At 35.8% G+C, this 72,089-nt stretch overlaps 1 protein-coding gene and 1 long non-coding RNA gene across 8 annotated transcripts; both read left to right on the top strand.

The window, feature by feature from the left end:
- Positions 1 to 20,531: 20,531 nt before the first annotated feature.
- LOC149566356 (uncharacterized) lies at positions 20,532 to 47,281 on the top strand. 7 transcript variants are annotated; one of them, XR_016362171.1, is made up of 3 exons: positions 20,532 to 20,843; positions 21,058 to 21,148; positions 46,865 to 47,281. It is a non-coding gene; the product is annotated as an uncharacterized LOC149566356 (long non-coding RNA). The 7 variants fall into 7 exon arrangements; XR_016362176.1 differs by having other exon boundaries at positions 20,536 to 20,886; XR_016362174.1 differs by having other exon boundaries at positions 20,537 to 20,928.
- On the top strand, positions 38,658 to 41,837 carry LOC149566357 (uncharacterized). The gene is made up of 2 exons (XM_089817389.1): positions 38,658 to 41,349; positions 41,495 to 41,837. Exons 1-2 carry the CDS (start codon positions 40,613 to 40,615, stop codon positions 41,832 to 41,834), a joined length of 1,077 nt encoding a protein of 358 aa, XP_089673515.1. The 5' UTR covers positions 38,658 to 40,612; the 3' UTR covers positions 41,835 to 41,837.
- Positions 47,282 to 72,089: the final 24,808 nt, after the last annotated feature.

The raw sequence follows: 72,089 nt of genomic DNA, 5'->3' as shown, positions 1-72,089 counted from the left end.
AAGGTTAGGCATCATCATGTGACTAACCTAGTTCAAGAGTAACAACATGTTGTAGTAGTGTTTGAATGGTAGTTGACACAATGAAAGTTGTGTATTGGGGTGTGAATGAGGTGACCACATCAAGATTATGATAATTTGTTAGTTGGATATTGACCAAAACCATGCATTAGTGTAAACCTTTATTTTTAGACTTTAAACCCTTAATTCTACGGTTTTGTGATTATGTGGCTTAGTAATCACTTGGAGACCTAAATGTTTGGAACCCTAGAGAACTCTCAAATGAGTATCAGGATGTCGATTTTTTTTAAAGTGTACTTTGGAGAAAAATAAATTTATTTTCCAAATACTAGGTATGGAGGCCTAATTGAATTAGGTTTGTTTAGGCTTGTTTGACAGTTTCATCTTGTAGGCATTGTAAATTAGACTTGTAACCTTAATTTTGGTTTATTATATGTCATTTGTTTAAAGCCTTTGGTATTCTCAAGAGATGTCTTAGCGGTTTCAGTGTCAAAAGATACTAGGGGGTGCTAGTGTGAATTGGTAGGAAGGTGAAGAGTCATCCTTGAGTTGGGTGAAGCCTTGTGTGGGTAGGAGTAGGTGGGTTTAAGGCGTTTGGTGGGATTGAGGACACCATTACCCTACTACTAACTATCTAACCCATTTAAGGACTTGGCCATTAGTCTTGCTTCAACTTACCTTGACCAATTGTGATCTTACCTTGCCTTGACTAGTTCAACTTGCATAAAGAGTACTCAAAGATATTTGCATTTGGGAAAGGAATTCTTGTTTCTTCTTTACATTTCAAGATTCCATGTCAACATACAATTACATATAAGCATATTCATAAATATCACAACCTTAATATGGACTTATAGAGGTATACATGTTTCCAAGGTAGTAAAACTACTAAGCGACAAAAATGCTTAATACCAGAATGACAGTACATACACAATCTAAAGACTAGCCTATTCTTATTAACAATTGCATATGTAAGGTATTTGGACCCAACTTCAACAAAACCACAAATGGTTTTCTACTCTTTTGGCTCTGCAAAACCAGGGTGGGTGTACCCAGGGATGGTTCAAGACTGGAACAACTGTATGAGGATTATTCTTAGTTTCATTCTGATTCTCATTTCAAAATCCTCAAACATATACATAATTTTCACTAACTTGGTAAACACATCCCATAAAATAGATATGGCCAAGAATTCTTCTATAGATCTGCAGATGTTTTTAACAACAATGGCTAACTGAAGCTAAAACATTCCTTGCAGACAAGTGCTGGCCAACTTTGAAGATCTACAGGAAATAAAAGTAAAATTTGATTTGATGATGCATTTGAATAACCATTTATAATATATTTCTCCTTCAGCTGAAATAACTTGATCAGTGCCTAATCCATTGGGGTTCAGAGTCTATAGCAAATTCTTAGATCCAATTTGTTGCCTTACAACAAATTCTATCAGCAATTCTTATCAGAACTTATCATTCAAAATCATTTTCAATACTTAAGGAATCTTATCACATTCATCAAAGCCTTTATTTAATCCATTGAATTAACAACAATGATAAATGGATATACAACCTAACTAGATTGCATTCAATTGCACAAGCTTTTACTCATACAACATCAAGGTAGCTAAGTCTTTAAAAGGAGACAAATTTCGGAAAGAACTGATATGGGGACAGTTCATAATTTGTATTCATTTCCTTTGAAAATGGTATATCCTTTACAATAGACTCAGAATGGCCTTCAGAAAGAAACACAGCTCCTTCTATGTTCATGTATTCTCAGAGAATTGACAGAAAAATACATTACAAACTTGCTTTCAAAATTTGGACCAAAAACCAGACTAAGCATAATACTTAGAAGAAATAGAATTCAGACCCTTCTTTAGCCTTGGGATCTCACTTAAATAGTGTGAGATGCAACAAGCTTCAGGCTAAAGACAAATGACAGGTGTCCTTTTAAAAGGCACTCACATACACTTCTGTCAAAAAGACAAGAACAAAATAACAGAAAGGCTTATTACATCAAACAATTCTTTGGTGGGTCCCTTTCTATTATGCTTCTCAGTTGTTGAGACAAGAAAATATGACCTGATCTTACAATCATTCTTCATCCTCAAAGTACATAGCCATGAGGTCTGAAAGTGATGTATCATCTTCAGTTACCTGCAAACTCACTTTAACCTGGGGATCTTCCATGTCTTCATTACTAACTACAAGAATAACTGTTACTTTTGCATCTTCCTCCTCATCGTCTCCTGACATCTGTTCCAAAAACTGATTTTTCCATTTATTAAAAGCATCATCATCTAGCCAATCAAAACTTAGAGCTTCTCTTTGTATCTTTATTAAAGAATTTGCACTTTCTTCTAAATCATCAAATTCTTTTCTCATAGCAGTATAAAATAACTGTATTTTTACTAGCTCTTCATTTGTCTTTGCCCAGAACCAATGGCCAGTCTCATTCACGATGTTTATTATTCTTTCATTAAATAACTCGTCCAACTCCCTTTTCCACTTTTCTTTTTCCTTTATTATATCAACAGATTCTAAAGCACAAGGAAATAAAGTGAATTTTTTAGCCACATATTGGGAAAAACAGAGTGTTAATCTTCTCTGTAAAGAATCTCTTTCATCATCAAAATTCTCTAGCTTATTTAATAAATCAAAAATCTTCTCAACTTGATGATAAGGCATTTGGACTGCAGATATACATATGATTGTAATATCATTATTTCTCTCCCTCCATTTCTATTGTAGAAGAGTCAGTTTATCCTTATCTCTATTCAACTCATCCATGAGGGTTACAATTCTTGTCAACTGATCATAAAAAGTTGACAATTGTATTTTATCCCTCAAATATACCACACCCTGCTTCAATTTTTCTTCCTGTTGATTTCTAAATTCTATTTGCAACTCATGTAATTTTGTTTTTTCTGCTTCAAAGTCCTCTGCAGTATAGAATTGGGGCCTTTCAGGGGTGTCAGGTATTTCAATGATAGGGGTTGATCCAACAAATGACTGTGAAGGGTATGCAATTCTAAGTGTACTAGATTCTCCCACCTTTCTTTTCCCAAGTATCTTCTCCAATTGAGATACCTTGTTTTCCAGCTCAATTCTTCTTTTTACTTCTTGATTGTAGGCATCCACCACTATTTCATACTTACTCTGTAGATTAGTCATTTCCTTTTCTTCTTTTTCTGCAGTGGCCAAGGCAAATTTAGAATAATCCACATTCATGTGGGCTGCTTGTACATGTGAAGTATCTACGACCCTCCTCACAATGATGCTCCCTGTTAGTCCTGAATCATCAGGCTGTAATGGAGCAATCCTGGATCCTCTTCTTAATGACCACATAACAAGGGCAGCTTGATCATTACTGAATGTTTTTCCCAAGAATTCCTCTTTATCTGGATCCTGTAATCCTAAATTATTTGACATAGAATTAAAAATTAAGGCATCAGTAATATCCCAATTGGGCAATAATAAAATATTTGCATCTTTCACCATCTGTCTACCCTCTTCAGGGGTTATATTCTGGAACTCTTGTATCATTTGTTCCTTTATTTGATTCTGAATGGAGGCTTCATCCATTTCTGGATGCTCTGTTTTCATATTCCTACATCTTTGTTCAAAAATGTGCATATTTGCCCTCCATGCAAACTGATGGAAAGCCCTAGATTTTACAAAACTGTTATCAGACAAAAAAATTGCTAACTGGCTTGTTCCAAAATAGGGTCTAATTCCCTCCCTCTGAAATCTGCTACAGTTAATTCAAAACTCGGCACAGGAGGCTCTTGGGGGTTCCCTTCATCAATTTCTGCTTGAGTAACAAAAACTCCTCCTTGTGACCCCATTTGTTCAATTTGCTCATTGGTGAGCTGCTCTTCCTCAATTCTCATTGGAGTTTGGGAAGGTGAGTAACCTTCATCATGGGATTCCTCTTCCCTTATTATTTTTCTTCTCTTGGGAGAAGGTTCAGGGGGTCTTTCTTCAAGGACAGTACTAGTAGATTCAATTATCTGCTTTTCTTTGTTTACAATGGGCATCTGATCTCGAATAACAGTATATCCTGTCCTCTTTCGCACAACCAATGGACCTACCCCTATGTTTGGGGTGAAACCCAATTTCCTCATAACTTCTCTGGCTTTATCTGGAAAAGAATCAATAAAATGTTGTTTCTTCTCATTCATTACCTCCATTATTTCTGAGAATGTACTCATGAGCTTATTTATTCTATCTGCATTAGTTGCAACATTACTAAGAGGACTGTAATCTTTGTCAAAACAATTAATAAACTCCAAAACTTTTGAATAGACTCTCCATTTCTCTTTTTTTATTTCTTGCTCCTAGAGAGAATATTCATTCCTTATTATATCTTTAGGGAAATAGAATTCATGCTAACTTGGATGAAGCTCGATCCTATGTCTAAGAGCAAAATTAAAGAAACCTTTCGTGTCACAAAAACGAGCATGAGATACTGCCATCTTATACTGATCCAAAAATTTGTAGAGGAAGATCCACCCTTCTTTAGTTATTACAAACTGGTGGGCTACAGTGCAAGTAGGAAAAATTGATCATGTTCCCCTTTTGTGCAAAAAGGTCTCCTCCACTCCTCCCAACTACCATAAAAATTCAACTACTCCTACCTTTAAAGGTACCTGATAGGGTAGTACATGGGATGTCCCTTTGAATCCATAAACCCTAATGACAGTTGAGATGGATATGGGATGATATCTCCCCAAATTATGTGAAACTTTTAGACTATGAGGTCTGTCCATAGGCCTAATAAGGTGCATTAGTGCCTTAGGAATTCTGGGATTGTCACTCAATATGAGGCATCTTAACTTAGAAGCAAAGTGCCTATCAAATCTGACAAAACTAGCATTTTTTGCTTCCCCAGTCATGTCTGCACTCCATAACTGAACTGGTTTTCCCTATTTAAAACCATTTCTTTACCGAAATATGTAACCCCTTTAAATAGAAACATATGCATCAATAGGGAGTACTGACCCCAAACCTTTTCCACCTTGCCCTTTGCAATCCCCACCAATCCATTGTGAATCTCATTAGCCAGGTAAGATGCAAAATCAAAAATTATTTCTACACCGAAAGAGGAGATTTGGGTGATCATATACATGAAGCTCACAAGAATAAAATCTTCTTCACCCTCTCCGAAGACTCTGCACAGGGTCCTGTATATCTCTACTGCCCTGGCATTAAAGCATGATTTCTTAAAAGGTTCTTTAGAAGATGATGTTATTGCTGGTAGGTTTCCAATTCTGCCTATGTGGGCCTTCAGTGCACCTTGTCTAACTACATCCCTTTTGGACATATATTCTTTTTCTAACTCTATCAAATCAATGGGCACATGATATCTAGTGAGAGGTCCCAGACTGAAAACTTCCCTAATTTCTTCTGGACTAATGGTAATTAAAACCTCACCATCCATTCTTCTCACTACCTTAGTGGCCTGATCATAACTTTTCGCTACAGCTTCAAGAAGGTCATAATCCATAAACACACTAGGAACAACTAGCTTTCCTAAATCAAAGTTCCATATATTGGCATGAGGGGCATATAATTTTCTCTCAGCAAACCATTTTTTGAACAAACTCAAACTAGTTTGAGAAGTTTGAGCATCCTGGACCCAATTACCCTTATCATACAATCCATTAGCTATCCTTAGCCTAGGGTTCAGAGAGGTTAACCTTTTAACTTGCACTGTCTCTACAGTAGACTCAGGAAGCAACTCAAGCAAATCATCATGCACATTTCTATCCAAATAGTTTATTTGACCTGAAAATCCCTTCTTCGGAGGCATCTTGGACTATTTTTCACAGAACTGAAAAGCCTATGAAGATTATGGTAGTACTACTTACTTGAATTCCGTCTCTGTTTTCCTCTGTATTTCTGCAATCTTTTCGTGAACAGACAATTTTGCAAATTCTACCAGACTTCGACACACTTTCCTTCAGTAATTGCTTCTGCACAAGAGTGGCTCGAAATCTTTGCTCGCGTAAGATGAACTAATGAAATCTCTCTGTATTATACTCTATTTTTTCTCATGGATGATGCTTTCATGTCTAATTAATACATAGAGTGGCACCACATTCTATGTTTAAAATTGCGTCGTCGATCTTCAAGAATCCTACGATCATGTGATATAGAGACAACAACTAGGCGTTGCACTTGACATGTTAATCAATTCACCCAATGAGAACTTACCACGTACATAACTCTTTCCTTGATGGCGCTTATATCCGGACCCACTGGTAACTGAGGACACGTGTCAGCATGTCGCTACTTCGTTATGCATAAAGAACGGGCACCTTGCCATAGCAAAGCAGCAACTACCGTCGATCAGATCTGAAATCAGTCAAATGATATGTTACTGGGCCTGCTCAGAAAAAAGGTGGTGGGCCCTATTCGCTATGTCACTATGAATATCTCCCTCGCAACACTTCATAGCGAGATGATGACGACTGTTGATCACAGGTTTAATCAAGGGTGAGGAAAATGCACGTGGTCATTGATTCATATTCGCTATGTCGCATAGCTTAAAGAGCATGCAACTTTTCAAAGCGAGGTAGCGAGGACTGTTGATTCTGTCCCAATCTGACACTCAGGATCTCTTTGTACATTTGATCAGAAGGGCATTGATGAAATATGAAATTCTGCATAGTTGGCGCCTTTCAAGATTTTACTGTAGTCTTAATTATCATCCCACGTCACCAAAGGTCCCACCGACTTTTCAATTTCACAGGGCCTCGCTACTTCGCTAACGGCGAGATGTCCAAGTTTTTCGATAGCGAGGTAGCAAGCTCCGACACTTTAATGAATTTCGGCACCGTGAAATGCAAGGGGGCATCAGATAATTATTTCTGTTATTTAAACTGCTTCTGACAATGACATTTATTACTTGTCATGCCACCTGGTGTAGTCACGGTACCGGCAAAATGCAATGTCACTGGCTCTGCAATTTCACGTGGCCTCGCTACTTCGCTAACGGCGAAGTGTCAAAATTTTTCGACAGTGAGATAGCGAAGTGTCAAAAAAATCATTATTTCGGCTCCGACTTCAGACTGCTTCTGCTCGGTCTCCTTTCCTATTTTGACGGTAATCTCAATGTGTACCTACATAATAAATCAGTCAGAAAACAAAGCTCCGACCGCCGTATCTTCATTTCGCGGTCCTCTTTTGTAAATTATTCAGCACTCGCTACCTCACCATACATAAAAAGTGTCCATGTTTGCATAGCGAGGTAATGACATCGGTAGATCTACTTAGATCAGACGGCTAGGGAAATATGAGAGGAAAGGTATCTCGGGGGCACAAAAGATGAAAGGCGACAGAATATTCGTCTTATTTGAAAATTCAAAATTTCGCGCCCGACAATTTACGAATAAAGTACTAAGTTTTCTGGATTTGATTGTGTTTGTTTATTTCATCAACGTTTCGGATCACACTAATTTACGAATATAAAGAACGTAGGGTTTTCATAAAGTTTTTTTTTTTTTTTTAAAGGCTAGCCAATGGATGGATTATCTAGAAACCTTATGTTTCACTTTAGAAATAAAAATCTGACTTTTCTACAATTGAACAAAAGACTTCTGTTACACAAAAAGTCAGACCAACAGGTAGATCTGGTAATTATCTTACAGTTATACATTTTTCCTTTCATGAAATTTCTTATATATGTTAACTTTGAATCCTCAAATAGGTTTGACCAAGGAAATTCCCTTTAATCCCAACATTTTCCTCATTTGTGTGTGTGCATGAATAGGTGATGAACGCATTGGGAGGAAATCTAGAAAGTATAGGATTTGACTAACAATCTACAACTGAGTTCAATCAAAAGTAAAGGGAATATGATGCATTTTCACCCTCTTTCTGGTAACAAGATGACCGGGTGATCTATTCCATGCAAATCAACCTCAATGAAATCACTAGTCAATGGTGTTATCAATGGTTATTTCTAGCACGTGTAGTTTTCTATTAGTGCATACATATTCTAAATCTTGTCATTTCTTCTAAGTAATGTTATATCTCACATTAGTCAATTATTTCCCCCCAAATGAAGTCATACAATGCAAGGTAAGAAATTATAGATGGGGGACCAAATTTGGGGTTTAAGATGGCACTTTTTTATTTATGAAAATAGTAAATTCTAAACTTTGACAAGTAATTGAATTTAATTAGGCTCAAAATTTGAAGATGCGACAAGAATAAGAGTTGTATCCCTTTGAATCTAGTTCCTAAACTACTACATTGTTTTGATCAAATGGTGGGGTTTAAGGCCCTCAAAAAGAGGGAGCACAAAAAGTATTCCTATTTATTTTGTGAAAAAACATACTCCTAATTTTTGGTGAAAAAATATTGTGTATTTTGTGCTACTACTAAATATTAACATTAATTAAAAAAAAATGATCACTGTAGTAAGAAGTCACTCGATACCATATAGTTTATCCCAATTTTTTCTGCTAATTTTTTTATGTATTTTTTTACAAGCACTGTAAGTGAACACATACTAAAAACATGAAATTTTTTTGTCCTCCACCCTACAAATATTAAAAACTAATCAAGAATCAGAATTTGTTTTTAAAAAATATGTAGAATGGAGTCTAGTTTCTAAAAAACTAACTTGTTATGAAATTCAACGAATGAGGCAAAATCTAAGCCCAAAGTATAACATGTTGGTTTTTGACAAAAAATGGACATACATTCAAAATAATTAAGATATTAAAAGCTTCAAATAACCAAAATTCAAAGAAAATATATGGTTAGATAGCTAACAGGGAGATCTACAGTATCATGTCATTTGATTTTATCATTGTTCAACTATGAGTAAATGCGACGGAGGACACACACAAAAAAGTTTTTTTTTTTTTTTGTTTTGGTATCTTTGTTCGAAAACATGTCTCGGACCTATTTGAATCCTCTAATCCTTTGGTTGGATCTCCAAGGGAAATGAGATTATTAGGCTTTGTGGATTCCAATGCTATGAAAAGTGTGTAATCCATGTAGTGTCCATGCACTATGGTATGTGTGTGCTATTTAAATAAAAATGTTTCCCCAAGTTTCATTGGGTGCAATATATTTTTCATGGCATGTACACACTATAGCGAATACATCATATATTGAGAATATGAAATTGATTGAGGGAGGGTTGCCTTGCCAGGTCAATTTCAGCACTAGGACCATACATAAAATCTGACATCTTTTTTACAATTAAGTTACATTTTATGTATATACTTTCACGATGTTTGAGAGTTTTTTCAAATTCATAGAAGTTAATTTCAAAATCCTAGATTTTGAGGGTTTTTAGGAAATTTTAGGAATCAATATATTATCTTTAGTATGATTCTCAATGAACTATTTATTATAACCTTAATCCTATTAAGTTTTCATGATTGTTTGGGGATCATTTATGATTGTTTTATTTATTCTATGGCTAGGGTTGTAATAAAAATTTATTTTTTACCTTGTTAGGATGGAGAAAGAGGAGTGATAAGGGGAGAGAGAGATGGAGGGAAGAAGGGAATGAGAGAGAGAAATAGAGATGAGGGTGATAAGGTGAAGGGGGGAGGGAGAGAGAGCGTAAATTCTAATAGGAACAACTTTAGGGTTATACATGGTTCAAATGCATCGTAAATGGTCATAATGGGTCCTAAGTGCTCATAAGACCTCTTAGGACATGTTAGCATCTATTAGGAGACCTTAGAACACATTACCTGTTATAGAACACCCTAATGAGTTATAATGTATCCTAATATTTAGTAAGGCATTTTAATGGGTACTAAGCAATCCTATGAACTCTTAGGACCCAATATGATGTAGCTAAAACCCCTTCAATGATAATAACTCAAAAAATAATAACACGAATTTTTAGAATGCTAGATTCTTCATTCAATTCTTCCAACTCTACTCTGCCTCCGCAATGAAAGAAAACAACTACTTATTACAATTTTGAAAATTACTATATTTGGCAAAATTTCAAGAAAAATAGATCTTTCCGCTTTTGGTAACTTCCAAAACCCATCCTAAAAATCTCAAAATTTCCCAAGAAAAGCCCCCAACTAAGACAAGATGAATTGTGAACTAATCAACAAAATCAAAACTATGATTTCAAAATTATTACAAAAATAACTTTCTAAAAAATTGGAAAAAAGCACAAAAAGCTAATTTCAGAGGTCAAGACGATATTTCAGGCTCCCTGAAAAATATCAAAATGGCCACCTATCGAGCTAAGCTCAACGACAATCCAAATAACTCCTCCTCATGCAACTATCTATAAAATTTTAGCCCAAGTCAAAAGTCATGACTCTCGGAAGTTGATGCATCACAATTTTACCCATGAGGACCCTTTTAGACCCATTAAGACATATTAAGACACATCATAACCCCTCAAAAAACATTAATCATCATATGACACACTTTATTGTTCTAATGTATCATAATGGGTCATAATTTTTCGTAAGGGGTTTTAATGGTTCGTAAGTGATCCTAGGAATCCTTAGGACCTATTATGATCTCCTAGAACCCATTAAAACCCATTATGACACATTAGGATCCATTAGGACACCTTAGAACATATTAATCATTGTAGAGCATACTTTAGGGTTCTAAAGTGTCATATTGGGTCCTAATGTGCCTTAGGGGGGTTTAATGGGTCCTAAGTGGTCCCAAGAACTCTTTTGATCCATTATGATCCCTTACGACACATTGGGACATGTTAGGACTCATTAGAACCCTAAAGTGTGTTGTATGACTATTAATGTGTTCTAAGGGGTCGTAATGGGTCTTAAGGGATCCCAAGACCACTCCGGACCCATTAAAAACCCTTAGAACACATTAAGAGATGGATGGCACACTAATGGGTTCTAATGTGTCCAAATGGGCTCTAATGCATCCTAAAGGGTCATAATGTGTTGTAATGGTCCTAATGTGTCCAAATGGACTCTAACAATATGTCTAGGACTGATTTAAACCCCTTAGGACATATTAGGACACATTATGAATCCTTGGAACACATTATGATACATTAAAAACCATTATGACACATTATAATAGATTAGTGTGCCCTACGACCCTTAATGTGTCCTGAGGCGTATTAATGGGTTCTAAGGTATCCTAATGGGTTATAATACATTCACAGGTGTTGTGATGATCCCTAAGGGGTCCTAGGACCACTTAGGATCCATTGTGATCCCTTAGAACACACTAGGATCCATTGAGACACATTAGAATCAATTAGTGTGTCTTAAGCCCCTTAATATACTCCAAGTCTATCAATGGGTTATATTGTGTTTTAATGAATCCAAATGGGTCCTAATGGGTTGTAGGATCACTTGGAAACTATTAAAAACTATTAGGACACATTAGGGCCCATTAAGACACATTAGAACCCTAAAGTGTGTCCTGTGATGATTAATGGGTTCTAGAGGTTCCCAATATGTCCCAAGGCATCCTAATAGGTCCTAATATTTTCCAAATGGTTTCAATGGATCCTAAGGTGTCATAGTACCTCCTAGGACCCATTATTACCCCTTATGATACATTAGGAATAATTAGTGCATATTCTACTGTGTCTCATGCCCCTTAATGTGTTCTAAAGGGTGTTAATGGGTTATGATGTTTCCTAATGTGTCCTAACACATTCTAAAGGGCCTTAATGGTTCCTAAATGGTCCTAGGTCCCATTATGATACATTAGAATTCCTTGAGACACATTATTGTGCTCTACACCCTTAATGTGTTCTAAGGAGTATTAGTAGGTTTTAATGTGTCCTAACAGGTTCTAATATGGTCTAATGGTTTCTAATGTGTCTTAAGGGGTCATAATGAGTCCTAAAAAGTCGTGGGACCACTTAGGACCCCTTAGGACACATTAGGACCCTAAAGTGTATCCTATAATGATTAATGTGTTCTAAGTGGAACTAATTGGTCCTCGTTTGATGATTAGAGATATTACTTCTATGTCGACATTATTTTTTTGTCATTGATGTCAACATATTCTTTTTCTGTTGCACACAGTGTATTGTTTTGGTATTATCATTACTTCAAGTATTGCATTGAATATATATGGTTGTTATTCTTGTTAGAGTTTCTAAGATATCTTTGGTTGATACCTATCAACTTACAAAGGTTTGAATGGTTATTTGGATGAGTTTTGGTAATGTTTTTTAATTATTGGTGCTATAATGTTCTTAAGTGTAGATGTTTTGTATTTTGTTCGATATGAATTACTTTTGATTATTCAAAAATTGTGATGCTATAATTATTATTGTGTCTTACCTTTCTATCTAAGATGATTGTTATTCATGATTCATGATTCTAAGTACACCAAGTTATGTTTTGTCTTGTCTGAGTTTGATAGTTTAAGTACTCTTGAGTTCGGTGAGCTAAAGATGAGTTTGAATTTTGTGTTGAAGATGATGCGAAGGTTTTTGTACGGTATTCATGTTTCTTGTTGGTGTTCTTTGATTGTGTGATGAATATGGTGGTGGTTTTCATTGAATGGGAAGATCAAAATTGTTACTGTGTGGATGTTTCTTCATTTAGGTCTTGACCAATCTAATAAAGTAATTTGCTCCGATGCTTGGTATTAGTTTGGAAATAGTGTAGCATGTTTGAGATTGATGACTTTGATCCTATCTATATCCTAATTGACTTATTGAGGATCATGTTAGCCGCTAACTTTAATTGTCATATCTTTTGTTGTGGTAGGTCAGTTATTTGATTTAGTGGTTATAATTGATATAAACGAGATATCAATTTGTAATTAAATAGACGAGAGAGAGTGTGAAAGATGTGCAAGGATATGTATGCAAGGTTGATACGAGTAGAGAGCTACTGTGCTTTATTATAAATATATAGGCACTAGAGATGACATTCACCAATTTGTTTGTAATGGACTTCATGTCCATTTTGATGTAACCATTGCGATAAGATCGATGAACTTGACTAAGGGATAGATTTGAAATAATATGTGGTCAATGTGCTTTGGGTAATGTCCCTTGCTAATTCAACTACAAGCCTCTAGGTATATGCAAACCTTTTATTCTCAAATTTTCATGCTCTTAACATGGAAGTACTTTTAGCAAAGTACATTATCTTATGGGTTAGATTGCCACCAGGGTTTCCCTAGTGGGTTTCCTTAAGAACAAATCTTGTGCTCCTATGTGTGTTGAGGATCTTGTATTCATTACTTATCATTCAAATATGATTGAAAGTTTTTATGCATTTAATTTGTTACAATTGATTCATCCCTCCCCATACCTTCTTTGGGCCTAACAATTGGTATCAACTATAGATATAAGTTCTTTTGGAATAGCTTAACATCTTGAAGGAGATCTGGTATGGAAAGTCCAAGGAAAGAGAGTCAAAGTTTTTATGGTATAGATTATTTGATATGGAGGAATCAAATGTCTACTTACCTGATGTGCATGGGAGATGAGTATTGGCATATTACACTTGAAAAAGGATATTCTGACGTATTGATTTTTTTAAAACCACTACAGTTGACAAGAATAAATTAAAGGAGAAAATGTTGACTAGGGAGGTAATTATTGATTCCTTGTTTGATAATGAATATATACATATCTATGGATGTAGAATAGCTTATGAGACATGAATGATTTTGAAAAACACTTATGACTTGGTGATAAATATGTTAGCTAAGCTAAGTTACATGGACTAAAAGAAAAGTATGAAGCTACAAGGATGGAAAAAATGAGACAATTACATCATTTATGCAGTAGATAAATAATCTAGTTTGTTTAATCATATGTGCTAGAGGATCCTTGACTGAAGATGAAGTTATTGACAAGATTCTAAGATCTTTACCAAAGTGTTACAATATGAAAGTTTTTGCTATTAAGAACTAAGAACAATCAAGAAGATCTCTAAAGAAGCATTAGTTGAAAGACTCTATGCATATGAGATAACTAGCCTTGATAAGGAAATTCTTAAGGTTGAGACTGCATTTAAAACTACAATTAATAAGGATAGAAGATTGATTATATACTGGAACCCTTCTACTAAAATAATGATAGAAGAATAGTTGAGTATAATAGTTGTGCAAGTTCATCAATTTCTTCTCAATTTTGAAGATATGGTAGATATTGAGAAGAGATTGGAGAAGAATAAAGATAGATAGATGATCTAAAAGCCTTGATTGCTAGAAGACTAACTAAAGGACTTGGTAAGTATGAAATAAAAATACCTTTGAAATGATTTAATTGTTGTGAGATTGGTCATGTTGCATCTAGATGTCCTGGAAAAGTTAGAGATCTGTAATTTAAAGGACAATATAAGAAATACAGACATGAGGGACATAAGAGTTATGTGTTGCTAATAAAGGTTTGACTAATAATGAATATATTGCTAGCAAAGAATACATTGTTTTAATCTCCATCAAAGAAGAAATTACTAATAAAGAGAGAGATTTAGTTTCACATGTTAAGAAAATAAAGGAATGGGTTATAGATAGTCGATATTTACATCATATGTTTGGTGATAAGGATAAACTTGTTAAATTTAAAGATTGTAATAGAGGTTTTGTTAGGTTCAATAATGACACCCTTTGTTGGATAAAAGGAAAATGAACTATTTATCTTAATGGTAAGAATAATATTGAAGATGTTTTATATGTTGAAGGTTTCAAACATGATATGTTGAGTGTTGGACAATTATTAGCTAAAGGTTGCAAATTGGAATTTACGAGTGACATGTGCAAAATTCTTGGAGGCAATGTTGAATTGATTGTATTTACTAAGTAGACTAAAGGTGACATATTTCAATTGAGAACATTTGAGAGTACATTCTTGATTTTTTAAATTGATTATAGTTAGTTGTGACAAACGATTTTGTCATGTAAATTTTTATAATATGATAAAAGTTGGTATGAATAATGCTATGAGAGATTTGCCTAGACTATAAGGCCTAACAATATGTGTAAAGAATGCCAACTAAGAAAGGTGACTAGATTTATCTTTGGAAATATGATTTTTACTTCAAATGGTTTGCTAGATTTGTTGTATACAAATTTGTGTGGTTCTACAAAAATGATAAGCTACTAAGGATACAAACTCTTTATGATATTCATTGATAACTATAATATAATGTTGTGGGTGACATCTTCAAAAGAGAAATGAAAAGCTTTAAAAAAATAAGATCTTAAGAAGATGGTTGATACTAAATTCAAAATAAAATTATTGTGCTTGAGATTAGATAGAGGAGGTGAATTCACATTTGGGGAATTCTACGCTTTTTATGAACATCATAGACTTAAGATGCATAATTTTGCTACACGAACCCCATAGTAGAATGGTGTTGTTGTGAAAAGAAACAAATCTATTTTAGGAACAAATAGAACCATGATGATTGAAGGAAAGGTACCACAAGTCCACTGGAGAGAGGTTGTATGTACTACAATGTATATGTTAAACAAAGTTTAGATAAAGAAGGGAGCCAATATAATTGGTTTTTCTTTAAATTATGGTATTTTCTTGCTCCTACTGTGGAATTTTGATTCAAGGTGTGATGAAGGAATTTTTATTAGTTACTTTACTAAGATAAAATATTACAAATGTCACAAATATTAGAGTTGATGAAACTGCGAAAAGTTTTGGAAGTGATTACAAGTATGAAATACATGAAGATGAGAATCAAAATAAGGAAATATAGAGCCATATTAAATTATTGAATTGTTTGGTTGAATAGATAGAGGACAACATTGATAGGGCCAATATTAAGGAGAATGCTACAAGACCTACTCTGATAACTTTAAGGTATGTAAGGGTTAATATCATTAGGATAATGCTATTATTGTGATATTAATAGAAGTGTTAAGAGTACAGGGAAGATTCCTAGGAATGAAACATGGCTAATATGTGAGAATAAGCCTAAAGATGTTAATAAATCCTATAAAGATAAGAGTTGGAATAAAACAATGGAAGAAGAATTGGATCATATTTAGAAGAACAATACTTGGGTTCTTATTCCTAGACCCTTGAACATGAATGCCATCACAACTAAATGGGTATTCTAAAATATGTTGAGTGAGCAAAGTAAGGTGGTTCAAGATAAAGTAAGACTGGTATACAAAGTTTATTCACAAATGGAAGGTATTGATTTGAATGAAAATTTTTGCTTCTGTTGCAAGCATTGAGGCAATTAGACTATTACTTGCATATGCTAGTTATAGAATTTGCAAAATTTATCAGATGGATGTTAAGTCAACTTTTCTTAATGGTAAGTTAGAGGACCATGCCTATATTGAACAACCTAGTGGATTTACTCTAACTAATGAAGGAGATATGGTTTTTAAATTGCAGAAAGCTTTGTATGGATTGAAGTAAGATTTGCAATCCTAGTATGATAGATTAGATAGATATTTTTTGAAGATTAGTTTCACAGAAGGGACTATATATAATAACTTATAGTTGAAATTAACTTATGGCAATATTCTAGTTGTTGAAGTTTTTGTTGATGATACTATTTTTGGAGGTGATGATGAATTAAGTAAAGGATTTGCAAATGAAATGCAAAAAGAGTTAGAAATGTCTATGATCAATGAAATGAAATTCTTCTTGGATTCCAAATTATACAATTAGAAAAGGAATCTTTGTTACATAGTCTCAATATGTTAGAGAGTTATTTAAGAAGTTTGGAATGAAAAAATCCATACTTATTGGTACTCCTATGGTGGAAGATTATGAATTGACTAAAGATGATGAATCCCATTGTACAAATCAAACTAGTTACTTATACATGATTAGAGGATTTCTATACTTGATACAATCTAGATCTAATATTGTAAATATTACTGGTATTGTTCCTAAATATCAAATTGAACCAAGGGAATCACATGTTGCTACTATAAAGATAATATTTAGATATTTAAGAGGAACATTTTCTTATATTTTATGGTTTGAAAGAGAGAAGGACTTTGCACTTTGTGCTTATCTCAATGCAGATTGGGTAAGATATGTAGATGAGAAAAAAAAAGTACTAGTGGCCATGTATTCTTCTTAGGTAAAAGACCAATCTATTGGAATGGTAAGAAGTAGGTTTGTATCTCACAATCTATAGATGAAGAAGAGTAAGTTGTTGTTGCTAGGAGTTGTCCAAGTTATTTGGATGGAGTAGATGTTTAAAGATTTGAAGGTATGCATTAATAAACCTATAGTTATATACTATGACTATTCAAGTGTTATTAATATTTCAAAGCATTCAGTACAATATTCAAGGACAAAACATATTTTAATCAAGTGTCATTTCTTGAGAGATAAAGTGAATGATAAAGAAGTTAGATTAGATTATGTGCCTACTAAAGTGAAAATTGCAAATATTTTCACAAAGCCTTTAGTACAGTTCATACATTTGAGTATTTCCAAGGTAAACTTGGGGTCATAACCCATCTTGGTCAGAATTAAGATGGTTGAAATGACATTAGTCTGGTGCATTAACATATTAATGATTTTTGGATTGGTGTGTTGGGGACTTATCCTCGGGGGGAGCAAGTCTTGATTGGTTCACAAATGCATTTATTGAGTCAACTTTTTGAGGTCATATTAGAATTGTCAGTTTTTCTTTTTAACATCCTTGGCCCCTTCACCATTGATGTCAAATGGGGAGATATATTGTGTGAAAAATGTGATTTTACAAGGAGAGATAATATTGAATTTGCTTTTAGAGTGATTAGATGGATATATCATTATTGTGTGTATTGATCAGTTTATCACTTCATATGTTTCCATTAATGCCAAAGGGGGAGATTGTTGTTATGGTGACATTTTTTTTCATTGATATCAACATATTCTTTTTTTTATTGAAGATAATGCATTCCTTTGGCATTATTATTGGTTTGGGCATTACATTGAAGATCTAAAGTGTTATTCTTGTTAGAGTTTCTTAGATGACAATAGTTGATGCCTGTCAACTTATAAAGGTTTAGATGGTTGTTTAGATGAGGTTTGGTAAAGTTTTTGGTTTATGGTTCTACAGTGTTCCTAAGTATAGAGGTTGTGTATTTGGTTTGGTATGAACACGGTTTGATAATACAAAGGTTACGGATGATGGAATTATTGTTATGTCTTATCTTTGTGTCTGTAGTTATTATTCATGATTATGAGTACAACAAGCTATTTTTTAATTTGTTTAAGTTTAATAGTTGAAGCATTCTTGAGTTTAGTGCTAAAGATGAGTTTAATTTTCATGTTGAAGATGCTGCAAATGTTTCTACTAGTATTCATGCTTTTTGTTACTATTCTTGGATTATGTGATGACTATGTTGGTGGTACACATTGATTGAGGAGATATGAATTGCTAGTGTACATGTGTTTCTTCAATCGGGTCTTGAGCGATCTTATGAAGTAACATGCTTTGATGCTTGGTATTGCTTTGGAAATAATGTAGCGAGTTCATGATTGAATATTTGGGGACTATATAAGTCCTAATTAACTTATTCAGAATAACATCGATGTATGAGTTCAATTGTTTTATCTTTTATTATGTTAGGTCATCTATTCCACCTAGCAATTGTAATTGGTATAAACGAGAGATATTTAAATGTTTGATGAAATGCTTTAAAGAAATTGTTGTCTATTGGAAAGGCCTTCCATAACACACACAAAAGCTTTTTTCCCTTTGTTATAGAAATAGGCACCCACCCAAATCATAAAGACTAGAAGAATTTTGATAGATGTAATAGTTGCAAAAGCAAAATATGACAACATAGATAAGATGCATGTTCTCTTTTTGCATGCAGGTCATATGTCCTTATAACTACATTTTTTCTCAAAATATATTTTGTAACACACTACAATAGATCCCAAGAGGTGTGAGTTCTCTCCTATGGTCTCCTATGGAGAACTAACAAGGCCTTTATAAACCACCAACAATTCTAATCAATGCTAGATAATTCAATATTAACATTTAGAGGAAAAAAATGCAAGTCTATTAAGTGCACATAGATAGTAAAAAAGTATTCGAAAAAGCAATATATGATTGGTTTTTTTCAATCAATTTCATCAAAAGTTAATATGAGAAGTATTTGCGCACTAATTGTTTGGGCCTATTGCTTTACAATCTACTACCATTATATACTTCTACGAGTTCTCTTGCTTTCTAATGTATGTAGAACCTCTCAAAAAATTGAAAGTATACAACAACTCTAACTTGACTAACATAAATCTATTAACACTTAACATGAAATTGTTGAAGTAATCAACTCTCCTTTGTAAACATTTAATAATAGTCTAGTAAAAGGAAAATTAAATTATGCTATTGAGCGGGAAAGAAATATTTAATCAATGTTTAAAGAGAGAGACCTCCCCAATATTTCTATGCCGTAAAGGAACTAAAAATCACTTAAATCCAACAAGAGCTCTTTGCAAGTTGGAGTCCCTGCCTTTTGGGGTCATAATGGGGTTGTAGATATAGAAATTGTTTGGGAAATAATGGGGTTGTAGGTGTAGAAATTGTTTGGAAAATTATTTTTTAGTTTCAATTTTGTGTATGTCAAGAGGATATGCAAATAATGATAATATTTGCTTGCTTAACAATAAATTCAACGGACAAGACAAACTGTCAGATACACATATCGAACTACCAGAGACCCTCTTTATGGCCGAAATTCCACGCAAAAAATTACATATGGGTTGTGCTCTATTCACAAATGTGAAGAAGACGACACATGAAAACACTAAGCTCTGTATTGTAGCACAAGTTTCTTCTTTAGTCCGGGTGCCTTTCTTTCTATAATATATATACACAAACGTTTATGGGTATATTTTATTTCATGCTTCTCATGTTTCTTTAATGCACTTCTTCTACTACTATTGATTGTTTTTTTAGAGTTTTAGAGCGAACGCAATGGCCGAAAATGGGGATCAAGGAGGTCGCGGGTTCGAATCCCACTTCAGCTTTGGCGAGGTTCTTCTTGGCAAACCCAAACTGCCGATTCACAAACATAGGAGACATTGAATGAGCTCCATGAACAAGATATGACTTGGAAGCTTCCAAAATGGAGGCAAACCACACCTGTCCTGATCTGCACTCCTATTTACTGTTCATGGACAGCAATTTTTATTATAAATTCTCAAATAAAAAAATCAGAAAAATCCAAGGAAAATATGTTCAGCCAATAAAAAATTGAGTTTTTCATTTGATCAAATATATTTTCTTTAATATTTGCACTAAATTTTTAGAGCATGTGAATGCTCGGCCACAAATTTTAATTGAGGGGGGTAAAAAAAACCATTAGTTCCTTAAAAGGCAGAGAATAATAATACTATTTTAGAATTTGTAAAGCTACAAAATTAGCTACAGCTGGAAATGTGTGTTGTCCTTCCACTTGCGCCCAAGTGAGCCACCTACATAAAACGGATGCTAATGAACTACTCTTTCATTTGGTACGAATACATAAGAAAGAAATTAAATACCGTTTCTTCCGTCTATACAGCCACGAAAATGCACTTCCATACGAAGGAGAGGACTAGTTAATTTTTTAAGAAGTTCGAAAAAGCAATGTAAAGGAAGTGCATTTTCGTGGCTGTTTAGCCACGGGCCCGTCGGAAACCCTCTACAAGTACATCAGACATTTGATGCATAGAGCGACACGTACATAGGCGGCAATAAATAACAGCGACCATAACTAATGCGTAACAGCAAACGGCTTGCAGGTTTATCGAGTGTTTTACCCACAGTTTTCGGTGTCTCGCATGCCAAGTAAAGTGGTATTTTATTTATTTCCACTGATTTTTGAAGCGACCTTCCTTCCGTACGAGACTGGTTACTACGAGAAGAGCAAAAAGCAAGCAGACCAGTATAAACGAGATTTCTATGTTATTTTACAGTAGCGATTTTAGGTTAAATCACTTTCAGACTATTTTCAGAAAAGCCAATTGGAGGTTTTTGTACTTTTGAAGTGCAATGCATGTTACAGACTTTATTTCCGATTGATAGTTTTGTAAATAGGGTTTCAGGTTTTATTTTCAATATTCATTTTTATTTTGAATTTAGGTTTTACTCACTTTCAGCACAGAAAGGGCTGCAAATCAACCTTCTTTTGGTACTGTTAGCGTTGAGATGCTGGGTGAAAGAGCGGGAACTCTGAAAGGGTTTTGACAGGTAAGGATTTGAATAAATCCTTGCTTAGGCTATGAAGCTTGACCGTGTCTAAACAAATTCATGTACTTTTTCAGATTTCTACTCATTGTTATTTACATTCTCTGCATTTTTATGACCACCAATTTTTTTTTCCCTTATCTGGGCTTATCCTTGGGCTATACAATTTTTTTATTGTTTCATGGGCGGTCAAAACCTTATTATATAAGTGTTATTTTGTTATATGAAGTAGATATTTGCGGATTGTTTTTTTTTCATATTCGACTAAACTTTTTGAAAATGACCAGAGATTAGATTTCTTTATTATTAAACAATAAAATAATCATACAGAAAAATCTTGCTTTTGAGAGATTACTAATGCAACAATTACAATTCACTTTTTCTCGAATATTTTTTCTTTAAATGTTCGGTATTTTTTTTTGAAACAATTATGTAAACTTTAATATAAGAATACAAATGTATTTATTTTGGACATGATACTCGTATTTTTTTTTGGTGAAACGATAAAATGTATGTGACAGGTGAAATGATTTAATAACAGTTGTTTACCCCTAAAATCCAACTTGGTCTTCCGAAATGGGAAATACCAGGTGATAGATAACATAACACTTAAGCCAATTGTTGAAATAAATTATAATATCGGAATTTTATTTTAGGGGAAGAGCACCAGGACGTAATGTATTGTACTAACCGCACATTCACATATACTTGACTGCCTAATTATTAATTTTAAAGGAATCCCAAAAGTGATAACACATGTACCAATGATAAATTGTTTTTAGCTTTTTTGATTGGTAATTAGTCCATTTTTGCATGGGTCCTTGTTGAATTGATAAAACATTATTGATAAAAAAATCTTTTGTTATCAGTGGGTCCTTGGTACGCAGTTTAATTTGAATATATTCTTATTGAATCCACCAGGGGAAGTGAAATAGTAGCCACATGGGCTAACTCCACTTTTATAGATCTTAAATTGTAAGTCAAAATTTGATGATGTTTTCACACAAGTATGTATTTGAGTTAATTGCTTAAAGCTGATGTTTCAATTTTTGGCTATTCATAGATCTCTTTATGGAGATTGTTTGTGTGATACCCGCTATGTTTTTGTACCAATAGGCTAATAGCCATTCACTGAAATATGCTAGAACTTGTTGCCAAATGTTTTGACAGTCTCAATGAATTGTCCTAATAGTGGTGCGCAAATAGTAAATCACCAACTAAAACAGCTACAAAAAGATTTACAGATTGTTGAACACTCAAAGTGTTGCGTAATGTGATACTTGCTATGTTTTTGTACCATCAGGCTAGTAGCCATTCACTGAAATATGCTAGAACTTGTGGCCAAATGTTTCAACAGGCTTAATGAATTGTCCCAATTGTGGTGCGCAAATGATAAATCACCAACTAAAAAAGCCAAAAAAAGATTTACTATTAGTACATGTGATGGCTATTATTAAATTGTTATCTTTTTGGGGCTTCTTTAAATATGAATTGGGGGGTCGATTTGACTAAAAGGTTACGATTATTGGTACCTTAATGGTTATTGGGTTCTCTCCCTCAAAGGTCACATAATTTGAGACTTTGATTTCTTAAGAGGTGAGGTCAACATTATTCCCTAGTGAACTTGGTTGAATTGATTTCCTTCTGTCCTTAATATGTTTCCAAAGAGGTTTTAGCTTAAGGTTCATGCTCCCATATTGATGGCTAAAACAACTTTATGGATGAAAGCTCCTCAAAAAAATTGTTAACGATTAGAATAATCTTTTTGTTAGTGATTATAATATATCTTTGATAAACAAGTTATTGTTAATGAATAGAATCTCTCTCCTAAATAGAAGCACCTATGTTTTAGTTTGTTATTTGTTATATTTTCAATGGGGCTAGCAACTTACCTTATCAAAAGGATTTTTTTTCACTTCAAGCTCTAAAATCCCCTTGAATCTCCTTGAGTCTATTGAAATGAGTAGTAAAGGCACAATACTATCAATGAGAGCTTACTAAAGAATTTTAGTCGATGCTCTTAAAATTTTCTAGGATTGATTTAAAGTGAGCGGTCCCATGAATTTTGTAATCTAGTTTAAGCTCTTAAATTTATGGAAGTTCTCATGAATTTGATTATTAATTATATTACATATTCAATTTAATAGAGTAAATAAATGTAAAATCATAAACAAATATTGATGGGAAGTTTAAAACTTCATATGATTGACAAGTGAAAAAAACCAAGCGACAGGCAACTTTTAGTCCCTTCGCAATTGGACTTGCTCAAAATTTGAAATTTTTGAAACACAAAGTGGGGCTTTGCTATTATTGTAGAAAATATACTGTAGCATTTGTTTCGTTGTTTCATGGGGATGTCCACTCCAAAGTAGATCTTGAAGTCCCCTTGTTGGACCACAACCTAGTCAAATTTGCTCTTGTAAAGATTTTTAAAATTTCAACTCTATCTCTGGCTCCCTCTCTGTTCCTATTCTCCTTCATTCTATCTCTCTCTCTCTCTCTCTCTCTCTATATATATATATATATATATCTCCATTTTTTCCCATTGCAAAAATAACACGAGCCAATTAGTAATGGAGCTTGATTATCAGCCTGATTTAAAGATTTTGTTTCACTTGTCACCTTTTCAACATACCCATTGTCCACCAAGTCGTGATTGCTAGTTGGTATGCACACAATTATTACTTACCTTCAATACCCTTTATATTTTGGAAAGCTTTGATCTACACCAATGTAGCAGAGGAGTATATCGTTATCCTCACCAATTGTACTTAACCAATTGAACTATAACCCGTGGACAAAATAAAAGAATTTTGAGCATTAAATATGGCTCGACAACTTGAAAATGTGTTGTTCTCTCTTGGTCTCTTAGATCACATGCTATTGCAGACTTGATTAAAACTCCCTCATTTATTCATTTAGTAAGCTTGCAGAGCCTATGCACAACACAAGCTTTACATATGTTGTTTTCTTATAGGAACATGTAGGGGAGAGGACCTAGTAGTTGATTGAGCAACCTAATATTGTTCTTTTCAGAATCCTGCGCGGAACTTTTAAACCACTCCCAATTTTTTACAGCAGCTTACTTGGAAAGTCCTTTGCTTTAAACAAGATTATAGGGTCACATTATCAAATGTTATGCCCCATCAGCATGCTTTTTGCTAAGGTGTCTAAAATAGCCCCCAAAAGGTACGTTTAATAGTCGTGCATAATGGAGACTGATACTTGTGCAGCCTATGTGGTATTACATGATTGCATTTTAGAAATAAGAGATACTTTTTCATTGAATCATCGGTAGTCATCATCAACAATAACAACTTTAAAGTCACAACTATTGGTGCAGTGTTGTAAAAAATATTGGACATTAAATCAATGTATGGGTATGAAATTAACAACTGCTATTGGAACCAATGGAGTGTGCTTAGGTATTGTGTCCTTTCCCCTATACATATAGATATATGTAATGGTGAAAAATGCTTCCTAGTTAGTTTTGTGCCTAGATTGGAGCAATGTCTCTGTACATATATCTAGTTACAAATGACTTGTTTTATTTATATTAGGCATGGCAATAACTGTTTACTATAGTTTTCTAAAGAATATGGTAAATGTCTTATCATATGTATATTATAAATTTTTCTATATTTGCGTAAGTTTCTTGATATTTTAATTGTTGCCCCTTTAAGAGGCCTTCCAAAAATCTGTCCAACAACACCACCCCACAAAACCTTGTTGTTCCCAACCTAGAAATTTGTTTGAACACATTCTTTAATTTGTGTGGGGTCAAGTTTCCTTACTTGAATCTAGATTGGAGATTTGAACTCAACCTTTGATAACCTTTGGATTTTGTTATAACTGCTTAGAAAATCAAGGACTAGGCAGTGATGCTCTTACAAACAACATGCTTCAAAAATGCAAATGAATTCTACACTCATCACATGGTGATTGACAAGTGCTTGGATCGCAGATTCTTTCCTTTATCCCAAAATGTAAAATGTGAATAATTGTTATTGAATGTTGTTGTATTGATTCTCGTCTTTGATGTTCATCTTTTGCATGTGTGTGGACATGCAAATTGATGTATTTTATACATGAAAATAATTCTAAAGATCAAAGTTTTGTTGTAGCCATCTTGGTACCAAATTGTAAACGAAGTCAATTGGGTGAAATGCTTGTTTTGAATTTTGTAAGACCAAGATTGTGGTTGCAAGAAAGCATTCACAGTTGCAAACTTAACTTGGGTAAGAAAGCACTTAGAATTGCAAACATAAATTGGGTTAGAGAATTGAGTTGGATTAGTGTCTTGTAGGATTAAATTTGAATGAGGATGAGGATAATGATCAAAATCAGATAAACAAACCAATTGAATGTGCACATAATAGGGACAAGCTATAGTCACGGATTTAGCTAGAAGCAAGCTCAACACTAAATAAAAATAAATACTTTTTAGACATATAAATGTACCAAGCCATTGTCTCAAACTCTACTTGGGAAAATCCTCCAAAATGCAATGCGTTAATGATGCATTTTTTTACTGTCACAAACACAAACATGTGTATGTGTGCCTGTCTATAAATAATCTGTAAAGGAGAATAATTTTTACATAGCTCTATTTAAGCTTAATCTAATAAGATGCATACAAATGAGTGTAAACTTAAGTATACAATAATGTAAATTGGTAGGTGAGTTGTGTATGTGTAAATGCATTGTAAGGAATAAAAGCTCTTTTACAAAAATACAAGCTAATTAAATAACTTTAGACAATAAACATACTATAAACCTAGATTACATTAGGAGGGTTGGTGTCAACATTTGATCACAAGTAATTCTTACTGCTAGTGTGCAATTGTATTGAGGTATTTCATCCAATTGGGCCCAAAACTAAATGAAATGTAGTGGGATCCAATTTTAGCATTGCTATACATATGTATGTATGCGTGTATGTATATATATGTATGCATGTATGTATGTATATGTATATGTATGTCTATGTATATATGTATGTATGTATGCATGTATGTATGTATATGTATATGTATGTCTATATATTTATATGTATGTATGTATATGCATGCATGCATACATAGATAAATGTATATATATATATTGTTTGATAGGTAGTAGGCCAAAGCCTAGATTATTTATTATTTATTGAGGTTAATTATTATTATGTCTCAAGTACGAGTAGATTCGAACCCAAGACCTCCTTCCCACATGAGAAAATGACAATTTATTGTTGTGTTGTAGGCTCTTGCCTTATATATATATATATATATATATCAATTTGGGTCTGCAACAATTATTTCTTCTCTTTGTGCATTGTCTCATCCTAATGATGGATCACGGAGCGTGATCTGAGTTGCAAACTCATACAATTGAATCCAAAAACAATATGAAGCAGCATTATGAAATGGTAGAGGATGCAAATATTATCTTATCTATGTTCATGTATGTGAGTGCATGTATGCATATGTGTATGTCTATATATTTACATGTATGTATGTATATGCATATATGTAATGTATATATGTATAGATAGATATCTTACATATATCAGTCAATGTCTACATCAACTGTTCCTTGTCCTTGTATTCTCTTTCATTGAAACTTTGATGCAAAAAACTCTCTGACAATTGAATCTGTAATTAGAAACAATCCACATCGTGGATTTTGGAGATGTAATGGCATCAAATAGGAGAGATGAGTTCAGAGCTATTTTACTTGAAGAGTTATTTTGTTTCACTTGACATTTTATCATGTTCATAGACATACTACAATAACATCATTGGTATATATATATATATATATTTATTTATTTATTTATGTATATGTATATTAGCTAAGGTACCATATTCTCTCTAGCAACCCTCAAAGTCTGGTTCGATTCTGTACAAAGTCTGGTCCTTGTCAAATTCTCCCAAAATCCTCTTGTCGAACTACAAATTTGCTGCAAATTTCTGTTAGAGGAACCCAGGCTGAATTTGCAGCGAATTTTGAAGAATATGCTGTCTAGCAGCTGAATTTTGTCTCAAAATGTTTTAACTTTTTATAGACTTTTTCAAAGTGATTTTTTTGCCTAATTTGGTCTATTCAATCCTCCCAACCCTAAAGTGACCATTAAAAAGACCAAAAAAGATGGTCTATATGCCATTTATGCATTTATCAATGAAAATGAACACTTTCTTATAGAGGAAATCCAAATGGACATTAGGTGACATCCAAATTGATGATTATAGAGGAATTTCTTTAAAAAAGATATGATATCTTTGAATCTAGGGCTTAACATTCAAATCTCGCCTTTTGATCTAGCCTGGTTAGAAATCTTCTAACCAATACAAACTAAAAGTTTAGATAATTGAACTTATCCTTTGACAATTCCTTTCATTTTTCATTCTCAAACTGCCCCCTTGTAGGGAAATATGTTCCATCTTAACATTCGAATCTCGCCTTTTGATCTAGCCTGGTTAGAAATGTTCTAACCAATACAAAATAAAAATTTAGATAACTAAACTTATCCTTTGACAATTCCTTTCATTCTCAAACTGTATGTTCCATGCATGTGACTAAGCAAGTGTATTATGCTATATGTATGGCTAAATAATGCAATTGATATCCTATTGAACTGAAACATAGATATGGTGGTGTATTTTGCTATGTTGCTTTACTATTAGCATAGTTTTGTATGGACTTATTTGTTGTTGCATATGTAGACACACAAACATATTTTTAAAAAAATATGTTTTTGTACGGAGGAACCCAAAACGAATCTGAACCCAACCCCAATTTTTTTTGGATGAATTTCAAACTTGAATTTCGAACACACATCCATACCGTAATCCGAATCGACAACTTAGTATATCAGCATAAATATCTTACATATACCAGTGTGGGTTCACAACAACCTTTTCTTCTAATTGGCACTCTCATCTTGATGATGGATCATGGAGTGTGATCTGAAATGTTGATGCTAAAAATTTACACAATTGAATCTAGAAGCAACAAAAAATATTATGAAATGGTAGGGGGTGCAAATTTTATCATAGCTATGCATTTCATTCTGATGATGAATCATAACGTGTGATATGAAATATTGATGCTAAAATCTCTCAGACAATTGAATTTGGAATTATAAACAATCAACATCTTGGATTTTGGAGATGTAATGCCATCAAATAGGGGAGATGCGTTTAGCACTATTTTATTTACTTAAAGAGTTATTCTGTTTTACTTGACATTTTATCATGTCAAGAGACATACTACAATAGCAGCATTGGTATTTATATGTATGCATGTATGTCTATATATATGTATATGCTTATATACATATTTATATTTATATGTATATATACATTTATATTTATATGTAGATATGCATGCATGTGTGTGTATGTATATGTATATGTATGTTTGTATGTATGTATATGTATATGTATGGATCTATGTGCACGTGTGTAGATACAAAAAAATAAAGAAATATACTCGAAAAGTACGAAGTAGAATCTTCCTAGCAATATTACAATTTGGCTTCTTGTGGAAAATACCTCTTCCTTATCAGCTATATATATATATTATATGTATGTATGTATATCTATATATGTTAATGCATATGTATATGTATGTATGCATGCATGCATGCATGTGTATATGTACATATGCATCACCTAGATGCAACGAGTGTGAAGTATTCCATTCATTCCAATGATGTGTTCTTGTGAACGACCACATGAAACATGTGTCAATGAGTTTGACTTAAAAAACTACACTATTGAATTCTAATAGTAAAGTGTCCCGATTTGACTTGTGGTGGAAAGTACCTCCTACTTAATAATTGACGATACAAAAAAGTAAAGAAATATACTTGAAAACTGCATAGTTGAGTCTTCATAGCACTATCACAATTTGGCTTGTTGTGGAAAATACCTCTTCCTTATCAATAATGTATGTACATGTATGTATCATAGTTCCAAGAATCACAACGATTCACGCAATTCAGCGATTTGATTCAAGCCAAACGATTTTTTGTGAGTCGGTGAATCGAATCAGCAATAAAGGGTTTATGAAATAAGTTACTAAATTTCATGGGTTTTTTAAATTTGCCGATTCGTGGCCAATTCGATTTTGATTCATGGCCTTCTTGTTACTTTGGTATGTATATATACATGTATGTATGTATGTATGTGTATATATATATGTACATATGCATCAACTAGATGCAACAAGTATGAAGTATTCCATTAATTCCAATGAGATTTTCCTGTGAACTGCTACACATGAAACATGGGTCAATGAGTTTGACTCAAAAACTACACAGTTGAATCCTAATAGCGAAGCCTGATTTGACTTCTTGTTTAAAATACCTACTACTTAATAATTGATGATACAAAAAAAATAAAGAAATATACTCGAAAAATACACACTTGAATCTTCATAGCAATATCATGATTTGGCTTGTTGTGGAAAATACCTCTTCCTTATCAGCTTATGTATGTAAGTGTGTATGTATATCTAAATATATGAATGCATATGCATGCATGCATGCATGTATGTGTATATGTATATATGTATGTATATGTATGCATGTGTGTATATATGTATGCATATGTATGTGTATATATATGTATATATGTTTACATATGCCTCACCTGGATGCAGTGAGTACGAAGTATTCCATTCATTTGATTGAAGTGTTCTTGTGAACTGCTACACATGAAACATGGGTCAATGGGTTTTGACTTAACAAACACATAGTTGAGTCTTACTAGCAAAGTCCTGATTTGACTTGTGGAAAATACCTATTCCTTAAGGGCTCGTTTGGCCGCAGGCATAGGAATGGAGAATGGTCATGTAATATTGGAAATAGGAATGGCTATTCCAATAACAGCTATTTTTTGGAATGGGTATAAGCTCATTTTAGAGGCAAAACGGGAATATGTATTCCTATTCCCTATTCCAAGTGACGAACCAAACAAAAAATAAAAATCGTATTCCAATTTTTCTATTCCTATTCCATCAACCAAACAGGCCCTAATAATTGATGAGAGTGGCTCTATAAAAAATAGGCTATGAGGCACAACTCTTGCTGAAGGTTTTGCAGATGGGGTAGATACAGAAAAATAAAGAAATATACTCAAAAACTACAATAAATGGTCTTTAATAAATAAATGGTCCATGTGTGTGTAGATACAAAAAAATTAAAAAATAAACTCAAAAACTAAAATTAAAAAATAAACTTAAAAACTACACAGTTGAATCTTCATAGCAATATCACAATTGAACTTGCTGTGGAAAATGCCTCTTCCTTAGCAACTATGTATATGTATGTATGTATGCATGCATATGTCTGTATATATGCATGTATGTATGCACATCTCTATATATGAACGCATATGTATATGTATGTATGCATGCATGTATGTGTATATATGTATACTACAAGTTGTGCAATTTGTCATGTATTGCATCTGCATTTGCTTTGTCATTGTTTATAAGAGTGTTTCAAGGTTGGGAACCACTTCAACATCCTTTGCATGGTTTAGAGGTAATGTCATTGTGGCAGAGGCTTCTGCAAGGGAATGTGCCTCGTGATTAAGGCATTTACACAGAAGCAGAACTTGCTTCTTCAACTCCTTACACTCAACTCTATACTGAAGTTATTCTTCCAGCAGTGAATAGCTGCTACAAATTCCTAGGAGCCAAGAGACCCTGAACCTATGCTATGTTTTCTGGAGACATGGGAGAAGTTACTACCGGCTATAGTACTTCATAACATTTTGGATCATATAGTGATGCCCAAATTAATAGCAGCAGTAGATACATGGGATCCTCGCAGAGAGACTGTGCCAATCATGGTTACATCATTGGCTTCCATTGTTGGGCCAGCGCATGGAGCCTTTATATCCACTCTTTCGTTCTAAGTTGGGGAATGCGCTTCATGCCTGGCATGCAAGTGATGCATCTGCATATGCAATTGTATCACCTTGGAAAACTGTATTTGATCCTGCTAGCTGGGAACAGCTGATTGTTCGTTTTATTGTAGCTAATCTGATGACAGTTCTGCAAGAATTGTAATCAACCCAGCTAATCAGCAACTAGACCAAAATAACTGGGTTATGGCTTGGGCATGTGTTATTCCCATTTATCATATGGTTGCAATTCTGTAGGTAGAATTTTTTCCTAAGTGGCAGCAGGTTTTGTATCATTGGCTTTGTTCAAGTCCTGATTTTAATGAAGTAACACAGTGGTTTTTAGGGTGGAAAGGACTATTTCACCCTGAGCTTCTTGCTAATGAGAGGATAAGAAGTCAGCCATATGTAGCCCTTGTAATGATGAACCAAGCTATAGAGGGTACGACTGTGGAACAACTTGGGGCTAGAGAGAATGTAAGCTATCTTAGGGTGACAGAGCAGCGCCAATTTGAGGCACTTCAGCAGCAACAAGGAGCAGCAGCATATGCTCAACAGAAAGCCTCAGCTTGCATGGGCAGTGGGATTCACCTGAATAATTCCATGGGTGCACCTCAGTTGAGTCTTTATAGCACTATCACAATTTGGCTTCTTGTGGAAAATACCCCTTCCTTATCAACAATGTATATCTATGTATGTATATATATGCTAGGTTACCAGATTCTCTCCAGCAACCCTCAAAGTCTGGTTCAATTCTGTACAAAGTCTGGTCTTTGTCAAATTCTCTTCAAATTTTTTTGCAGAGCTACAGATTTGCTGCAAATTTTGTCAGAGAGGAACCGGGGCAGAATTTGCAGCGAATTTTGAAGAATTTGCTATCTAGGTCTTGGCTGAATTGGTCTCTGAACTTGAAAACTACACAGTTGAATCTTCATAGCAATATCACAATTGAACTTGCTGTGGAAAAATACCTCTTCCTTAGCAACTATGTATATGTATGTATGTATGTATGTACATCTATATATATGAATGCATATGTATATGTATGTATGCATGGATGTGTATATATGTATGTATGTGTACATATTTATCACCTATATGCAGGTAAGTGTTGTTGTAGGTACTAAGACATTGGAATCACTTGCAAGTGTCTTTGAGAATTTACAGTCCAAATATCGAGAGGGCTACAAGTTGTGCAATTTGTCATGTATTGCATCTGTATTTGCTTTGCCATTGCTTATAAGAGTGTTTCAAGGTTGGGAACCACTTCAACATCCTTTGCATGGTTTAGAGGTAATGTCATTGTGGCAGAAGCCTGTGGCAGAGGCTTCTGCAAGGAAATGAGCCTCGTGATTATGGCATTTACACAGAAGCAAACTTGCTTCTTCAACTCCTTACACTCAACTCTTCATTGAAGTTATTCTTCCAGCAGTCAGATAGTTGCTACATATTCTTGGCAAGTCAAATCATGATATTGCTATCAGGATTTAACTGTGTAGTGGGTCACATGAATCCATCTCTCATGAGAATGAATGGAACACTTGGCACTCATTGGATCTACGTGATGCTCACAGAGGTGAAGCACTGAAACTTCCCGGAAGGTCACCATGCCAGTACTACTCCAGCTTGAGCGCACTTAACTGTTGAGTTTCCTCCATGGTTAAACCCACTCTGCTTGCAACCCTATTTGCAGAACCTTCACCAAGTTTTGTACCTTATGAACCATTCATTAGCAAGCCCCTTAAGCTCATCAATTGATAAGTAGGAGATATTTTTCCACAGCAAGTCAAACCTGATATTGCTTTAAGGATTTAACTATGTAGTTTTTGAGTCAAACTCATTGAACCATGTTTCATGAGTAGTGGTTCATGTCATATATGGGTGTTAGGAGAGGTCGGAAAACATGATGGCCTGTGTGGAGAGGCATAGATCAAAACTGAATACGAATGAATCCTATTGCCAGTCTGAAATGGATTCCGTCAGCCTGTTGTGTACGTGTAAGAAAATCATCACCATAGACAGCCTGCTTGGTGTCAGAAGAGTATGCATATATATCATAATCATTAAAGGAGAGGGGTTGGGGGATTAAAAGCTCCTCCTATGATGTATCTCAAAAGCCTAAGAGAGAGAATGCGTGCATGCATGAGTATGTGTGTTGTCAGTAATGGTAGAAAGAAAGTGAATGCAAAATTAGGTCACAGGGGAACAGAAAGCAGTTTGTGGGGCTGTAGTTAAGATTGATGAAGGATTGTTTGGATTGCCTGCTGCATGATGCCTGTGGCTAAACAGCCACGAAAATGCATTCCCTTTACATTGTTTTTTCTAACTTTTCAAAAAAAATTCTATACTATGATCATAACTAGGCCTGGGCCTGTTCATGACCATCTCCCTTTCTTCCTTCTCCACTGAAAAAGATCACTGTAGAGACATACATCACGAGGGCACAGCAAGAGACAAAATAGATATTCACTCCTGAATATCAATGAATGAATGGAAAAATTAGGTGGGGGCATAAGTTATAACACAATCAATCAAAATTTAATGACTTTTAGTTTCCTTTACATTCTCCCAACTCAACAAATGCTTCCGTTGTGTGGCCCCCTGGTTTCCCTTTATCGTTGAGTTGTGTATATGTAAAGAGGAGAGAGTGAAGAGCCTGTGGTCAGAACACCACATCAAATCCATGTTCAGCAAGAAACTGCACTATTCATTGCCTGGTCATTCATGACTATTTATATTCTTACCCATTTTGGAAAATCCCCTGCTATTTCTAATCAAATCGCGCCTAACTTTATAAATCAAAACCCCACAAACTAGATTAAAAAAAACCATAATCAGGGTCAGTGGATATACTAAATGAATATGTGAATGCCATGGGAATGGGCGTGTTGTACAGCTGGGCCAAGGGGTTGCGTTTGTGCTGCAACTTATTGCTGAGAGGAAGTCAATATCTCGAAAAGATTGGTGCCACAAATTGTGCTGCTGAAATGCGACGACAAGGGTTACAGTGTTCTTAGGGCATAATTGATGGTGTTTTTGCACACATGTATATGTATTTGTATGTGTGTGTGTGTGTGTCTATATATATATATATGTATATGTATGTATGTGTATACTATATATGTAGGTATGTGTACACGCACACACACACATATATGTATGTATGTATGTATGTATATATGTGCACATGTGCGTGTGTGTATACACAAAAAACTGTAAGAAATAAATGCATTTGATAGCATGATTCTTGCATTCATCTCATCCTGATGATGGATCACGAAGTGTGATCCGAAACGTTGATGCTAAAAAACTTACACAATCAAATCCAGAAATAAAACTCACATTTCAAATGGATTGTGGAAATCTGATAATGTTGAACTAAATGCCAATTAGATAATTACATTATTTAATTTTTTTCTTTATCAATTGGCATTTAATAGTGATAATTTTAGTCATCTAAGCTCTGAATTTTGGTCTCCACTGAAGACCCTGTCATTGTAATCAAAATTTTCAATTAGTGGGGTTTTGGAGTGGAGACTCTAATAGGTTTGAGGGAAGCAGTAATAAGCCATGCCCAAGATGTTAGATGTGAGAAAAGCCCAACAATATTTTTGTAGAGAAAGTGAGAAAAAGAAGTAGAGAAAGCAAAATGATCTTTGTATTGAACAAAATGATACGTCTGGTATGTTTTAAGAGTACTTGAATTTTTGAATGTATAAATCTTTCCCCCCTTATTAGGCATTCAACAACTTTGAGTATGGTTGGCTACCCCTAGCTACTTACCTGTTAGACCTGGACACCCAGGGTATACCTTGGGAAGAACCTGGTGCCCCATTGTTCCCAATAAGGGTGCAGGATGCCTAGAGGGTGTTCCAAGTAACAAAGTTTTATTCTATTTTGAAAAAAACATACAGACATGTTTACCAATGTAAAGCCTATACATAAATTAAATCCCTGCGTGCTGATGCAAGCTGTATACCCTCTACCACGGGTTTACATGAATGTTGATGTCATTGTGAGTACATGTGCATGTATGTGTCCTGTACCTGTCGCATATGTGTGTGCATATACATGCAAATGCGCAAACATGGATACAAATGTCAAGAGTTCTAGGTGGGGCTGGTTTTGATGGCTGTAATAATGGGAAGAGCACCAGTAACTGACAGGGGGTCTAATAATCATTATGTTTTTGTCATGTCATTGTGAGTACATGTGCATGTATGTGTCCTGTACCTGTCACATTTGTGCGTGCATATACATGCAAATGTGCAAACATGGATACAAAAGTCGAGTTTTAGGTGGGGCTGGTTTTGATGGCTGTAATCAGGGGAAGAGCACCAGTAACTGACAGGGGGTCTAATAATCATTATGTTTTTGTCATATTGACGCCTAATAATTGTTTATGTTTTGTTCACTTAGCACTTAATTAATCACACACGTATCAATAACTGATTACTTTATGCATCAGTAGTTGATCTTTTTTTTTTTAGCTTTTGTGATTCATGATTGGCTCATTTGTGCACCACTCTTAGAGATTTATGGACCACTGCTGTGATATTTGTGCACCAATATTTTCACATTACTGGTGATTTTGAGTGAGTGGAATTGGTGAATTAGGGATCCATTTACAGGTTGCACTTTGAAATAGCCACTTTTTGACCATTCCGTGTTTGACGGTCTACATTAAAAAATCTGGAACACTGTGGTATGATCTTTCCTTCTTTGGTCATGGTTAACATTTGAAGGGTGATATTGAACAGATAGGTGCCCCATTGTTCCCAATAAGGGTGCAGGATGCCTTGAGAGGGTGTTCCCATTAACAAAGTTTTATTCTATTAAAAAAAACCATACAGACATGTCTACCAAAGTAAAGCCCAAACATAAATTAAAAGCCTTGCGTGCTGATGCAAGCTGTATACCCTCTACCATGGGTTTACATGAATGTTGATGTCATTGTGAGCATAGTTGGAAAACTCGCCAAATGCAAAAATTCGCCAAGCCCCCCAAAAGTTTAATCGGGAAAAACTCGGCGATTTAAAAAAAAAACTCGGGAACCTAAAAAACCGCTGAAATTTAATTAAAAATACATTTATTTTGCAAAATTTAATGAGAAGATGAATCTAATAAGTTAATTAAAGACAATACAAAAGAAAGAAACAAAGTTTAGATATATATAAATGCATAATGTGTACAAAATTGCATTCTCATGCAGAATGCTCATGGTAGGAAGCAAAATAGTAAATTACTAAATAGTTTCAATCTGTCAAATTAGAAATAAATACTAAAAGTCTAAATACATCAATACAATGTCAATCACATATTCCTCTTTCCACTTGCACTAGCAGGAAAGCGAGGGGCTCTAGTCTTAGAAGAAGTGCCCCGCACTGGGATAGGGCGTGAGCTGCGTGACTGTGAACTCTGTGGCTGTGCGCCCTCGCTCGACGTCCCTACTGACTGGCTCGGCGTCCTAGAAGAGGATGCATCTCCTCCTAATGGTAATGCCCGATCCTCGCCTGAATCATCATCATCCTCGTCCTCATCCTCAATGTCATCCATAGTGAACTGAAAATCAGTGTTAGCCTCCCCCTCCATGGCCTGCCTCTCCAAATCAGCGATCTCATCTGGTGTAAACAATGGACTTGGCTCCTGTGCTGTCCAATCAGAATAAGGATCTATCTCATCTAGATCAAGCGGACCAGGTAGTTCTAAGAGTTGTGCCTTTTTTATGCGCAACTTAAGATTATAGTGCACATAAACAAGATCATTAAGCCGTTTTTTAGTCATTCTGTTTCTTTTCTTTGTATGGATGGACTCAAATAAGCTCCAATTGCACTCACAATGGGATGAGCTACAAGGTTGGGATAGGACTCTGAGAGCAAATTTCCTTAAATTGGGGGTATTGCCACCCCAACTTGCCCACCAAGCATCTGCAAAACAAAATTAAAAAAGTTGTAAAGCAATAAAAAAAAAAAACTCAGAAGCACAACTTATCAATTAGCAAAAGTTTTAAAGTTTGATGCTTTACCTAGTGCTTGAGTAGATCTTGCTCTCTTTGCTAGCATAGAAGAGAAGAAAGGACCCCTTGATTCCACATAGATTTGTTGTTCGGTCACAATAAGGTCTCTCTCCTCTTCACTTGATATCATTCTCTCAATGCATTTAGAGAGACCTTCCATGACCTCTCCATTAGAATCTGAGTAGGAATCATCAGCCCTAAAACAAATAGAAAATGATATCAAGTCTTATTACACAACCTTAAAAAGTAAAGTAAAATAAAGACTTATTAAAATTCCAACTTCAAGGACAATCAATTATCATAGTACCTAAATTTGGGATTGAGGAAGTAGCCTGCTGCATGAATAGGTTGGTGGAGCATATTGTTCCACCTCCTATCAATTATTTCCCAAATGGGGTCAAATCTGAGACTGTCCCCGTGATAGTAACTTCTAACAACCTCTTTCGCCCTATGCATGGCCTCATAAAGACATCCCATTGGGGATTGCTGCCCATCACATGTGCGCAAGACTAGAACCAGGGGCGGAGACATCTACATTTGAAATTTGGAAAATACAAATTAGTTAATAACATAGTAAGTTATGAATTGATAATGAAACTTGAATAAACTAAAAATATAATGTAGTTACCTCCACAATCTCCTTATCCTTTGCAAAAAAGCTATCATCAAAGACTATTCGTGCCACAGCCTCTCCTTCGGGCTTCTTTGAGTAAGGTGAAGCAACCCAATCAGCACACACAAACATTTGCTTCAAAGCCAATATGTGGTCAAGAATACTTTGCAACGTCAAGAAGACCGTTGCAAACCTTGTCATAGCAGGTCTCATCAAATCTTTGCCTTTAGTGGCTTTTCTCATCAAACTGAGAACCCATGGGTGATTATAGATATATTTTGTGACTCGCCTAGCATTTTCCACAATTGGACTCACCCAATCAAGTTTTCCTATGTCCTCCAAAAGAAGGTCAAGGACATGTGCTGCACAAGGTGACCAAAAAAGTGTGGGATGCCTCTCTTGGAGGATTCTACCTAAAAGATTAGCAAAAAATCAATAATCAGTAACAAACTTTCCATATTTAGTATTTACAAATTACATCAAATCTAAATTGAATAATACCATAGCATTACATTCATGATTCATATTGATTCAAATATAAAAAATTAAATCTACCTGCTGCCACATATGCTGCTGCATTATCTGTGATTATTTGCACCACATTTTCTATTCCCACCTCCATGACAACATTCTCCAACATTAAAGCCAATGTGGCTGCATTTTTCACTTTGTTGGAGGCATCGACAGATTTCCAAAACACCACATCATCTTTGCAAGCAATCAAGAAGTTAATAATGGTTCTACTTCTTCCATCTGTCCACCCATCAGATAAAATGGTGCAGCCATACTTCTTCCACTCTTTCTTTTGGTCTTCTATCAACAATGTTGCCCTACCAATCGCTTTGTCAAGCAACCTACAAAATTTAGGTGTAATATTAAATAAAGTGTAAGTGTTAGTAAAAAATTAAGAAATAAGTTATAACAATTAAGATTTAAAATATAACAATGAACTAAAGTGAATCACAATTATTTACAATTACTAAATAGTAAAATACTGACCTTCCACTCATATCCTTGCGATTAGGCGGCTTGTACCCTTTGCTTGATATTGTCATTGCATTCACCATATTGACCCAATAGGGACTATTAGCGGCATTCATTGAGATATTATTGAAAAACTAAAAATCAGCTGCTGCAATATCAGTTTGCTCATGCACCTCCTTAAACCATGCAGTGCCCTCTAATGATGGCTGTGCTCCAGGTGTGTTCCTGGGCACAAAATAACCACCTATCCCTGATGGGGATCCGGATGGTGATGATGAAGAAGTAGGAGATGTAGAAGAAGTGGAACCGGTAAAAGAGAAATTTTGTTTGCGGATCCGTGGGCCACGAAGAGATCCTGGTATGTTCTCAAGTGCTTCTTCTTCCTCTTGCATATCAAAAGGAGCTCCTTCAGATTCAACTATGGCACCAGTAACTGACAGGGGGTCTAATAATCATTTTGTTTTTGTTATATTGGCCCGTAATAATTGTTTATGTTTTGTTCACCTAGCACTTAATTAATTTCACATGTATCAATAACTGATCACTTTATGTATCAGTAGTTGATCTTTTTTTAGCTTTTGTTATTCATGATTGGCTCATCTGTGCACCACTTTCAGAGATTTATGGGCCACTGCTGTGATATTTGTGCACCAATATTTTCACATTTGTCCACAAGTGCTGGTGATTTTGAGTGAGTGGAATTGGTGAATTAGGGATCCATTTACAGGTTGCACTTTGAAATAGCCACTTTTTGATCATTCGGTGTTTGATGGTCTAACATTAAAAAATCTGGAACACTGTGGTATGATCTTTCCTTCTTTGGTCATGGTTAACATTTGAAGGGTGATATAGAAGATAGGTGCAATGATCAAGTAGTTGCGCACTCTACTCTACACTTTTCAAAATCCTACATGAAAATTTTCAAGTCACTCATAATTTTTTAGAACAGCTCACTTGACAAATTTCTTGCTTATAACTAAGGTTTCAAGGCTACATCAGCAAATATGGTTCCACACCATGCCTTTTTTAGGGTGTCCAAAGAAGGCCCAGAAAATAAGTGACATATAATTGTGCACTAGCCGTGTTTGTTGGTGCATTGATGTGGCTGTTGACACAAAAGTCTGCACCCTTGCTTAAGGTGTGACCCTCAAGCGACCTTGTGTAACATGGAAACAATCTATAGAGTGTGGGACTTTGCAATCAGAGATTGAATCTGTGGAGAAGGCCGGCTTCCTCACAATCTGGAAAGGAAAAGGGAAGGAGGAGACAAAAGTAAAATGCTGAAGGGAAAAGCGCTGATACACCAAATAGATTGTTGATCTACTTCTTTCCAATAATTGCACTAAAATCGAAGAGACTTCACAAGACATACCACCATAGATGGAAGACTCGCCGGTTACTCGGCGAGTTTTAAAAACTCGCCGAGTATTTTGGGACGGCGAGTAAATCGCCCAAAAACTCGCCTGCCAAAAAACTCGGCTTGAGTCCAAAAACTCGCCGAGTAATCAACGAGTTTTAGTCAAAAACTCGGCGAGTTAATATAAAAAACTCGTGGTTCAAGGAACCCGCAGCCAATGACGCCTAAATAGGTCAAAATACATTGTTTTTTGCATTGTTTCTTTCATTTGTGTGGAGCAAAGAAGGTTTTAGCTGATTGCAAGTGATTAAAGGCAGATTGGAGTGGATTTTGGAGGATTCTAACCGAATTTAGAAGAGAAATTTCTTTCCAGGTATGTTCATCTTATCATTGTTTGAAAACTTTTTATAGTTTTAAGCAACGCTTTTATTGTTTTTGTTGTTGTTTGTAAATGATTTCAAATCATTTGAAAGTTGAAACCCTAGTTGTTCTAAACTTCTAGCTTCTAAATTCTAACTCTAAGTTCTAACTTTGTTTATTCATTTTTCTATAAATTTAATTATTTATGTGTAGGGCAGCGAACAAGCATTAAGAAAACATGACAAACTCGCAAGAAGAGTGGCCACAAACACCATGCCCATCTGGATATATAGGCACTCGGCCTAAAAATGCAAGAGATAAGGCATGGCGGTATGCCTATGAAGCTCCAAGTCCAAATGATATTGGGAAGGTGATATGCATTCCCTGTGAGAATTATTTTTGGAGGCATAAACCGCCTCAATACCACCTTGCAGGCATAAAGAAACATGACTCAAATCCTTGTCTCAAGGTAACTGATGAAGAAAAAAGATTCATCCATGCCCTACTTGCTGCTGCTGAAGAGAAAAAATTGAATAGGGAGAGGGCAAAATTATCTATGAGGGCAGCCATAGCTGAATCTGAAGGAGCTCCTTTTGATATGCAAGAGGAAGAAGAAGCACTTGAGAACATACCAGGATCTCTTCGTGGCCCACGGATCCGCAAACAAAATTTCTCTTTTACCGGTTCCACTTCTTCTACATCTCCTACTTCTTCATCATCACCATCCGAGTCCCCATCAGGGATAGGTGGTTATTTTGTGCCCAGGAACACACCTGGAGCACAACCATCATTAGAGGGCACTGCATGGTTTAAGGAGGTGCATGAGCAAATTGATATTGCAGCAGCTGATTTTTGGTTTTTCAACAATATCTCAATGAATGCCGCTGATAGTCCCTATTGGGTCAATATGGTGAATGCAATGACAATATCAGGCAAAGGGTACAAGCCGCCTAATCGCAAGGATCTGAGTGGAAGGTCAGTATTTTACTATTTAGTAATTGTAAATAATTGTGATTCACTTTAGTTCATTGTTATATTTTAAATCTTAATTGTTATAACTTATTTCTTAATTTTTTACTAACACTTACACTTTATTTAATATTACACCTAAATTTTGTAGGTTGCTTGACAAAGTGGTTGGTAGGGCAACATTGTTGATAGAAGACCAAAAGAAAGAGTGGAAGAAGTATGGCTGCACCATTTTATCTGATGGGTGGACAGATGGAAGAAGTAGAATCATTATTAACTTCTTGATTGCTTGCAAAGATGATGTGGTGTTTTGGAAATCTGTCGATGCCTCCAACAAAGTGAAAAATGCAACCACATTGGCTTTAATGTTGGAGAATGTTGTCATGGAGGTGGGAATAGAGAATGTGGTGCAAATAATCACAGATACTGCAGCAGCATATGTGGCAGCAGGTAGATTTAATTTTTTATATTTGAATCAATATGAATCATGAATGTAATGCTATGGTATTATTCAATTTAGATTTGATGTAATTTGTAAATACTAAATATGAAAAGTTTGTTATTGATTATTGATTTTTTGCTAATCTTTTAGGTAGAATCCTCCAAGATAGGCATCCCACACTTTTTTGGTCACCTTGTGCAGCACATGTCCTTGACCTTCTTTTGGAGGACATAGGAAAACTTGATTGGGTGAGTCCAGTTGTGGAAGATGCTAGGCGAGTCACGAAATATATTTATAATCACCCATGGGTTCTCAGTTTGATGAGAAAAGCCACTAAAGGCAAAGATTTGATGAGACCTGCTATGACAAGGTTTGCAACGGTCTTCTTGACGTTGCAAAGTATTCTTGACCACATATTGGCTTTGAAGCAAATGTTTGTGTGTGCTGATTGGGTTGCTTCACCTTACTCAAAGAAGCCCGAAGGAGAGGCTGTGGCACGAATAGTCTTTGATGATAGCTTTTTTGCAAAGGCTAAGGAGATTGTGGAGGTAACTACATTATATTTTTAGTTTATTCAAGTTTCATTATCAATTCATAACTTACTATGTTATTAACTAATTTGTATTTTTCAAATTTCAAATGTAGATGTTTTTGCCCTTGGTTCTAGTCTTGCGCACATGTGATGGGCAACAATCCCCAATGGGATGTCTTTATGAGGCCATGGATAGGGCGAAAGAGGCTGTTAGAAGTTACTATCACGAGGACAGTCTCAGATTTGACCCCATTTGGGAAATAATTGATAGGAGGTGGAACAATATGCTCCACCAACCTATTCATGTAGCAGGCTACTTCCTCAATCCCAAATTTAGGTACTATGATAATTGATTGTCCTTGAAGTTGGAATTTTAATAAGTCTTTATTTTACTTTACTTTTTAAGGTTGTGTAGTAAGACTTGATATCATTTTCTATTTGTTTTAGGGCTGATGATTCCTACTCAGATTCTAATGGAGAGGTCATGGAAGGTCTCTCTAAATGCATTGAGAGAATGATATCAAGTGAAGAGGAGAGAGACCTTATTGTGATCGAACAACAAATCTATGTGGAATCAAGGGGTCCTTTCTTCTCTTCTATGCTAGCAAAAGAGAGCAAGATCTACTCAAGCACTAGGTAAAGCATCAAACTTTAAAACTTTTGCTAATTGATAAGTTGTGCTTCTGATTTTTTTATTTATTGCTTTACAACTTTTTTAATTTTGTTTTGCAGATGCTTGGTGGGCAAGTTGGGGTGGCAATACCCCCAATTTAAGGAAATTTGCTCTCAGAGTCCTATCCCAACCTTGTAGCTCATCCCATTGTGAGCGCAATTGGAGCTTATTTGAGTCCATCCATACAAAGAAAAGAAACAGAATGACTAAAAAACGGCTTAATGATCTTGTTTATGTGCACTATAATCTTAAGTTGCGCATAAAAAAGGCACAGCTCTTAGAACTACCTGGTCCGCTTGATCTAGATGAGATAGATCCTTATTTTGATTGGACAGCATAGGAGCCAAGTCCATTGTTTACACCAGATGAGATCGCTGATTTGGAGAGGGAGGCCATGGAGGGGGAGGCTAACACTGATTTTCAGTTCACTATGGATGACATTGAGGATGAGGACGAGGATGATGATGATTCAGGCGAGGATCAGGCATTACCATTAGGAGGAGATGCATCCTCTTCTAGGACGCCGAGCCAGTCAGTAGGGACGTCGAGCGAGGGCGCACAGCCACAGAGTTCACAGTCACGCAGCTCACGCCTTATCCCAGTGCGGGGCACTTCTTCTAAGACTAGACCCCCTCGCTTTCCTGCTAGTGCAAGTGGAAAGAGGAAGATGTGATTGACATTGTATTGATGTATTTAGACTTTTAGTATTTACTTCTAGTTTGACAGATTGAAACTATTTAGTAATTTACTATTTTGCTTCCTACCATGAGCATTCTGCATGAGAATGCAATTTTGTACGCAGTATGCATTTATATATATCTAAACTTTGTTTCTTTCTTTTGTATTGTCTTTAATTAACTTATTAGATTCATCTTTTCATTAAATTTTGCAAAATAAATGTATTTTTAATTAAATTTCAGCGGTTTTTTAGGTTCTCGAGTTTTTCCCGATTAAACTTTTGGGAGGCTTGGCGAGTTTTTGCATTTGGCGAGTTTTCCAACTATGCATACCACTATTTGTGTTCCTTCAATCTTGACACCATAGAAAGCCAAGAAATAACATAACCATTCAAGTAATACAACAAATTCATTTATCAAATTAGTTAATTGAAATGAACATGATCATATGGTGTTGCAATTGCTGAAATGCTGAAATACATCCAGGAAAATGAGGTATAACAGATTACACAAATTGCAAGAAAAAGATTGCACTCAATTGCAAGAGGTCAGTTGTATCATCAAGTCAATCGATTTCAACAGTCGACCACACCACGTGGCCTTGTATCTTTGAGGTGTTTTGCCAAGTCATCCAGCTTTTCCTTTCAAACTACCATGTCAAGCCTGCGATGATGTTTGCCCTTGTTCGCCGCTTCGCAACCATTCATTGCTTTAGTTCACTAACCGCTGCGACCTAGCGATGACCATCAAAATGACTTCTTGCATCCTCGCAACTGCTGATGACTTAACATTTCCTTTTACCTGCCATGTTGAAAACACATCTTCAATTGTTGATCGCTCTATTGTTGCTGCTTACTGCTTTTTGCCTTTTAACCCAATGATGTTGCGAAAACCTCTTGGAAATAACATTTGCTTTGAATCGCAATCTCGCAGCCTGAAATCTTAATTCATCTTTACCTTGCGAAGCCGCAATCAAAGAATTTGACCGCTTCGCCACCTTAACTCTAGGTATCCCTTAACCATGTGCGATGGAGCGATAACTGTGAATTTAATTGTTGCTGCTCTTTATTGCGCCTTTGCACTTAACATTTCACTACAACTCAGACACCGGCAATGGTGCGATGATCATGAATCATGACTGAAGTTGTTGACCTTTGCACCTTCGCAACTTGAAACGCTGAAGCTTTCGATGGAGTGATAGCTATTTAAGCTCAATTGTATTTATCGACAAGACAACTCCTTCGAAACTGATTACATTAACCTGCCTTCTGACCCTGCGAAGACGCAATGATCATTTCTTTATGAATCGGGGCCCACTAAGACATGTGTCCAATGCTTGTATTCTCGCTTCGGCTATTCTTCATGCAACCTAAAAAGTGAGAAAATGACAGGCGTCGATCTGCCAATATCTGACAGCTGAAAAGATGCATCATTTGACATTGCTTGGAAACTAGAGAGGGGCCCGCAAGGACAGGTGTCAACTCGTAACTTGTAACTGGAGTTTAGCATTTAACCTTGCAAAAGTGCGATCAAAGCATTTCGCTGCTTTGCAACCTTAACCTCAAGTTAGCGTTAACTCCATGCGACATTGTGAAGGCCTAAACCTTGACTGAAGCTATGGAAACCTCTTGCATTGTCGCAACTTAACATATCCTAAGCTTGATACTACTTGCGATCATGCGATTATATTGAATTGCTCCTTCGCGATTTGAACTTGAATGTTTACCCTAATAGCTGTGAAGCTGCGCTGACCTGTTAATGACTGTTTCGCATCCTCGCAGATATCTCAAACCGGAGCGACAAGGCGATGGAAGGGATCTCGCACCATCACAACTTGAAATACTCATAATATTATTGATATACAATATGAAGAATGTAAAGACTTAGGGATATCAAGAAAAGAATGTATAACCAAAGTTTTTATGTTTCCCTTTTTATGCTTGCTTTGCACTTTATGAATAAGTCATCAGAATGTAAGCCATGATGATCACCCCAGGGTTTTGCGAGGATGGCAACATGGAACAGAGAAGCGGGAGGGGGGGGGAGGGGTGGTGTTGCCAAAATGGGTAACAGTGGTATCACATGATTATGCTTTTTTAGATTTAAGGAATGCATTTCATTCAATGATGGGTGGTTATCATCAACACTCACAATTTTTCACAACAGCTTGCTTGACAAGTTCCTTGCTAATAATTAAGGTTTCAAGGCTACATCATCAAATATGGTGCCCCGCCAGCAATGTCTTTTCCAGGGTGTCCAAAAAGGCCCAAAAAAGAAGTGAAATACCTATTTGTGCACAAGTCATGTTTGTTGGTGCATTGATGTGGCATCGCATGATTGGATGCTTTTTAGATCTAAGGAATGCATTTCATTCAATCTTTTTTTGTTATCGTCAACAATAACATTTTTAAAAGTTACAGCTATTAGTGCAGTAATGTCAAAATTTGCATATCACAAAGGATTTTCACAATTTTTTTACTGGTTTGATCCTCATAAACCGCCTACACTACCGTAAAAATGTAAATAATTGGATGAAAACATGATTTGTCCATTTGTAATTTTTTTTTTTTGGTTGTGTAACTTCAAATGTATTGGGCTCTTAACCAACAAGGGCTATGACAACTATTGCATCATGCTCAATCACTAGATCTTTTTCCCTAATTTTCAAATAGACAAAAATATGTATTATATAATTTTATATTTTTGTTTTGTATCATTTAATATTCAAATCTTTAGAACATTATAATGACTCTTGATTTAACCTATATACATGTATTGACTTTTGCTTACCATCTATCAGTCATTTGTGCTTCCCATCTATACAAACTTACAAAAAATATATGCACAAATTTTCGTATAAAAGACTTATTACACACATTCTCTGTTGATGGGATTTCTAAATTTGATTATTTTCTTTGTAGCTTATATAATGTGGATGAAATATGAAGTCCCTTGATGGGTGTGGATTTGCGAACTTATTGAGATTCAGATTCCTTTCTCATTTAAAAATTTCTATTAAAAAATCCATACAAAATGTTTTGTGGAGGGAGGGTGTATGTCTTAACTTCTTTTGTAAGGGTTGATTTTCCTGCAAGACTGAATGTTTCATTTTAATTGTGTTTTGAATGGATTTTTGGAAGCAAGCTTTTGTTTAGACACTGTCAAAAGTGAGCCTGACATCCTTATGATTTTATCAGATTTTTCAGGTTATATTGAGTTGCTGAGTTGAATTGCGCAAAATGTGGGCTGAAGAAAATTGTTGTATCTTATATGTTGCCTCCTGAAAAGTTTTTTTATGTACCTTGTTCTTTGGAAGAAAGATGATGAAAATAGATTGCATACATCTTGATTTATTTTCAAATTTATTGTGTTGTTTGCACACTAGACTATTGGATTGAATTGTCTTGCTTTTCTCTTCTTCCAAGTCTACTGTAGCGCATCAAGGGAGATGCAAGGTCTGTTCTCATGACTGATTTGGGGTATATGTCTGTGTCTGTAGCCCCTTTTTCCCCGGAGGAGAATGTAGGACGGATTGACATGTCATCCAAGTTAACTCGATGGCTTTTACAATCTTCTAACTTGAAAGATTTGCAATTTAAACAAATTTCAAAGAATCTTGCAGTTTTGGAAGCATTTCATGGCATGTCATTTATCACTGTGCTTTTGCAACATGGAATGAGTATTTTTCTGCATTTTCTACAATCAGTTCTGAAATATGATTGTTACTAATGGCTTTGGAAATATTCTCCAGAGGAGATTTAATGATGCGTGCTGGATTAATGCTAGTTGCTCTTTGTTTTTTTCAGTTATGTAATGTTTTTTTTTGGAATCATTTGGATTTGTTGAAATTCAAACTGATATTTTCCATTATCTGTTGGAGTTTAGAGAAGAAAACCTGGCATTTATACGAGTTGCAGGGCTGTATGACTGCTAATATTGTACTGTTAGAATTTCACATCTAAGCACATTGGACCCTTGGATTTAATGAAGTTGAAAATTGAGTTGACTGGTTTTAACATTCTTCTATTTACTGAGATTTTCTCTTTGGGAACTCTGATATTCACCATTTTAAATATGATCATTATGCATGCATTTAGGTTGCTCAGTCTTGCATGAAAATTCAAAACATTACTTATTAGAAATTTGTTTTGGTATTCATGGCTTTTGTCTAATTTCAATAAATGACTGCCATTCCAACAAGGATGGTATATATGTCTTCTGTTGTATAGCATCCTACTCTGGTGATGGACTGTGTGATTGTCATGTTCAGCAACCATCCTCCATCTTTGAACTGTCTTCCCATGGCCTGCTCATTGAGTTTGGTTATCTTTAGTATGTCTTTTGCTAGTGCACAAACCTGTAAAGAAATCTTTATGTTGTCTCTCCACGGCACTATCTACCTATCCTTTTTTGAAGTGTTAAAAATACCTTGGTGACTTCGAAAGATGGTCAGCATGGCCTCCTGCTAGAACTGTTGTTTGATGAAGACTTATAAACTCTACCTTTGTATAATCTTCTCTGTTAAGAGTTATTTACTCTATTCACCGTATCTCCGTTTATGATTTTCTACCCCTTTATTTTAGGCAGGTTTTGACGTTATAGATTTGCCACTTTTGTTACTCTCAAGAAATTTTAGTCATTGTCAGCATAATTTTAAAAATTCAGCGATCACTTCATCACTCTCTCATCTCTGTTTTGTCAACCATTCAAAATATTTACAATACTGTCACAGTATTGTGCCTCGTGACAAGACATTACTCTTCCACTGTGACAAAAACTCTTATGGTAGCTTGACATACATTCTCATGGAATATCTGTAATGCTTAGACATAACCGTTTAGGGCATTTTGCACCAGGGTTTATGCTTGACACAATCACGCTCCATCATGGCATTATCAATAATAAGTTAAGAATGATATTATTTCATTTGATATTTAGTCTCTGACAGTGATATGATTGCGCTTCATGAGTTTTCTTTTAGATAATGATGACACATTTCAAGGGACAAAACCTGTTATTCATTTTAATAAGCTACAAACAGGGTCATCATGGTTTAAAATAGACTCATGTAGTGTAACCTGATGATACCCTTCTGAATAGTTGTACAATTAATTGAAGTTATGGATTGAATATCATGTGACAAACATCTTAGGCGATTTAAGTTGTGGGTAAATGACAAGTGGACTCCTCAGACAACAATAAAACAGAACCCTGGGCTCATTAAGCAAACAATCTAACAAAATACCAGAATTCATGCAACTCGTCTCCCTTTATCGAAGTTGGAGAATTGAAAGCTATCCTTATTTTTGAGCGACCAAGACTTATTTTGCATTGAATTTGTCCCTTGGTTTGAAAATGATTTATAACCTTCATGATGAAATGGTTAAATAATAATGATTATATAAAACTCAGGCCAAGCTATATGCGAATATTAATATTAATGTTGACCATTATGCTTATTGATGTTAGAATCTAAAAACATTAATAACTCAGAAAACTAGTGCAAATAATAAATATCTAAACTATGAATGTAAATGATACAAAATCAAAATAGCAACATAGTCTCCAAGAGAGTAATAATATAAATTTAAATTATGAATGTAAATGATACAAAATCAAAATAGCAACAGAGTTTTCAAGAGAGTAATGCAAATGCTAGAAGTAAAATAACATTAAGAGGATGCAAAAACAAGAGATTACAAATACGAGCTAGGTAGCATGCTTATATAGATTAGGAAGGAGGAGGAGGTGGCAACACCGACCAATGAGGGGCAAACATCAATCGGACTAAAGATATAAAAGTATCTTTCCAAGATAGTGAATGGATGCTCATTTGTAGGAAGGTGACACCTCACAACCACTCACTTAATAGGACATGTTTTATTAACCTAAGCGAGATTATTAAAAGGTGTAGGACAAACTTAGCAATATAGGGAAAAATAAATAACCTACTAGGAAATAAAAAACTACACTAACACCCTCTCCATAAGCGAAGCTTAGGTGGATGTAGAATGGGTCTCGACAAGTCAAGCTTCATGAGGTACCCATGTACATAAAATTCTCCCAAAAGAGAGAAAAGAGACTCTCCAAAAAAATTAGAACTCCAAGTGAGAGGAAGAGGCCCCCTTAAGATGAAGCATCTTGCACCCTAGCAAAGCTCGCAAATGAAGGAACTTGCTCTCAGTGAAGGGTTTGGTGAAGATATCAACAATATGCTCAGATGTTGGACAATAGCGAAGGTCGATGACATGACCATGGATGAGCTCTTAAAGGTGCATGTGGATCTCTGTGTTTGATCCGTTGATGATGGAGTGGATTTCGTGAGATCTGAATGGCACTCTGGTTGTCACAAAATATGATTGATGGCTGTTTGATCTAGATACCAAACTTAGTGAGAAGATGTTGAAGCCAAATGGACTCAATGGCGGCATTCGTAGCCCCTCGATACTCAACCTTAGTAGAAGATAGAGCAATAGCAAATTGCTTTTTGCTCGACCAAGAAACATGACCTGAACCAAGTGAGAAGCTGTAACCTGAAGTAGACTTGCGATCCTGAGAATCACCTGCCCAATCTAAATATGTGTAGCCCACCAAGTCAAGCCCAATACTTGTTGCATAGTGATTCTCATAACTGTGAGAATCCTGAATTAGTGAAGGATCTGCGTCGCTGCATTCCAGTGCAACTCATGAGGCTCCTGCATGAATCGAGAGACCATGCCAACAACATATGAGATGTCGGGTCTCGTATGAGTCAGATAAATGAGACTCCCAACAAGTTGGCGATACAAGGTGCCATCAACAAGTGGAGAAGAACACTGAGCCTCAAGTTTGACTCCAGAAAGCAAGGGAGTCGAAGCAGGCTTACAATCATCCATATGAAACCTCGAGAATAAATCTAGAGCATGCTTGGACTGTGTGATGGTGATCTTGGAAGGAGATTGAAAGATCTCAATCCCGAGAAAGTAATGCAACACGCCCAAGTTAGTCATCAAAAAACTGTCTTGAAGGGCAACTTTGACAACTTTAATAGTGGGTGAAAAACTTCCTATGATCAGCAAGTCATCAACATGCAAAACCAAAAATAGAAGTGAACCACCCTGTTGCAGAATGTAGACATTAGGATTAGAATGGCACCAAGTGAACTCAACTAATAGAAGGAAAGAGTCCATCTTGGCATACCAAGCCCAAGGAGTGTGTTTGAGGCCATAGAGAGACTTTCGAAGACAACACACAAGTGATGAATCTTGAAGGAAGCCTTGTGGTTGCTCCATGTAGATCTCCTCATGAAGGTCACTGTGAAGATCTCAATCTTGAGAAAGTAATGCAACAAACCCAAGTCAGTCATCAAAAAACTATCCTGAAGGGCAACTTTGACAGCCTTAATGGTGGGTGAAAAACTTCTTGTGATCAGCAAGTTATTGACATACAAAACCAAAAATAGAAGTGAATCACCCTATTGCAGAATGTAGACATTAGGATTAGAATGGCATCGAGTGAACCCAACTAATAGAAGGAAGGAGTCCATCTTGACATACCAGGCTCGAGGAGCGTATTTGAGGCCATAGAGAGACTTTCGAAGACGACACACAAGTGAAGAATTCTGAAGGAAGCCCTGTGGTTGCTCCATGTAGATCTCCTCATGAAGGTCACCATGAAGAAAAACACTTTTTACATCCATCTGATGTACTTCCAACAATTGGCTGCAATAATGGCAAGAACAAGTCGAATGGAATTCATTCGGGCAACTGGTGCAAAAGTCTCATAGTAGTCAATCTTAGGAACCTGGGAGAATCCTTTGGTGACCAAGCGAGCCTTATGCTTGTCAACTGACCCATCTGCTACAAATTTTGTCCGATAGATCCACTTACATTGAACAAGTTTTCTTCCCTTAGGAAGAGGGACAAGATCCCAAGTTTGGTTCCTCATCAAGGAACTATACTCTTCCTGCATAGCTGTATCCCACTCAAGAATACCAGAAGCCTCATGAAAGGACTGTGGATCTGAGGCAGTAGCAATGAAGACATGAGGAGCATTGTAGAATTGTGAACGAGTCTGCTTGGTGTCAAATGGATCCCCAACCCAATCACATGCAGACTGCAAGGTTTGTTTAGCCCATAGTGGATCGGAAGATGGAGAATCTGGAGGGGAATCATCAACCTTTGAATGATGACTAGGAGAGGAAGGAGGTGAGTCCTCTGAATCACTCTCTGCATCGGAAGTAGAGGTAGAAGACTGCTCAAGTGAATCTGACTCGTCAGAAGATCTGTCATGTATTCCAAGTGACTCCAATGTCAAAGTTGGAGTTGGAGAAGTGATAGAAAGTGAGCTTGAAGATCCCTCCTCAAACTGATCACTCCTCTCAATGAACAACTCGTGTAGTAGGATGGAGCAACTGATAACCCTTCACACCATTAGGATAACCTACAAATATGCAAGGTTTGCTTTGCAGATCCAAGGCCTTGTGTTTCTTTGTAAGAATGTGGGCCCATGTAGGAGAGCCAAAAACTCAAGAGTGCTTAACTGATGGTTTCCGACCACTCCAAGCTTCAAAAGGAGTAACTCCTTTCAAGGCTTGATAAGGAATACAGTTCTGGATATAACAACCACAATTAATGGCCTCTGCCCAATATTGTGGTGTAACAGATCTAGAGTGAATCATACAGTTTGCCATTTCCTTCAAGGATCTATTCTTCCATTCTGCAACACCATTCTGCTAAGGATTGTATGGAACTGAATGTTGCAAATCAATCCCCTCTGAAGTGCAAAATCTCTCAAACCGATGGTTGACATACTCACTACCATTGTCTGTGCGCAAAACTTTGATGGCTTTCCTAGATTGCTTCTCTACAAAAGTTTTGAAGTCTTGAAAATGATCAAATACCTCTAACTTCTATTTGAGAAAGTACACCCAAGTATATCGAGAAAAGTCATCAATGAATGTATATTAGGCCCTGCTGAAAGAAGGATGCTGAAATGGACTAGGCAAATCACTATGAACTAACTCTAGTGTCTGTGAAGCTCTCCAAGCCTTACCTTTGTCAAACTTTTCCTTAGGATGCTTACCAAGAATGCAACCTTGGCAAACACTGCCTAAGAATTGAACTGTAAGGCAACCTTATGACCATGCTCTGTTGGTTGCGCTGATGCAAGTAGCAGAAGTTAAGGTGGCCAAACTACTCATGCCATAATTTACTCACATCATTAGACCGAGTGAGCAAAATAGTCGAAGGAGGATCAGGAACAAAGTGAGAAAACATAGAGTCGTGACTGATGATCTGCTCTCCCAAGTGCAACTGTAGAATCACTGTGCAACTCATGTATCTCCACTAAATCAGGAGTGAACTCAACCCGCTTGCCTGAACCTGTGTGAGTGATTTGGTATATCGATAGGAGATTAGTTGATAAAGAGGGTACACAAGAACATCATGGAATGTGCCATCCCCCACATCAATAGACCCTCTCCTACACACCTCAAAAAGAGTGTCATCACCCATCAAAATAGAAGGCATAGTACATGACTCCAAGGATGCAAGTTCTTCTTTAGATGAAGCCATGTGGTGCAAAGCACTCGAATCAAGAACCCAAATGGACGGTGAGGAAGAAATTGCAACAAGGCCCTTGCCCTTTCCTTTCCCCTTGTTATTTTCTTTTGCCTTGTTAGACCCTTCATTAGAACTTTGTTTGATAGACTCAAGAACACTGATATTCTTCTTCTCAAGAATGGGTGTCAAGTAATCAATTTGTTTCTTCAAACATTTATGTTCATCATGACCGAGTCTTTTACAATAGGCACATTGGACCCTTTCTTTCTTAGGCTTATCGCCTTTGGAAGATGGGGTATCAATAGTTTCTTTTGAAGCAACCGGTATCTGATCCTTCTTCTCCTTGCTATTCTTTTGTTTCTTATCCTTACTTTTGTTGTTACTACTTTGTCCTTTTTATTTTTTTGTGCCTTGGTTGGTAGCCAAGGCATGTGACTTAGAGGACTGTGCAAATTCACGGTTGAGAATATGCAATTTAAAAAAAATTTATGTATGAAAATAAAAAAACGACTGCACTAGTGGATAGAGCACAAAAACATAGCCAAGATCATAACAACAATTGTCAGAATCAGAGTCCGTATGAGCAAGAACGAGGCATTTGAAAATTGCATTCAAATCTGTGACTTCCAATGGAGAGGGGTACGACTATAGCTTTTCACACTAAATTCTGCAAAATATATAGATTGCATGTAAAAACTAAAAGATACCTAGATGATTTTTCAGTGCTACGAACAAAACCCAAAAAACGTTTTTCTTGCTGATGTACAAAAGATGTAGCTCTAGTGTAAATCATATGCCTTTAGCAACAAAAAATGATCCAAACAACCAAAAACGGCCCCAGCAACCGAAAGGCATAATGAAAAGGGTGAATTAGCTACCTAAGTAAATCAATGACATGCTGAGACCTGCAATATTGAATGAAAACACCAAATATGTAAGTTGGTTTTTAGATTTGAGATTGAAACCCTAGTGTCACCACTTGTATGACGATCTCTGATCTCGGTGAAATGAAAGCTAAAATCTAATTTTCTCAAGCCTCCTGGACGTGTTGGAACAACCATAAATGTTGCCAGTATAACTAGAAATGCTGCAATCACCCAGATTTCATAAAACATGTGTAGACCCAAGAGATTAAAAACATTTTTGTCAAAACTTTCTGATTCTTAAGATCATCCGAAGATGCAAGAGAAGAGCATACTAAGTTTTTCAAAAACCTACAATAAGATTTATTAGCCCCCCTTCGAATTTCTCAAATAAGGAAACTAAAATCTATTCTTGCACATGGAATGACTTTGATACCATGTTAGAATATGAAAAGATTAATAACCCAGAAAACTAGTGCAAATAATAGATATCTAAACTATGGATGTAAATGATACAAAGTCAAAATAGCAACATAGAGTTAGTGTCCATGAGAGTAATGCAAATGCTAGAAACAAAATAACATTAAGAGGATGCAAAAACAAGAGATTACAAATACAAGCTAGGTAGCATGCTTATATAGACTAGGAAGAGGGAGGAGGTGGCAACACCGACCAATAAGGGGCAACCATCTATTAGACTAAAGATAGCAAAGTATCTTCCCAAGATAGCTAATGGATGCTCACATGTAGGAAGGTGACACCTCACAACCACCCACATAATAAGACATACTTTATTAACCTAAGCGAGATTATTAAAAGGTGTAAGAAAAACCTAAGAATATAGGGAAAAATAAATAACCCACTAGGAAATAAAAAACCTACACTAACAATTGAAACTATGAGTATCAATGTAATGATTAGGTTGTGGTTAGTATTATATTACACATTTCTATCCTTAGGCCTTTTAAGGGTCAATCTATTTAATCCATTGTAGAAGTTATAGAAGCCATAGATTGACAAATGAGACCTTTGCTAGGAAGTGTAGGGGATGGGTTTGCACAGCTAGCCTTCTAGCCTTATAGTATGAAATGCATCTCTCTAAATTGTTGAATGGACAATCATCCTCTCTTTAACAACGAGATCCTTCATCCTCTCCTAAGGGTAAATATTTAAGTAGAAGCCCAATATTGCTGAATGGACAATCAATGGGTTTGCATAGCTAGCCTTCTAGTATGAAATGTGTCTCTAAATTGCAGAATGGACAATCATCCTCTCTTGAACAAGGAGATCCTTCATCCTCTCCTAAGGGGAAATATTTAAGGAGAAGCCCGATATTGCTAAATGGAAAATCATCCTCTCTTCACCAAGAATATTCTTCATCCCCTCTGAAGGGGAAACATTTAGGAAGGAGAAGCCTACTTATGCATATTGTAAGAAACTATTCGCTCTCAAGGAATGTTTACTTCAATTTATTTATTTTATAACAAATAAGATTTGTTAAGGAAAATAGTCACACTTTTGGGAGAACAAAGGAATAACTTTTTCTGCGAGAGTTGGCTTCAAGTTCCAAGAGCTTCTCATCACACCTCACCTTCAATGATGTGTGTACCTTGCTTTGACAAATAATTTCCTTTCCACTTGTTAAATACTTCATGTTTTGCCTAAAGATGTGTGTACCTCACTTTGAAAAATAATTTCCTTTCCATTTATTAAATACTTCATATTGTGCCTAATGATGTTGTATCATCAAAAAATGGAAGCACTTCCATTTAGGATTGGTTTCACCCTTCAAGTAAGTGGTTTGGGGTCATGTAAAGCACCTTGAATGGGTCTTTACAAATAATTTCCTTTCCATTTATTAAATACTTCATGTTGTGCCTAATGATGTTGTATCGTCAGAAAATGGAAGCACTTCCATTTAGGACTAGTTTAGCCCTCCGAGTAAGTGGTTTGGGGTCATGTCAAGCGCCTTGAATGGGTCTTTGACTTGGATCTGACTTTTTCCCCTGTTCTGCCCCCTTTTCCACTCTCTCTGTGCTTTTCTGGCTTCTGGATTGAAATCTTGAGATTCTTGACTTTTAGGTCAAGGACGACCTCAGGATCAGGGTTGACCTTGTTCCTGACCATAGGTCCAAATTTCAAGGTTCTATGATTTTTGGATGTCGGGTATCAAAAAGAATTGTTTTCTCACTTCCAAGTCTGTTGTTTTGGTCTTCGAAACAGTAAACTCTTTAATTACATTTAATCTAGGTCAATTTCTAGGGGTTAAAGTTAATTGGGATCTAATGCTCCTATGTTGGCTTTCTCTAAAAGTTGGTGCCCTAGATCTCTATATAAGGAAGCCTTCCTCTCTCATTTTATCTAACCATTATCTTGTGCATCCACTCACTATGAAGCTCTGAGGAGATATTATATCAGACGATCCATCTTCAAGCATTCAATTCATCAAGGAGATCCATTGTTAGCTATTGAAGGATTCATTCTCTATGGAGCCCTCTTGTTGAAGATTTCTCCATCCACATTCATCCAAGCCTCTTCTTATGCAAAGATCCATTCAAGATTGGTGTTGAAGATCTAATGCCATTGATTTGAGACATCCTACATACATTTCTACATTCATTCAAGGAGCATCCATAGTTGTGGATTTAAGGATTCAAATCCTTTACAAGGATTTCAAAATAAGCAAGGTGAAATGTTTCATTTACTTTGTTTATTTATATTGCAATTTCAATTCAATTTCAAGGTTGAGTCCAAATTGGGGTTTGACCAAGGAAAACCTCCCATCCAAACAAACAAACCATTTTTCTTGCAAGTACAGGTGTGGAACAACAAATATCAGTGCAGATTTGGATACCCTTTTTGTCGAACTTGCGCAATTCGTGAATAGAAATTTCATTTGAGTAGTGTAGGTCAAGGTCGACTTTTTGGGGCACAATTGTGCCTTGGGGTACAATTATGCCCCGCTATTTGGGTCAAGGTTGACCTACCCTCAAAAAATAAAAAGATTATTGGGTTTTAAAGATCTTGCAGTTTCAGTTTAGGATTGCATCAATCAACAGTTTTCAAGATCATTTGACAGGGGTTTTCAGTCGATTCTTGTTTGGAGGTAAGTACCTTTTATTTCTCCATTTCAATATTAGTCTCCTATATTTACATCCCATATCATAAGAATCTATATGTATGTGTAAAATATGGGCTTAGGGTCTCTTTCATGTGCATTATTCTAAATTCTATTCATCCATATTTTACCTTATATAGATGTGTGTACCTCACTTTGACAAATAATTTCCTTTACATTTATTAAATACTTCATGTTGTGCCTTGAAGAGGACCAGAGTTCACTATTCGTTTATAGTTGTTATTAGAGACCTAGATAGTGGAGTTATCATTGCCATTGGGATGGTGGAACATGCATCTCAGCGAATTCTTACCACAACATTTGGGGTCAAATTGTGATGACAATTTATGACAACGGTGTAATTTGTGGTGATTTTCATTTTCATTTTTTTTTCAATTGTCCTCGATGCCATCACAATACTCGATGGTGGTGTCATAATTGTGACCTTTGCGTGAGTATAAACAAAAAAAGAAAGGACGACATAAATCATTCCTCATTTGTTTTGATTGTGGAGAGCTATGCATGAAAGAGGGTGGAGAGCTCCAAACAAGGGTGGATGTTGTCGTGTCATTGCTCTGCGATTTTGTTGTTGCGCCCTTGTGATCTTTGCTGTTTTGTTGCTGTGCCCTTGTTCTGTGATTTTGTTCCCATGCCCTTGCTCTGTGATTTTCTTTGAGGGATATGTAAAAGTTTTTTTCTTTCCCTTGTGATCTTCGTGCCCTTGCTCTGTGATTTTCTTCAAGGTATATGTAAATGTTCTTTTTTTTTTCCCTTCTAAACATGTATCTCTTTATATTTTTTTCTAAACATGTATATCTTAGAGATCCTTTTTAAGGTGCTTATTACATCTTAGCACAATAGAAAAATTGATCTAATTGCATACATATTCTAGACTCCAAATAATAAAATAATAAAACTCACTCAACTTGTGCTAAGTGGCACAAAAATAATACAAATTAGGAGAAATGGGTAGAGTTCACAAGAAATTTTACAAAAACATATCATAGCATCATATTAGGTATAATAAAATGAACAATCAGCTGTTCCTAGCTAGCAGGATTAAATACTATTTTTCAAGGTGATAAAATTGCATTCGCAGATGCATTATTTGCATGCCAGGCATGAAGTGCATTCCCCAATTTATAACGATTTTACAAAAACATATCATAGCATCAGATTAAGTATAATAAAATGAACAATCAACTGTTCCTAGCTAGCAGGATTAAATACAATTTTCCAAGGTGATAAAATTGCATATGTAGATGAGCCACTTGCGTGCCAGGCATGAAGTGCATTCCCCAATTTATAACAAATGGTTGGATATAAAAGCTCCATAAGCTGGCCAACAATGGAAGCCAAGGATGTAGCCATGCATGTATTGGCACACTCTTCCTGTGAGGATCCCAAGTATCTACTGCTGTTGTTAATTTGGGCACCACTATATGATCCAAAATGTTATGAAGTACTGAAGACGGTAGTAACTTATCCCATGTCTCTAGAAAATATAGCATAGGTTTAGGGTCCCTTGGATCCCATGAATTTTTTCCAGCTATTCTCACTACTGCAAGAATAACTTTAGTGAAGAGTCAAGTGTAAGGAGTTGAAAAAGCAAGTTCTTATGTGTAAATGCCATAATCATGAGGCTCATTCCCTTGCAGAAGCCTTTGCCACAATGACATTGCCTCTAAACCATGCAAATCATGTTGAAGTGGTTCCCAACCTTGAAACACTCTTATAAGCAATTGATACTTGGGATCATCGCAGGGAGACTGTGCCAATACTTCAAGCAGTCTTATAAGAAAATGCATATGCAATACATGACAAATTGCACGAACTGTAGTCCTCTCGATATTTGGACTATAAATTATCAAAGACCCTTGCAAGTGATTCCAATTTCATAGTACCTACCACAACACTTTCTTGGATTCTATCCAATGATGGCTCCCATAATAGGCCCTATGTTGTCTAGCTATTGTTTCTATTGTCCAGTCTCTTTCTAAAGTTGTTCCTTCTCCTTCTCTCTCATGCCTTCAATTTTGATTATTAAACTTTTGAATATCTACCTCTACGATATCTAAAATCAACTTCACATTTTGTTGTAACTTTGGCATAAGTGTTTGATCATTGATAGCTTTCATTTCAGAATTCAAGTTTTCAAGAATGGTCAACACCCTTAATTGTGGACCTCTCATGTTAAGCACTTTCTATATTGTTTCAACACCATGTTCTTGCTTTTGAGTTAACAGTTCTTTAGGTGCATTTTCTTGTAAAACATTAATTTTATTGAAGAATGGTAAACTCTTAGAAAGTGCATTGTAATGTCCCCACTTTAGCAGTTGTCTAGTTGTGTGACTGTTGGTCTTTTATTTTATTTATCCCACATTGCTTGTGAAAAATGGTTGACCCTATGAAGTTGGAATGAAATGAGAGCTTGTGGCTATTGTTAGGCAGGTTGAATATGAGAAGAAATTGGATGCTTGAGTTACGGATATGTTCTTGGTATTGGAGGACATCTATCCTCTCTTGTGAAATTTTAGACGTTATTCCCTTGGGGTTTGGCCTTTGGAATTCATTTCTATTAGCTTCATTAACAGGTAGTTTGGGCACATTTCCAACTATAGGCGAATTGGGTGTTTTCTCATACCATCCTCATTCCTTGTCCGATACTTATGCCATTGTGGAGGAATGTTTTTGTGAGGGTCTTGGACTGATTGAAGACAATTTTTATTGCACCAACACTATAGCATGACATTATTCATATTACTGTAGCAGCAAGTTGGGAAATCATGACTAGAATAACATGTTATAATGCTAGAGTAATTAGTGAGTTAGAAAGTTTGCTATGTATTTCATTTTATTAGCTTGAAAACTAATATTATTTCAATAGTAGTTCAATCTTCAGTTTTGCATAAATTCCTTCTTGTTCATGTTATGTGGTTTCAAAACTATGCAAAGACATTAAAATCACTATCAATAGTTGGTTCATTTTTTTGGGTATTTCTAGGGTGCCCATTAGTGGTATCATAGCTATAAGTCTTGCCATCTTGTGGAGGTTTTATAGGGAATTTGGGACAACCAGATAGAGGGAAAAGTGTTTAACAAAATGTCAAAACACTAAAATCAGAAATTAGAAAGGCTAAGCATTTATGTTTGAGCATGCGACAGGGGCTTTATAATTTCTGCAATACCAGAGCAAGACAAAGAATGAGTTTAAACTTGTAGAGTGAATAGTCTAGTTCATCCATGCAAAGGGACACAATCCAGTCATACAGACACAGAGGAGATATTCTTTGAACAAGACAATAGTATGGGTGATCGAGATGATAGGGATATAGGACTAGGCAGAGGTAGGAATACTGGTCTGGATCAAGAGGTAATGTTCAGATGGTTACTTGGTACATTATAGGAGGGGCAACATATGCAATAGGAGCATAATAGACAAATGGATATGATGTTGTAGCTTATGGCTAGATAGATGGGCATCAATATTAATCCAGGTGATGTTAACAATGGAAACAATAACAATGGGGGAAATGACAATAATAGGGGCAATAATAATGGAGGCCGAGGCAACAACAACGGTCCTAAGAATACATTAATGGTAATAATGGACATGGCAACAATGTGAATGAGGCTGAAAACTTTAGACATGTTGCATGCTTAGCTCAAACAATGATCTCAAGACCTCTTCTACCCACCTTCCCACCTAGAGATCCGGTTCAACCAGTAAATGAATCGTAGGTTACCGAGTTACAAGATCCGTTTAGGAGGGACTGGGAGGCTAGTGGAGTGGAGTTTCGAGCAAATATTTCCCTAAGAGATTATATGGACTTGAGGATGAGACACATGCTCAGATTAGGAGGGAGAAGTCAAAACTTTGAGCTCAGAAAGAAAGTTGGGAAATTTTCTTTACCTTATTATGATGCTTCAGGGAAGATGACTGCACGAGCTTGGGTGTAGAAGGTAGATACATACTTCCAGCTGAATCATATGCTTGAGGAGGAGGCTATCAAGTATGTAGCTATTTGTTTGGATGGTCCAGCACATGAGTGGTGGCACCATGGCATGGTAACCCTGGGACATAATCAAATCACATCTTACGAGGAGTTCACTGAGAGACTCATAGAGAGATTTGATACCAAAGATCACAAGTTACAGTTGAAGGAGTTGGCACAACTCAAGCAGTGGGGATCAGTTGAGACGTATATCAGTGAATTTCTGAGGTTAGTTTTGTTGGTCATAGATATTTTAGAGAGGAGTTTAATAATGTTGTTTATGGATGGACTTTTAGACCCCTTGAGGGGATGGGTTAAGGGGCATGACCCAACTACATTATAGGAGGCTACTAAGAAGGCTCGTGACCTAGCACCTTCTTCTTTTAGGAGCATATTTCAGCATAGAGATTCATATATGAAGAAGGACAAGGAGAAGGACAAAAAATATTTTCACAAGGATGCCAACCAAAAAGAGATAATAAGTTGGATAATAACACCCTTAATGAGTTGAGGAGGAAGAAGTTATGTTTTCATTGTAGAGAGCCTTGGGACTTATCTTATAAGTGTCCTCTCAAGGCTAAGACAAATCAAATGGAGTATTTCTTAGTAGAGGAGTCACAGTTAGAGAGGGAGGATCAACACTTTGATTCAGACGAGGATAGCACTACAAAGGAGAACAACATTCCTAAGGATGAGAAGTCATTGGCACGATTAATGAGGGCTTAGAAGGAAATCACATTTAAGGTTAGGGGTACTATCTAGGGGCAAAAAGTGATGTCACTCATTGACACTAGGGCCACACATAATTTCATAGATGCACAATTGGTAGCGAACAGAGGTTTACAGACCAAGGAACACGTCGGGTTTAGAGTCATGACAGCTAATGGTGACAAATTATTATGCACTCGAAAGATATCTAATCTTCAAATCAAGTTTTGAGATGGCTATGAGTTGGAGGTTGAGTTCTATGTAGTAGACATGGGAGACTATGATGTCGTCCTCGACATGACATGGATGGCCTTGCTAGTTGAGTTCACACTCAGCCTAGCAAAATTGGAGATGAGGTTCCAACATGGGGGGAAAATTGTTGTACTTAGAGGACTTTCAGATGGGAGATGCAAAGTAATCTCCTTGAGGAGAATGCAAAGATTGTTTCGGCATGATGATGTAGAGTGGGTGACATAATGTTTTACTATGCCAACCTCACAGAAACCACAGGTGAAGAATCATCCAGTAGATATCTAGGAGATACTTGATAGACATACTAAAGTTTTTGGCTAGATTCTGCATGGGGTTCCTCCTGATAGAGGGATGGAGCATGTTATTGAACTTGAGGAGGGAGCCAAACTAGTTATGATTACTCCCTCTCGTCACCCTAAGAAACACAAGGATGAGATAGAAAATGCGATTAAGGATTTATTGGAGATGGGGCATATCAAGCCTAGTAAGAGCCCCTGTGCTTCAACAATAGTATTGGTAAAGAAGGATGAGATGATGTGCATGTGCATCGATTATAGGGCATTAAATAAGAAGACCATTAAGAATAGATGTCCCATCTCGTGGATAAACGAGCTGATTGATGAGCTGCATGGTGCATGCTTCTTTATGAAGATTGATTTATGGTCAAGGTATCATCAAATTAGTATGAGGGAGGAGGACATTGAGAAAACTTTTCAATTTTTGGTTATGCCATTTGGGCTAACCAATGCCCTTGCTACGTTCTAGAGTTGCATGAATCAGGTATTCAGGGGGCAACTTAGTAGATTTGTCTTGATTTTCTTTGATGACATTTTAGTCTTCAGTAAGACTTGGGAGGAGCATTTACAACATCTCGAGATGGTGTTGTCCATTTTGGAGAAAGAGTCACTATATGCCAAGGAATCTAAGTGTGAGTTTGGTTTGACTGTGGTTCTATACCTTGGGCATATCATCAGTGTAGATGGAGTTTAGGTCAATCTTGAAAATATTAGAGCTATTATTGATTGACCTACTCCTACGAACCTTACATAGCTTAAGGGGTTCTTTGGTCTTCGCGGGTTTTATAGGAGATTTTTTAAAGGGATTTTCACATATCACTACACCCTTGACATACCTCACCGAGAAAGGGGCCTTCGCATGGATAGGGGTAGCTCAGAGCAACTTTGATCATTTCAAGAAGGTGATGTCATCATGTCTAGTACTAGCTCTACTAGACTTCATGAATTCATTTGAGCTTCATTGTGATGCATTAGGTGATGGGATTGGGGCAGCCTTGATGCAGGAGAAACATCCCATTTCTTTTGAGAGTAGGAAGCTCCGTGGAGTGGAGAGGAGCTATTCCATCTATGATCAAGAGATGTTAGCTATTATGCATGCGTTGGCCAAGTTTCGGTCCTACCTAGTTGGGCGAAGTTTGTTATCAAGACTGATCACAACAGCATCAAATACTTCATGAGTTAGTGTGATTTGAATGATAGACAACATAAGTGGATTACAAAGTTGCAAGCTTATGACTTTGACATTGAGTTTATTAAAGGTAAGGAGAATGTGGTGGCAGATGCTTTATCTAGGAGACCTCATATTTGTTCTCTAGCTGAGATTACAGGAGATTGGAGAAATAAGATTACGATAGAGTATGTGAGGGACACTTGGGCTTCTAGAGTGATTGTAGGCACCATATATGATGATCATTATGTGGTGATGGACGGATTGATCAAGTTCCAGGGTAGGATATATTTGATTCCTTCATCACAGTTTAGGGAGGTAATACTAAAGGCATTTCATAATGCACCTACTACTGGAAATCCAGGGGTCTTTAAGACTTACAGGCAGATTCACGAGCGGTTCACATGGAAAGGGCTCAAGGATGATGTTCAGAAGCATGTCAGGCAGTGTGCAGTTTGTCAATAGAATAAGGGAGAGCACACATATTTTGCAAGGTTGTTATAGCCTTTGCCCATTCCAGATAGGAAATGGGAAAGTATTTCTATGCACTTCATCACCAGGTTAACACAAGTACAGGGGAGAGATTGCATCTATGTGGTAGTTGACCGGCTAACAAAGTTTGCTTACTTCTTTGCTATTTCATCCACTTACACAACATCATAGGTGGCTGATCCTTTTTTCAGAGAGATATTCAAGTTACATGGGTTGCCTAGTTTCATTGTCAGTGATTAGGATAGTAAATTTATGAGTGCTTTTTGGCAGGAATTTTTTGGGTTGTGTGGTACAAATCTTACACCTAGCACTAGTTATCATCTGCAGAAAAATGGGCAGGTAGAGATTGTGAGTAAATGGGTGGAAGGATATCTAAGGAGCTATGTGACTACACAAAAGAGGGCTTGGGTCAAATGGTTACATATAGGAGAGTACTGTTATAACACCACTTATTATATGTTCATCAAGATGACTCCATTCATGGCACTGTATGGTTATGAAGCACCTAGTTTCATGGATATGGTTTTGGGGGATAGTAGAGTGCCCAAAGCAAAACACTTCTTGCAGGATAGTCAGGATATTTTGAGGGTGCTCATTTGTATTGATAGATTGTGGAGAGTTATGTATGAAAGAGGGTGGAGAGCTCTGAATGTTGGTGGAGATCAGTGAAGATCTAGGATTTTGTTGTCATTCCCTTGTTATCGCTGTATTTCATTGCCATGTCGTGCCCTTGCTCTGTGATTTTCTTCAAGGGAGAAGATGTACTTATGTAAATGTTCTTTTTTTCCCCTTCTAAACATGCATTTCTTGTTGATATATAATAGCTTTGGTTAGATTCAAGGATAACTGATTATGATGATTGTATGCATATGTGCATGTATGTATGTATATCAGTCCACTATGTGAACTGCTTTACATGCATACATACACGCTTGCATAGTACATGTGCTAAATTAAATTAATCATTCATGTCTTGAATTCACACTAGCAATTATCCTTATATTCAATCGAAACTATTCATACCAAACTAGGTATGCAAAAATTTGTACTTACACATTATATTATCTCTTGGTGATTGAGTAAATATCTTGTGCATAATATCATCCAGGTAATGATTAGATGCATTCACATTAAGTCATAATAGGATACAATAGATGATCTATTTATGTTTATATAGCTCAATGACTTAATATAAATCATGTTTGGTTAAGCATTAACTAAACTAATTAGTATAAGGTTAATAATTTTTGATATCAATAGTCATGTCATGAGTGGGAATGAGACATGTCCTCTTGTGACATGCTTTTTGGCTTTGTGTCTTTTGAAACAATACTTATACCCAACTGAACAACCAATAGAGGTATCAAAATCAATAAATGCCTTGCCCTTTGGTGTTCAATAACTTCAAATATAAAGAGGAAAGATTACTAATAATTATATTCTGAAAATAGAAAAAACATTCATAGTCAAATCTGTAAGAAATCTAATCACCTTATGTAGCTCTTTATATTTCCCTTAGCAGGTGAACAGAGAAGCTTCTCTTTATGTATATATACATATGCACACACACATATTTCTCTCTATGTATGTATGTATGTATATATACAATTTTTTTTAAAGGTGCTTATTACATCTTAGCACAATAAAAAAATTGATCCAACTGTATACATATTCCATAATCCAAATAATAAAACAATAAAAATCACTCACCCTATGGTAAGTGACTTATCTCAAAATCCTGCACACGAATAATGCAGGCCAGAAAAATGGGCAGAGTTTGCAAGAAATTTTACAAAAAAATATCATAGTAGATAGTTTTAGAAAGAAACAAGCCATAACCTAGTTCAATGGGTCTAGTTGTTGATTAGCTGGGTTGATTACAAATTCATGTAGAAATGTCATCAGATTAGGTACAATAAAACAAACAATCAACTATTCCTAGCTAGCAGGATCAAATACAATTTTCCAAGGCAGTAAAATTACATATGTAGATGTATGTATGTATGTATATACATATCTATACATATGTATTGTATATATGTGCATATATACATACATACACACATATGTATGTGTCTATGTATGTATGTATGTATGTATATATACAGAGAGATCTTGATTGTGGAGATGAGTGGAGATCTAGGATTTTGTTGTCGTGCCCTTTTGATCGCTGCATTTCGTTGTCATGCCCTTGTGAACTCTATATATGTATGTATGTATATACATACATATACATATGCATATGTATATATGTGTATATATACATACACACACATGTGTGTATGTATGTATGTATATAAACAAAGAGATCTATGTATATATACACACATATTCATAAATAGAAGCTTCTCTAATCACCTGCTAGGGGAGATACAAAGAGATACATATTTAGAAGGAAAAGGAAAGAAGATTTACATAAGTACCTCTTCTCCCCTTGAAGAAAATCGTAGAGCAACGTCATAGAGATCACAAGGGCATGACAATGAAATCCTAGATTTCCTTTGATCTCCACCAAGGGAATGACAACGAAATGTAGATATCAGATGGGCATGACAACAAAATTTAGCAATCACAAGGGCACAACAATGAAATCTTCACCAACGTTCAAAGCTCTCCACCCTCTTTTGTGTGTAGCTCTCCACAATCGATCAAAACAAATGGGGAATGATTTATGTGCTGTTTTTGTTTTATTGTGTTTTGTTTATATTACCTCCTTAGGAGAAGTCATAAACTCATGGATCACTTTGATCAAGATTCCTCTTCTCCTCTCTTTAGGAACCTTAGTGATCCTATGGTTTCTCATGAACCTAACCCTTCTATGGAGCATGATTCTTCTCATTCATCTCATGATGAGGATGAGGTTTTAAGGGTTCCTCCTAAACAAGTTCATAAGATTGCTATTGAGATTGATAAAGTGCATGATTGACTTCTTCAAGAGAATCACAACCAAGTACCACATATGAGTTTACTACCACTCTCAAGGAACATATAGTTCATTTATATATTGATTTATGGTACTGTTGTAGCTAGTTCATTTAAAAATTAATTTGGACACTTGTCGTAGCTGTATCATAGTTATGTAGTCAGCACTGTTGTAGTAGTACCATAGGTTTTAAACTACATTACTATAGTAGTCCCAAAATTTTGGGTCTATAAAAACTAATCATAACCTTGTACAACACCAATTTGACCTGTGGCACCTTGCTTGTCCATGGGATTTGACCATACTGAAAATGTAACTTTCTATAATATGAACAAGGACTAGTAGTATAATAGTTTGGTTAACTAGCTTATGCACGTATGGATGTTTAGGTAATCAACCTTACATTTAATAAAAGGAATATGTGCTTGAAAACCAGCTTTGCATTAAACAAAAGAATCATGTAGGTGTAACCTATTTTACACTTGAATAAAGGATCCCCTTATAGAACAAAGAATCTATACTTGTGGTTTATCTTAAGACATTTCAACAGATACAACCAAGTCCACTTGGCTTTTGAAAATAGAAGGCTAAACTCTGAGTTTCAACATTAACTTGACTAGTCTATTTAGATCCACCGATTATTGTCACAAGATTTTAAACATAAGGAGTGAGTTAGGACATATATAGGTCAACCTTACATTAAATTTAAACTACAACATAGAAGTTGCACCAGGGCATGATAGTATTGTAATTATAGAAAACTGTCTGATTCGCCCGAGTGGGTGTATGATGGAAAAGAGTTGTATTAGATGAGTAAATCTCACCAATGGTTAGAGGAATACAACTACATCAAAACAATTATAAACTAGAACTATATATTCGTTAATGAGTAGTTCAAGGGTCTTGATCTTGTGAATACAAGTATGTAGGCAGCCTGGTAGGCGGAGTATGCCTCTAGTGTGCAGATGCCTTGGACATAGTTAGGTAGCATTGGACTATTTTAAGATATTATCTATTAACTCAAAAAAACTAAAGATTCTCAGGATGGTAACTATACTTGGCCAGATGCCCAAAAAATTGAGAGGGGGTATAGAACATGGAAGTCTTTCGGTAGTCTAGCACCTGGCTGTATGCTTGAAATCCAAGGAAGGGTGTAGATTTGTGTTAACCTTGCTAAGAACCTTGACACACCTGTGGGCTTGGTGTGAAATTTTAGCAAGCGACCCTAAAATCGAATGGTTCAGAAGGAAGGAAAAAAAAACTCTAATAAGAGTACATTGATATACCTATCCATGCAAGAATCATCCCAGATGGATGGAAGAAGACCATTTAAACACTTAGCTATTTGCATTCCATAAAATCTTAAAAGTGGTATGGTTGACCAATTTTTTTGCCCTGGATAGAAGAGCTTGAATGGCTAAATAAAACTATGTCTCGCATGGACTTGTCTCCTAAGAAATCAATAACTGAATCAAATTATATATATATATATATATATATATATATATATATATATATATATATATATATATATATATATATATATTTGTGTGTGTGTTTCATCTGATCTTCTTTTGATAAATCTGTTATATACGATAGGTTGGTCCTGAAAATTATCCTAGTCATCCTACTATGGTTCCTAATGTCCTACCTATAGCACCTTCTATTCTAGCTAATTTTTACACTCTTCCTAGTGGGTCAAATGTGTCATTGCCACCTATTTCCTCTATTGATTCCACTATCATTAGTACTGCTCAAATTGTTTCTTCCTTGCAACAACAACTTGCTTCCCTTACTCAATCCAAGTTTAATGTACCTATGTGTGATACCTCAAAATCTTACACAAAAATAATGCAGACCCAAGAAAAATGGGCAGAGTTCGCAAGAAATTTTACAAAAATATATCATAGAAAATATTTTTAGAAAGAAACAAGCCACAACCTAGTTAAATTGGTCTAGTTGCTGATTAGCTAGGTTGATTACAAATTTCTATAGAAGTGTCATCAGATTAGGTACAATAAAGAAAACAATTAGATGTTCCTAGCTAGTAGGATCAAATACAAATTTTTGAGGTGATAAAATTATATATGTAGATGTATCACTTGCATGCTAGGCATGAAGCACATTCCCCAATTTATAACAAATGGTTGGATATAAAGGCTCCATATGTTGGCCCAACAATGGAAGCCAAAGATTTAACCATGCATGTGTTGGCGCACTCTCCTTGTGAGGATCCCAAGTATGTACTATTGCTATTAATTTGGGCATCACTATATGATCCAGAATGTTATGAAGTACTGAAGCTGGTAATAACTTCTCCCATGTCTCCAGAAAATATAGCATAGGTTTAGGGTCCCTTGACTCCTAGGAATTTGTAGCAGCTATTCTCACTGCTAGAAGAATAACTTCAGTGAAGAGTTGAGTGCAAGGAGTTGAAGAAGCAAATTATACTTCTGTATAAATGCCATAATCACAAGGCTCATTCCCTTGCATAAACCTCTACCACAGTGACATTACCTCTAAACCATACAAAGGATGTATGTATGTATCTATATGTATATATGTATGTATGTATACAAAGAGATCTTGTTAATTGTGGAGACTAGTGAAGATCTAGGATTTCATTGTCATGCTCTTGTGATCTCTATATATGTATGTATGTATATACATATTTGTATATGTGTGTGTGTGTGTGTGTGGGTATCTATGTATGTATATATATAAATAAAGAGATCTTGGCACAACTAAAAATCAATAAAACTCACTCAACACGCAACATGGCCATAGATGCAATGGCGATGCCTATTGGTAAGTAGATTCCTCTCTCTCTCTCTCATATTTCATGTGTTTATTTCACTTGAACTATTATTTCTTAGGAGGCATTTTGTAATATTGGATTCATTTTATGCAGGAGGCAATGAGGACATTCCTGGATGTACCTGTGTTAGATGTACAAGAATCACTAAAGAATTGTGATGAATTACTCGTGAGCAATGAAGATGGACTTCTTATGAGAGTCGCATGAGGCAATGTGGACATTCCAGGTACTTTAAAGATTGATCATTTCTTAAAGATTTTAGGTCATAATGGGGAATTTAGATGTTAGGGGGGCGGGGTGGGGCCAAATGAGCTTCCACCTTCATGTGGTAGGCCCTAATTAGTAGAGAATGTTAAACTATTCTCGAGGCAAAGTGAAGCTCAACATTAACCTATGATTGCATGACAACTAACTATCTGAATCTCTTGGTTTTAGGGAATGTAAAAGGAGGCCATAGTTCAATATGTAATCTCAAATCATATGCATACAACATCAGGTGCAGCTAAAAAATGCAACAGGTTTGTAATTTTTGTTAGAGGTATTTAATTAGGTATTTAAGTTATAGACCATCATGAACATTGTAATTTTGACTCTTATAGGCAAGGGTAATGTGCTCAACATGCAAGCAAATCAAGACTTTCTATGTGTTGGCTTGCTGAGGACATTCTCTTGGCCATAACAGCTAGAGATCTAATGCTCATGATGGTTTATACTTTTAAAAACTTAATAGACCTATTCAATAAATGTAATCATGTTGTGTTTTTTTAGTTGCACCTATTTTCCATGCATATAGAACACAATTGCATGTGCATTCTCGATTAAGAGTGGCAGATTCTCATTTTGGATGCGATGGAAAAATGACATACACTAGAAACATGTTGCATCGAAGAACATCTCCTTCTCTTGCTTCCCTAGAGCATCATAGCTTACTTTGAGCCTCTTTGTGATGTCCTTGTGGGGAATCTGAAAATACTTATTCAATTTTTGCCACCAATTTTTTAAAATAATTCAGCAAGCCATCACAATTGTGATGACTTTTTTTAACGAATAGTCATCACTCCCACAACTTTGCCATCACATACCCATTTGAATTATGAAAAACTAATCTGACGGATAACCGTTGTCCCCACAACACTGTTGTCACATACCATCACCCTTTCAATGAATCTCTTTGATGGATGGTTGGCCCTACAACAAAGTCATCTCAAATGCGACGACAAACTTAAGTTGTCATATTTGTGACGGTCTACTATCGCAATTGGGGTGACATGAAGATGAACTCTTGCCCTTGCTTTCTTCCAAATTGTGACAACTTTAAGCGTTGCAATTATGATGGATGAGCTTATTGTCGCAATTTGTGACTAAACAAGTTTGACGCCCATTCGACATGAGCCCATTTGTGGTCTGGTTGCTTGGGTGATGGGTGGCCATTGCAACTATGACGACTTGCCATTGCAATTCAGGCCCAAATGTAGTAGTGTATTGATGATTTTGAATCTTCAAATATTGATCATAACTCTACTATGGATTTGTATTTTGGGGAGGAATTGGGCTACTTGAACTTGGGTATTCTAACATGTGATCCTATTTTTTAGTCATGCATTCTATCTCATTTTGAGATCTCATTGAGTATTTATCATAATGATGCTTGTCACTACAATTTGGCTTCTTGTGATGTAATGTAGTGGGATATACGTTGTCTTTCAAATATAGTTCCTTGGGATGATTTCTTGAGAAACAATTGTAGGTTTCTTTGTGTAGTCCTATCTTTCAAATTTGGGAGACACCGTTGATGATATCCATTTTCTCTTTTGTAGGGGTGATCCTTCTTTAGGTTTTTTGATGATGATTTTTTTAGTCCATCTCATGTTTCTCTCATGTAGCTTCTATCCTCATAAACCATTTTTATCAAAAAAATCATGAGAAGGGTAAATAAATAGATATTTATGTTAACTTCTCATAATCCAATTACTAATTAAATGTACAATAAATTGATTGATTAAATGTACAATAAATTCACAAAATATAACTCTATTATTTGGTCATGTTCATTATTATGACCCAACACGATATGTCGTAATGAACTCCTCCCCTTCCATCCCCTATTGCCGATTGATGAATCCATGTGCATGCATTCACATGCATACCCCCTGGGTAGGAACTATATCTCATGAGCGCTATAGTATAGTGGGTCCCTACTATTCTAAGGGGCCTAAAATTCTATGGGTGCTAAGGGCCCCTACTATT

This window comes from Cupressus sempervirens, chromosome 3 (genome assembly GCF_028749045.1).
Source record: "Cupressus sempervirens isolate cs-2001-9-10 chromosome 3, ASM2874904v1, whole genome shotgun sequence".
Taxonomy (NCBI): domain Eukaryota; kingdom Viridiplantae; phylum Streptophyta; class Pinopsida; order Cupressales; family Cupressaceae; genus Cupressus; species Cupressus sempervirens.
The sequence above is the reverse complement of the archived record's forward strand: the minus strand, read 5'-3'. Positions and strand labels throughout refer to the sequence as shown.

What these genes read in the sequence shown, in the direction of transcription:
- LOC149566357 (XM_089817389.1), top strand. Translation starts at nt 40,613, where the DNA reads ATGACAAACTCGCAAGAAGAGTGGCCACAAACACCATGCCCATCTGGA. An exon ending in CGCAAGGATCTGAGTGGAAG is followed by an intron (nt 41,350 to 41,494) that starts GTCAGTATTTTA and finishes TAAATTTTGTAG; the next exon opens with GTTGCTTGACAAAGTGGTTG.